Source organism: Ruditapes philippinarum, unplaced genomic scaffold (assembly GCF_026571515.1).
Source record: "Ruditapes philippinarum isolate M1 unplaced genomic scaffold, ASM2657151v2 ctg15781_1_1_1_1, whole genome shotgun sequence".
NCBI classification, from domain to species: domain Eukaryota; kingdom Metazoa; phylum Mollusca; class Bivalvia; order Venerida; family Veneridae; genus Ruditapes; species Ruditapes philippinarum.
Window position 1 is genome coordinate 1 of NW_026857912.1, and position 60,045 is coordinate 60,045.

General features: G+C 34.1%; 3 protein-coding genes across 3 annotated transcripts; 2 read left to right on the forward strand and 1 right to left on the reverse strand.

The window, feature by feature from the left end:
- Nucleotides 1-525: 525 nt before the first annotated feature.
- Nucleotides 526-59,444, reverse strand: LOC132751481 (poly(A)-specific ribonuclease PARN-like; the record flags this gene model as incomplete). Its single annotated transcript, XM_060741649.1, is given in 11 exon segments — nt 526-568; nt 6,130-6,173; nt 7,985-8,062; nt 9,493-9,549; nt 10,357-10,483; nt 12,025-12,129; nt 49,808-50,046; nt 51,057-51,138; nt 52,637-52,704; nt 54,022-54,173; nt 59,264-59,444. Coding segments are annotated over 11 exon segments (1,014 nt in total), but the record flags the coding sequence as incomplete, so codon positions are not given.
- Nucleotides 34,660-36,649, forward strand: LOC132751483 (E3 ubiquitin-protein ligase TRIM71-like). Its single transcript, XM_060741652.1, has one exon. It carries the CDS (start codon nt 34,687-34,689, stop codon nt 36,421-36,423), a length of 1,737 nt encoding a protein of 578 aa, XP_060597635.1. The 5' UTR covers nt 34,660-34,686; the 3' UTR covers nt 36,424-36,649.
- Nucleotides 38,385-44,680, forward strand: LOC132751482 (E3 ubiquitin-protein ligase TRIM71-like). Its single transcript, XM_060741650.1, has 2 exons — nt 38,385-38,607; nt 41,753-44,680. The coding sequence occupies exons 1-2, from the start codon at nt 38,586-38,588 to the stop codon at nt 43,504-43,506; spliced, it is 1,776 nt and encodes a 591-aa protein (XP_060597633.1). The 5' UTR covers nt 38,385-38,585; the 3' UTR covers nt 43,507-44,680.
- Nucleotides 59,445-60,045: the final 601 nt, after the last annotated feature.

Here is a 60,045-nt window from a genome sequence, read left to right on the forward strand (position 1 = left end):
TTTTTCCATCCTAACTGTATAACTTCCTTAACGGGTATAAATCTATATCTTATGAAAAATTTTAATAAAATTTATTAACAGTTAAATTATATTGGTTCCAATATTATAATGGTTGTTTCCCAAAAAAGTTGTAACATAGAATGTCTCTGTTGTCTCTGTCACATGAATAATGTATGTAAACAGAATAAAAAGTTTCGGAACAAAATATTATTTTGCTATTTTAAGTAGGGTTTTTTTCCCATTAAGCAATGATTTGTGCATGCGCCATTTCATACAAGCATTTAGGAAGTATACTTTTTTAAAATTCAAACAATAATTTTTGCATCAGATATATAGCTTTATACACTTTAAATGAAAGAATTCATCATTCCAGGTTGGATTTTGACCTATATCAATGACAGACAAGTGCTTCCTAAAAGGCGTAAAATGAAACAAACAAACAAACAAACAAAATACTCTGTGACTTTGTTCACTCAGCCTCTGTAACAGTTTCTGTAATTGTAAATATCTAAATAATATTTTTACCTTGAATGGTTGAGTATTTGACATTAACTTGGTATCTATCAACCTGTAACAAAGATATGTCAGTGCGATAGAATTCAATTACTAATTATGTAAATATAAATATTGAGAAAACTAGAACTGTGTCCAAAGGACACGGATGCCCCCACTGACAACATATAATATGGTATATAGTGAAACTAGAAATGTGTCCATAGGACACTGATGCCCCCACACGCCACTGTTTTGTCAATCTTATGACTCTAGGTCAAATATTTTTTGGACTACATGTGCCACAAGTTGAAAACTAACAAGAGCTGTCCGTAAGACAGCGCGCTCGACTTTTTTATTGCTTGCCAATAAAAAAAGTTTTTGCAGTAAAAGGCAATACAAGAATCTCTGTATTTTTAAAGTGAACAATGGCCATGAGCATTAAGATATTTAGTGAAGAATTATTTTACTGAATTGTGTGATACCCTTGAACACTGCAGCAAAGTTTGAAATGTTTAAGTCAAAAGAGGGCTGGTAAGAAAGAAAAAAAAACTGAGTTGAGCCTTAAATAAATTTAATAGTATTAAACCCACTTTGAGAGAATAAGGTATTTTTAGGTCACTCAGAACACCTTGGTAAATGACATAATAACATAATTTTTCAAGAAATCTATGCCAAGGAAGCAGTATATTTTTGTACAATCAGCATAATATATAGATTTGACTTTGTATGTGAAAGTATTATAGTTACCTTATAAGGTTAAGGGCCATAATTCAAATAAAATCTTTGACAGAATTACCTTCTCCTGGACATGTTTGGGAATCATAATTGTAAACAAGTATTCCAACTTTCAAATTAATATCTCAAACAGTTCAGTCAAAAAGTGGACTGGTACTAAAAACTTAACCAAGATTGTAAGTCGATAAAAGGCCTTAATTTTTAAAACAAATCCTTGACAGAGTTACCTTCTCTTGCGTACAGATGGGGGTAATGATGTGAAATAGCATTAAAAGTTTCAAAGCAATATCTCAAAGGGTTAAGGCAATAAGTGGATTTTACCCATATTCAATGTATTTTCTAAGTCAAAAAGGGGCATAATTCTGTCAAAAACCTTGACAGAGTTATGTCCTCTTGTCTGTTGATGAAGGTCGTGATGGTAAACAAGTATGGTCAGTTTCAAAGCAATACCTCCAATGGTTTTGAAATAAAGTGAGGTGGTACAAAAAACTTAACCAAGCTCAATACACTTTCTAAGTCAAAAAAGGGCCATAATTCTGTCAAAAACCTTGACAAGAGTTATGTACTCTTGTCTGTAGATGGAGGTTATGATGGTGAACAAGTATGGTAAGTTTCAAAGCCATACTTGTAATACTTCTGAAATAAAGTGGGGTGGTACGAAAAACTTAACCAAGGTGTGACGCCAACGCCGACGCCGGGGCGAGTAGGATAGCTCCCCTTTTCATAGAAAAGTCGAGCTAAAAATCAACAAAGGGCCATAATTCTGTTAAATTTGGTCGCAGCAAAAATTCCTACCTTTACTACCATCTACACATTAAGGTTGTTAATCCCTGGAAGCTTAAGCAAAATCTGCCATCCGGTTTAAGAGGAGTTGCGTTCACAAAATTTCTACATAGTATATAATGAAAAAAACAACAAAGGGCCATAATTCTGTTAAATTTGGTTGTAGCGAAAATTCCTTCCTTTACTGCCATCTACACATAAAGGTTGTTCATCCTTGGAAGTTTAAGCAAAATCTGCCATCCGGTTTAAGAGGAGTTACATTCACAAAATTTCTACATAGTATATAGTGAAAAAATCAACAAAGGGCCATAATTCTGTTAAATTTGGTCGCAGCAAAAATTCCTTCCTTTACTACCATCAACACATTAAGGTTGTTCATCCCTGTAAGTTTAAGCAAAATCTGCCATGCGGTTTAAGAGGAGTTGCGTTCACAAAATTTCTACATAGTATCTAGTGAAAAAATCAACAAAGGGCCATAATTCTGTTAAATTTGGTTGCAGCGAAAATTCCTTCCTTTACTACCATCTACACATTAAGGTTGTTCATCCCTGTAAGTTTAAGCAAAATCTGACAGGCGGTTTAAGAGGAGTTGCGTTCACAAGATTTCGGGACGTACGGACGGACTGACTGACTGACGGACGGACGAACAAGTGCAACGCTATATGCTCCCACATTGTGGGGGCATAAAAATCAACAAAGGGCCATAATTCTGTTAAATTTGGTCGCAGCAAAAAATTCCTTCCTTTACTACCATCTACACATTAAGGTTGTTCATCCCTGGAAGTTTAAGAAAAATCTGCCATCCAGTAAAAGAGGAATTGCGTTCACAAAATTTCTATATGGTATATAGTGAAAAAATCAACAAAGGGCCATAATTCTGTTAAATTTGGTCGCAGCAAAAATTCCTTCCTTTACTACCATCTACACATTAAAGTTGTTCATCCCTGGAAGCTTAAGCCAAATCTGCCATCCAGTTTAAGAGGAGTTGCGTTCACAAAATTTCTATATGGTATATAGTGAAAAAATCAACAAAGGGCCATAATTCTGTTAAATTTGGTCGCAGCAAAAATTCCTTCCTTTACTACCATCTACACAATAAGATTGTTCATCCCTGGAAGTTTAAGCAAAATCTGCCAACCGGTTTAAGAGGAGTTGCGTTCACAAAATTTCTATCTGGTATATAGTGAAAAAAATCAACAAAGGGCCATAATTCTGTTAAATTTGGTCGCAGCAAAAATTCCTTCCTTTACTATCATCTACACATTAAGGTTGTTCATCCCTGGAAGTTTAAGCAAAATCTGCCATCCGGTTTAAGAGGAGTTGCGTTCACAAAATTTCTACATAGTATATAATGAAAAAATCAACAAAGGGCCATAATTCTGTTAAATTTGGTCGCAACGAAAATTCCTTCCTTTACTACCATCTACACATTAAGGTTGTTCATCCCTTAAAGTTTAAGCAAAATCTTCCATCCAGTTTATGAGGAGTTGCGTTCACAAGATTTCGGGACGTACGGACAGACGGACGGACAGACGGACAGACAAGTGCAACGCTATATGCTCCCACTTTGTGGGGGCATAAAAATTGGCATGAAATTGAGAACAAGTTTCATACTTTTTTTCATCAAGATCAATAACTCTTAAAAATCTGAGAATAAGCAGTGGTTTAAATAAGTTTTGGTAAGAGATTAGTAGCTAATTATCCAGAATGGCTTGTTTTCAATATTGGCCTATTTTTGAGTTGAAAATGTAATATAGTTTCACTGACTCATTTTAAAGATAAGGTTACTGTGTATGAAATATAAAAACATTCTTATATGATGCACTTATGAAGATATAAGTGTATACGTATGTCTTTATTTGGTGGCTAGTGAGTGTTTTATTTATTTATTTTACATTTTTACTTATTTATTTTTATTTTTTTTCAGGGGGGGGGGGGGGGGGGGGGGGGGGGGGGGGCCCTTTTAAAAGGTTTTTAAAACAATATCTTAACCACCCCCAGGTGGGGCTCAAAGCTACAGTAGTGATAGGCAAGAGCTTTGAAGTCAATGACCTTTACCAATTCGACCACAGGGGCCCCTAAATTATTCTCAAATAAACATTTTCTTAACCTCCTTCTAGTATAAATAAAATGACTGTATCATTTAGTGTTCTTCATTATCAATAATTCAATACAAAAAATTAGTTATTTGGTATACGAGGGTTGTTCAAAAAGTAATAGGACTGAGGGTCTTGCATATTCATATTTCATCCAGTTTAGAATATTTTCATATGTATAGGGGTTGTGAGATGTTTTCTACAATTTTGGCATAAGTTTATTGATTTATTGTGATGTACGTGCGTTTCCTGTGATATTGAATAACCATGGTAACACGTACCCGGCGCAGCACATAAAAATAGTTATTGAAGCTAAGTTGTACTTCTAATTTATCCATAATTTATACTCTGTTTGTCCATATATTCCACCAACACATTTATTTATATTTAAGTGACATTATATCTAAATTTGACGTCATTCGGGCATGAAATGGCATAATTATTTATTTTTGAACAGTTGTGATCATGGCGTTAAATGTACAAATACAGCACTCAGTAACAAACAGAAATTCGTGCGATGGTTAAACCCTGCCAACAAATTGGCAATATTCTTTCAGATACATACAAAATGATAAAATTAAGAAAGGAAAATTATCCTGCCATAAGGACACTTGTTTTTAGCTGGTACAATCAGTTAAAAAACAGCGAATACAAAATCTCTTACAGGAGTCTGTGGATAAAAGCGAAAATTGATTGGACGTCAATTGCAAAAGTGCTGTAAATGGATCGACAGTATACAGTATGCTGACTGTCCGGCACTTTTTTGTCTGCTGCGGGTCTACTTATTTAGTTCTCACCAAATGATTATATATAAGATTTTTCTATCAAACACAATTTTATTGTATCTCATTAGATATACTAGGTTTTATTAAATCAATATAATAATGATTAAGGGTAATTCTTAGTAGTAATTTCCCCCAATTACATTTTAATAAATGATACTAATTAATTGATAAATACTGTTATTTTACTTCATTGTATCATCAGCGTGCGCCGGGTTTCGTACCCCTTGTCATTTGAAAATTTGACAGAATTGTAATTTGAAAACATTTTGTATTGATTTTTTCACTGTATATAGAGAACATGTTCCAATATTTGTTTCTTGTAAAATTATGTACGTAAATTAAAAAATGTGAACAGTAGAGCTGCAGTCCTATTTCTTTTTGAACAACCCTCGTAGCTATAGCTAGAGTCTTATTTCATGTCCATTTATTTTTGAATCCTTGTTTATTATTGAGACAGGCTTATAATTAAATCTTTAAGGTATTGTAATGAAACAAAAACATAAGTAATAGCAAGCAAATATTCATTATCTTGAACTATGTAATTTTACAGGTTTTCAAAAAGAAAAAAAATCAGTTTTCTTTTGAATACCTTTGGTGGTTAATAAGTCATGAAGTTGAACATAAGACTTGAACAAAGCACTATGCGGTGACTGATGACGCTCATGAAGATGTTGACAAACAAGAGCTGTCGGTAGGACAGCAACGCTCGACTATTCTTAGTGCTTGATAGTAAAAAAAAATGCTTGATACAGTTACCTCCTCCTGTTTACAGGTTGGGGTCATAATGGTGAACAAGTGTGCAAAGTTTCCAAGCCATATGTCAATAGACTTTGAAAATATTTGAACTATTACAAAAACTTTAACGTAAATTCTAAGTTGAAAAAGGGGCATAATTCTGTCAAAATGCTTGATAGAGTTACCTCCTCCTGTCTACAGGTTGGGGTCATGATGGTGAACAAGTGTGCAAAGTTTCAAAGCCATATGTCAATGGACTTTGAAAATATTTGAACTATTACAAAAACTTTTAACATAAGTGGATACGCTGACGCAGACGCTGACGCCAACGCTCGGGTGACTACAATAGCTCTACTTATTCTTATTGAATAGTCGAGCTAAAAAGCACAGATGATAGCTTGGCCATTCTTTAACTAGTCTAGTTATAACCCTACGTACTAAAGATGTTGTAAAGAAGATAAAACTCGAAATATACATATAGAGTCATAAAAGAGGTTTACCTTGGAAATACACATCTGCACATTGATTTGAATTCTTCATAATCCTGAGAAAATAAAGATTACAAATTTTACATTAGTTTCATTTTATATTTTTCTCATAAGACTATTGTTAATAATGTATGTGGTATTTCATAAATTAGGCTGGTCTATACAAGAGAGGCAGCTCCAAGCATACTATTTATCACAAGAAACAGGCCTGCTAAAACAGCCGGTCTATACATTAACCTTCTGAACACAATTTTAAAATAATGACCTCTTAAAGGAACTCCACTGAGGTCCAAAAGCCTAAAAATATCAAATTTGAATTTTCTTACAAATATCAGCATGAACACTTTAAAACAGAAAGATGTGTGAAAGATAATGATAAAATATATCCAAAACAAGTTGAAAGTTGTATATGTGTGCTATCTTAAGCCCGATTTAGGCGAAAAGATTTGCAACGTTTTTCAGTTTAGAGTCATTTTCCATATTTAGAATGATAATTCTGGAAAAAAGAAGTGGGCGAATGGTCTGAAATTTTGTACATAAGTTATTGGTTTAGACATACATCAAATAGAACATTAATCAAAAAATATATTTCCAGTCCCATCATGTCAAAAAAACCTCAGTGAAGTCCCTTTAAATGCCATGGTAAAAGAGAGAAGCCAAATACAAAGGCCCTTTTAAACATGATTATATTTGACATAAAATTACTTACTATTCATCTAATTTAATGAAGCTAAAAATGTTTGTGAATTTGTTACATGTGACATTTTCACAGTTACAAACAACGGCAAAAATGTGCCCAACACAAAAAGTGCTAACTTAAAAAGTGTGAAATAACTTTTAGGAATACAGTATCCTGTATACTTAAAGCTACAGTCTCACTTACATCCCGGCAGAGCCCCAGTAGACGTCCGGGGTGATTCGGGAACGACCGGGGTACGACCGGGAACAACCGGGGTACATCCGTTACTCTGCCGGCAACGTCCTGGATGATCCGGGATGATCCGGGAACATCCGGCATTCAACCCCGGATGGAATAAAATATTTAATATCACCAGGGTGGTCCGAGAAGGTATAGCTTTGCCGGCTTCATCCTTAGCTCTGCTGGGAACAACCGGGGTTATATCGGGAAAGCACCGTAGCTCTGCCGGCACAAACCGGGGATGATCCGGGGTATGATATAGCCGGTAGAGCTACGGTAGAGCTACAGTAGAGCCCCGGTATATGCCAGCAGAGCCCCGGTAACTACAGGCAGAGCCCCGGAGGATAAAGGTAGAGCTACGGTTGATCCCGGTAGAGCCCCGGCAAAGCCGGGATCATTTCAAAAGAATAAGGACAATTTGCGATGATTGAACTTGTTTGTATCAAAAGCCTTCCCATTTCCTTTCTATCCAGTATGGCATAAGGATTTTTCAGAAAATCATCATGAATTACTATTCTGGAACAATAGATATTATATTAAATAAAAAATATGTATCAATGTTATCATTTTCGGGCGTTTTCAATCCACCGGGGTTCTACCGGGGCTCTGCCTGGATCGTCCGGGGCTCTGCCTGGATCGACCGGGGCTCTGCCTGGGTCAACCGGGGCTCTTTCGGCGTCATCCGGGAACGACCGGCGAAGCACCGGCATGAACCGTAGCTTCACCTGGGCTCTGCCTGGATGATCCGGAGCGCATCCTGGGTGGTTAGTAGGGAACTACCGTAGTGCTGCCGGGGTAAGTGTGACCGCAACAATAATTTCATCCCGGATCGTCCCGGATCATCCCGGTAACTTACCGGGATGGTCCTGGGCTCTGCCGGGAGTAAGTGAGACCGAGGCTTAAAGCATCATACATAAGCACAGGTTTACTGTCAAGTTGGCAACTTACCTTTGGTAAAGTGTACATGAACTGGTTAATTGTGTGAGCAATATCTAGCATCATATTGTGGCCTACCACTAACTTGCCCTAAAATATAAATAAAAAACAATCATATTAGTGCACACTGTGGCCTACCACTAACTTGCCCTGAATATAATACAAAAAAAATCATATTAGTGCACACTGTGGCCTACTTGCTTGCCCTGAATATAATACAAAAACAATCATATTAGTGCACACTGTGGCCTACTAGCTTGCCCTGAATATAATACAAAAACAATCATATTAGTGCACACTGTGGCCTACTTGCTTGCCCTGAATATAATGCAAAAACAGATATATTCATGAAATACCACAAGCTTGACCTGAAATTAATGCTAAAATAAGTAACATTAATACACATTGTGACCTACCACTTGAACTTGCCATATATATAATGCAAGAATTTAGTCACTTTCATATTAAGAGTGTTTGCAATGGTCTACTGATAACACTATTTGCAGAGATCCAGTGGTAACACTATCTGTAGAGGGTTTAGTTTATACAGAATTTATTTTAGTTCTATTGTTTAGGAAGGAAGCTATAAGCTTAAAGACACACAGTTGAAGAGGTAACCATTCAAGGACCCTTTGACCTAGACCTTTGACCTGGTGACCCCAAAATCAATAGGGGTCATCTACCAATTATGATCAATCAATATGTGAAATACCAAGACTTTGTGATAAATAGTAACCAAGATAATAAGCGGAAATCATACTACCATTCAAGGCCCCTGTGACCTTGACCTTTGACCCAGTGACCCCAAAAACAATAGGGGTCATCTACTAGTTATGACCAATCAATATGTGAAATATGAAGACTTTGTGATGAATTGTAAGAAAGATAATGAGCAGAAACCATTCTGACATTTAATGCTCCAGTGCCTTTGACCTAGAGTCCCTAAAATCAGTAGGAGTCATCTACTAGTTAAGACCAATCACTATGTGAAATATGAAGAATTTGTAATAAAAAGTTTTCAAGATAATCAGCGGAAACCATGTGGTCTACCGACGGACAACCCGACTGACTGACAGACAGACCGCTGACATTAGCAAAACAATATAGCCCCTTTTCTTCAAAGAGAGGCATAATTATAAACACATTTTAAGGAATCACTTAAGGATCCTTTCTAAAAACTAATGAAGAAAGTTCAAATTTATAACTTTATTTATAAATATATATAATTATATATTTCAGTTATAAGTCACACCTACACTGCAATGGTCATATGGTGACAGACTATCTTCACTGGAGGAGGACGTCAATTGCCTCTCTGTGCATAATTTCAGACACTCAGGTAACCAAGTAGAACAACTGACATTCATAAAGGTAGATGGATAGCTTCCTCACTTGAAAGAATTTGAAGTGAGATTCAAACCCAGAATGCAGTGAGGGGCGACGGACAAGTGGTTTAAAGTCAACCACCTTAACCACCATGTCAGGGCCACTTCTATTAAATATAAAGGATAAGAACTTACACTCTGTGAGATCATCTTAATCACTTGAGTAAACCCAACTGCAGCATCAACTTCAGCCTGAAAACAATAAATATCATATCTGCATACTTTTTAATGATATGCTTCATCAACAATTCCAAGACATATTACATTATAATCTTGAAAGTTATGTTGCAAAAATAAACAAGATTTTTACCAGTTCTACTCAAAGTTTCATAAAAATCTATCTTTAGTTAAACAGCAAAATATGTCAGTAAGTAGATGTTATTGCTGCATCAACTGTAGTTTCCTAAATACAGTTTGATATCTTTTATTGTTTGTGAAATAACAAGGGATGAAAGTTAACTATGTTTCCTAACAAAGTACTTTTGAAGAATTTCTGCATATACATTATTTGTTAGCTTAAGAAAAAGTTTGAACCCAAATTCAACTGAATGTAGTCTTGCAGGCACTGTACCCGGATGTAATCATCTACCGCACAAAAATCAAACATTTTTGTATGTCCCTAACATGATAGAAATACAAACTTCAATTTATGATCTTTATGTTCTTCTCTTTTTTCATTTCTTGCCAAATTTACCAGATATATGAAAATCCAAAGGTTCAAATATTCCAAAAATGACCTGTGTCATGACAAAGCCAACATAATGGGTTTGCAACCAGCATGGATCCAGACCAGCCTGCGCTTCTGCGCAGTCTGATCAGGATCCATGCTGTTCGCTTACAAACCCTATAGCAAGAAGAGAAACTGATAGCGAACAGCATGGATCCTGACCAGACTGCGCGGATGCGCAGGCTGGTCTGGATCCATGCTGGTCGCAAACTCAATATGTTGGTTTTGTCGTGACACGGCTCATATATTCCTTACTATTCCTGTCTACATACCAGATCCTGAGCTTGTTTACTGTCCTCGATCTTTTTCATCTCATCTTCACCTTTAATCTTTGTCACAACAATAAACCTTTCCTTGTTTTCCCCTGTTTTACTCTGAAGATAAAGTTCCCCTCCATACCTGCAATGTGATTTTAACAGTCTTATTTTTTCTTTTTATCTGATGATTCATCACCTTACCAAAACGGCCAGGGAGATAATCCTGTCATCGTGTTGCAACCCATAAAATCAAGGGGGATAATCATGCTGCAACTTTTCAAACAAGAACCGGTTGAAGAGAAGAAGAGAAGAGAAGGTTAGGACACCGGAAAGTATAAAACAAGAGCACCGCTAGACGGAGCATTATATGCCCGAAAGTGTTTTTTTTTTAAGTAAGGATGAAGCATTTGTAAGACATGGGAATTAGCTGTTCATCCTATAAAATTTTACAGCTGTAGGTTGATTAATATTTAAGTAATTAATAATGACCTTAACCTTTGACCTTGTGACCCCAAAATCAATAGGGGTCTTCTACCTTATATGGACAATCATCCTAAGAAGTTTGAATATTGTGGCCAATTGGAACTTTAATTATGCTCTAGAAACTGTTTTCAGTATTAAGGTAAAAGTGACTTTGACCTTGTAACCTCAAAATCAATAGGGGTCTTCTACCCAATATGGACAATCATCCTATGAAGTTTGAACATTGTGAGCCAATTGGAACTTAAGTTATGCTCTGGAAACTGTTTTCAGTAACAAGGTAATAGTGACCTTGACCTTTGACCTTGTGACCCCAAAATCAATAGGGGTCTTCTACCTAATATGGACAATCATCCTATGAAGTTTGAACATTATGGGTCGAATGGAACTTAAATAATGCTCCGGAAACTGTTTTCAGTTTTAAGGTAATAGTGACCTTGACCTTAGACCTTTTGACCCTAAAATCAATAGGGGTCTTCTACCAAATATGGACAATCATCCTATGAAGTTTGAACACTGTGGGCCAAATGGAACTTAAGTTATGCTCCGGAAACCAAATTGCTAACGGACGGACGAACATCCTTACATTTGTAGTCTTGTTGGGTATTTTACTGTGAAAAAAAAGTACCCAACAATATATCAAAATTCATTAAAAATACCCAACAATACATACGGAGTGAGTAGGATTGGTAGTTGTTGGGTATTTAGTAGCCAACATTATACTCAGACAGACGGACAGACGGACGCCAGGGGGTATAACATAATATGCCCAAAATTCTTTGGGGCATATAAAAATTTAAACATTGTGGAAAATACAGGATTTACATTATAAGGAAGATCAATGACGGATGGGGCCAATTATGACTCTAGGGGTTTTATTTAAAAAAACAAAACATGGTAGACATACACCAGAACATGTTTCATGCCAAATATCAAAGCTCTACCTCTTTAAGAAGATTTTTTTTAAAGTTTTTACTATATACATATAAGGAAAATCAATGACAACTGGGACTGGGCTACTCTAATTTTGGTGAGCAACTCACCGTCAAATGAAGGAACCAAATATAGAAGCAAGTCTAGAAAACAGTCGGCTTTCTTGGAAGTGTTGAGCCTTAGCAACAATCAGCTTCCTAGAAAAGAAGCAAGAGGTCCTAAAAATCTCATGAGTGAAACCATAACTTGACAAAAATAAGCAAAACTTACTTTCCTTGTAAAGACTGGTAGGTTAATTTTCTCTGGAATCCCGTGCATGGTGGTAGTGACAGGGTATCATGCTCACCCGACTCTAGAAATTTTTCTACTTTCTTACTGAAAAATAAGGAAATACAACTTTCTTACTGAGAAATAAAGAAATAAAAGAATGTTTTTTTTTTAAATCAATTTTTTTTTTCAAATTCAACAATTTAAAAATGGTAATTAAAAGGTTAATCACATAACCAATTCCAACTACATATAGTACATGTAAGTTCTCCTAAAAATATCAAAGGCAGCTTAAAAAGTGTTGTTTTTTTGTTGTTTTTTTTTGTTTTTTTTGTGGGTTAAGGAGGCAGTTTAAGTCAAAGTCATATTGCAATTTTCCAGCCAGACTCAGGTGACAGCATAAATGCAATGTGCATTGCTTGTAGGATAAAAATTTCTCAAAAATTAATTTTTTATGTTCCTAGCAAAGATTTCAAGCTGCAGTGATTATGGGTAACTGTTTGGATGTCAGCAAACTGTTACAATGGTCTATAAGTGAAGTGTGTTTTGGTTTTTCAATATTTTGTGTGTGTGTGTGTGGGGGGGGGGAGGTTTATGTTGCACCAATACAATATAGGTCATTTGGTGACTTTCCAGCATAACTGGTGGAGAGGCCTCAGTTGCCTTTCTGTACATCATTGCAGGCAAAACAGGCACCTGAGTAGGTCCACGAGCATTCTATAAGCTAGCTGGAAGCTTCCTTCATGAAGAATCAGACAACACTTGCATGGCTTGAACCTACAGCTGTGTATGGTTCCTGTTGGTCACATGAACAAATTCATAATAAGCACAGTGACCTTTCAAACAGCCAATCATTGGCAAGCTTTCACAATTTTAAAAGGGATGCGGTTTCTAATTTTAACTGCTGGAAAAACAATACTATAGTAGTTAATATTCTTGATTTCTAGAACAAACATGGCGTTGTCTATATAACTGGCAGGTAAGCTGGTAAATCTTGCCCTTTTAAAATTTAGTCTATTAATTAATTCCAGTTTATGTGTTTATAATAACTTCAAACATTTTTTAACTAACAAAAATCAACAATTTGTTTTACTTCGATGGACAATGATATATGTAAAGGATGGTTTGATTTTAGGATTTAACCGAGAGGCACCACCGGGCAGGGGCAACACTGGACTTTTTCACTTTTTCTATAAGCGTAAAACTTAACAGTTTATGGATATCTTTAAAAAGAAAAGTAAACAAAAAATTTAAGTTTTTCCTTTTTTTTTTGCGAACTTAAATAGGTCTGTCTAATCACACTTGTTGTTTTGTGTATTAGTATGCATTATTTCCATAAATAAAGAAAACTAAGAAAATATCAGCAAAATTCAATCATTTGACTGTCAAGGTCATTTAAAGGTCAAGGTCATATCTAAATCATTCAAAATGTCCGTTTGGTCATTAATGACAGCCAAGTTGTTATATTACATAAGACCTTCAAATGTGTATACCAAAAGCATTTTAGTTTAATATAAAAATATCAACCACGGCAACTTGAGTTGTTGAGTTATTGGTCAGAAACCTTCATTAAGTACAAAGTCAATATGACATTGACCCCTTGACCCCAAAATCAATAGGGTCATCTGCTGGTCATGACCAATCATCATACCAAGTTTGAAGTTTCTAGGCCTAAGCATTTTTAAGTTATTGATTGGAAACCGTTTTTACCTACAAGGTCAATGTGACCTTGACCTTTGACCCCAAAATCAATAGGGGTCATCTGCTGGTCATGACCAATCATCATACCAAATTTGAAGTTCCTAGGCCTAAGCGTTCTTTAGTTATTGATCGGAAACCATTTTTACCTACAAGGTCAATGTGACCTTGACCTTTGACCCATCGACCCCAAAATCAATAGGGGTCATCTGCTGGTCATGACCAATCACCATACCAAGTTTGAAGTTCCTAGGCCTAAGCGTTCTTTAGTTATTGATCGGAAACCGTTTTTACTTTCAAGGTCAATGTGACCTTGACCTTTGACCCCAAAATCAATAGGGGTCATCTACTGGTCATGACCAATCACCATACCAAGTTTGAAGTTCCTAGGCCTAAGGGTTCTTTAGTTATCACTCGGAAACCATTTGGTCTACGGACCAACATGCTTGTCAGGTTTTTTGTAAATAATTTTGCACACATGGATAATGCAGTTATGTTTATAGATTTTTCTCAAATGTTATTGAATTATTTGTCCTTCATCAATAAGATAAATCAAAGTTTGGAATTGGACAAAGTTCAAAGTGTAACTAGAAATATGTTGTCACGCCATGGATGCCCCCGCATGCAGCCAAAATTTCATATGTTATAATATTTCGTTCCAAATGTCAAGTTCAAAGCCCTTAAAACTATTCAATATTCACACAAACAATTTTTATATAAAGTTTAAGGCACTGAAACTATTCAGTGTAAACCTTTTGTAAATTGCATATTCCATAGTTGTAGCGAAAATAATGGCTACATACATTTCCACAAAAGTATGAGTGCTGAAACTAAAAATTCAAAATTTTTCCAACATTCAAGAGAGATAACTTTGTTCAAAATCATTGAACCACGACCAAATTCAAACTTGAACTGCTTATTACTAGATGTATCTATATGTCAAATTTGAGTTGAATGTGTATAACCATTGGGGAGATAATGAACGGAAACTTAAAATTTCTGATTTTTTTTTAAAGTTCAAGAGTGATAACTCTGTTAGCTATCATCAAACCATGACCAAATTCGAAATTGACCAATGCATTCTTATGACATATCCATATCTTTAATTTGAGTTGAATATGTACAACTGTTGGGGAGATAATGAATGGGAAATGAAAATTTCCTTTTTTTCATAGTTAAAGGGGTATAACTCTGTAAACAAGAGGGCCATGATGGCCCTGAGGTCGCTCACCTGTATATAGCACCCCCTCCCGGGCCAATTTTTACCCAAGGGCTTTTATTTGTTTATTTGAACAGACTTGGTAGACATCCATAAGAAGATGTTTCATGCTAAACATCTAAGTTCTAGCTCATTGGGTTTTTTAAAAGATTTTTTAAGTTTTTACAATACACATATAGTTAAAAACAATGACACCCCTGGGGCAGGGCCAGTTTTGACCCCTGGGCTTTTATTTAAACAAACTTTGTAGATATTTACTAAAAGATGTTTCATGCTTAATATCTAAACTCTAGCTATTTGGGTTTTTTCAAAGAAGATTTTTAAGTTTTTGCTATACACAAAAAAGGAAAATCAATGACCCCCAGGGCGGGTCCAATTTTGACCCAGGGGCTTTTATTTGAACAAACTTTGTGGACATTGATTAGAAGATGTTTCATGCTTTATATCTAAACTCTAGCTATTTGGGTTTTTTCAAAGAAGATTTTTAAGTTTTTGCCATACACATATAAGGAAAATCAATGACCCCCGGGGCAGGGCCAATTTTGACCCCAGAGCTTTTATTTGAACAAATTTGGTAGACACCCATTAGAACATGTTTCATGCTAAATATCTTAGCTCTAGCTCTTTGGGTTCTTTAAAAGAAGATTTTTTAAGTTTTTACTATATGCATATAGGGAAAATCAATGACCCCCTGGGGCGGGGCCAATTTTGACCCCAGGGCTTTTATTTGAACAAACTTGGTAGACACTCACTAGAAGATGTTTCATGCCAAATATCTTAGCTCTAGCTCTTTGGGTTCTTTAAAAGAATATTTTTTAAGTTTTTACTATATGCATATAGGGAAAATCTATGACCCCCTGGGGCGGGGCCAATTTTGACCCCAGGGCTTTTATTTGAACAAACTTGGTAGACACTCACTAGAAGATGTTTCATGCCAAATACCTTAGCTCTAGCTCTTTGGGTTTTTAAAAGAAAATTTTTTAAGTTTTTACTATATGCATATAGGGAAAATCAATGACCCCCTGGGGCGGGGCCAATTATGACCCCAGGGCTTTTATTTGAACAAACTTGGTAGACACTCACTAGAAGATGTTTCATGCCGAATATCTAAGCTCTAGCTCTTAGGGTTGTTTAATAGAAGATATTTAAAGATTTTTCTTTCGGTTGCCATGGTAACCAGAGTTCTGCATGGAATTAAATTCTTTGAACAATTTTTAAAGGTGACCACCAAAGGAACATTCCTGTGAAGTTTGGATGAAATTGGCTCAGTGGTTTATGAGGAGATGTCATTTAAAGCAAAAGTTTACGGCCGGACGCCGGACGAAAAGCGATCACAAAAGCTCACCCTCTCACTTTGTGACAGGTAGGCTAAAAATCATTGAACCATGACAAAATTCAAACTTAACCTGCCCATTTCTTTGACATATCCATATGTCAAATTTGAGTTGAATGTGTAATACCCTAGAGGAGATAATGAATAGAAACTGAAAATTTCATAAAATATTCAAAGTGAAAGGGGCATAACTGTGCTAAAAATCATTGAACCATGACCAAAATCGAAGTTTACTTGCGCATTCCCTTGACTTATTCATATGATAAGTTTGACTTGAATGTGTAATACTGTTGGGGAGATAATGAACGGAAACTGAAAATTACATATTATTTTCAAAGTGAAAGGGGCATAACTCTGCCAAAAATCATTGAACCATGACCAAATTCAAACTTGACCTGCGCATTCCTTTGACGTATGCATATGTAAAGTTTGAGTTGAAGAAGTAATACCGTTGGGAAGATAATGGACGGAAACTGAAAATTTCATATTATCTTCAAAGTGAAAGGGTCATAACTTTGCCAAAAATCATTGAACCATGACCAAATTCGAACTTGACCTGCGCATTCCTTTGACGTATGCATATGTAAAGTTTGAGTTGAATGTGTAATACCGTTTGGGAGATAATAAGCGAAAACTGAAAATTTCATATTATTTTCAAAGTGAAAGGGGCATAACTCTGCCAAAAATCATCGAACCATGACCAAATCAAACTTGACCTGTATTTCTCATGACATATCCATATGTCGAATTTGAGTTGAATATGTGCAACCGTTACTAAGATAATGAACGGAAACTGATGATGCAAATTTATCTACATACAATGTCACTGTTTCTTGATGATATCTCTTGTAGTTATGTCTCGGACAAAGTTTAAAGTGTAAAAATGAACAAAGGGCAAAACTTCAAAATTTGGCAAGGCAGAGTTATGGGTCTTTTTTTTTACTGCACTTCTACTAAATAAGATCTATCTACCTACAAAATTTACAGTTGATATCTCTTGTACACTTTGAGTTATTTCCAAGACAAGAAATCTTCAAAGGACCAACCAAACGATCTTCTGACAAACCACCAGCTAACTCAAGTATACCCCCTAAAACTTCGTTTTTTCAGGGGTGTAATAATTTTACCTTCAAGGTCAAAGTCATACATGAGCCAAGGTCAATTGTGTTTGATATACATGAAGGTCCTGACCTAAATGATGTTTTGTCTCAATATGAATAACAAAGTTATAGCCAGTTGCAGCAAAAAACAAGAGAATTTCATTAATTTGACCTTGATGGTCAAAGTCAATTAAAGGTCAAAGTCACATATAAAATATTCATAAAACATGTTTGTTTGGTAGTAAGTACTGTTTTTTCCATGTATAAATCAAATATGTACATAAATGACAAAACTATGACAATTAAACCAAAATTCAATAATTTGGTCTTAATGGTCAAGGTTATTTAAAGTTCAAGGTCAGTTCAAGGTTTCAGAAAGTTACAATTAATTGTCCAAAATGTTGTCTTGCCCAAGTATGAAGACAATCTATTGATAAATTACCAACTTACAGTCAATTATAGCAAAAATCAGTGAAAACTTCATAATTTAACCTTCAAGGTCAAGGTCATAAATGAGCCAAGGTCAATATGAATTTGAAGGTCAAGTTTATTCTAGTCTTCTTGAAGGTCTTGTTCTAAGGGTTGTTGTAGCCTGGTATGAAGACAATACACCAAGAACTTAAAAAGTTATGATCAAGGCTAAAGTTTGCTTGCTGACATGACTGACACGACTATAACAATACCTCTAATTTGTTTTTATAAAAAAAAAAGTTGAGCTAAAAATAACTTTCTCAGAGAAATCTTAATCACAATGAAGGTGACACAAATACATTGGCAATCAGATCTACATGCAAGGAAGTAACTTATGTAGATCTGAAGTAAAATCAGATTGTCCTTTATGTATCATAGGAAATAGTTTTGAATTGTGTTAGCTAGAATAATGATCAAGTACTTGTAATATAAATTCCTGCTACAAATTTGTCACACACATTTAACACATTTTGCTTTTCAAGGAAACTTCCAACAGTCTTCTTTAACATTCAACTTGGTATGGACATAATATTTTACTGATAATAAAACTAAATCCTATGGTTCATACGTATAACAGTGGTAAGTCATTTTTATTTTCATTTGTTTCACCATTTACATTTCTATTTTACATGTTAACATAGATGCCTTAAACAGTAATATGAACCTTAAGGACCATACAAATCTCTAGTTCTCTAGTCATGTTACACAGTGAGTCGCTTAATACAGTCCAACTGTATAGCCGACATTGTTAAGCGAACTCAAACAGGGTCACATAAGACAGGAAGTCACTGAATACAGTGCATCACTATGGCAGTTTTGACTGTATCCTCATTGCTTACATGCTATACTGCACCCTGTTTAAATGCTTACCTCCTTATCAGACTCATGGCCTTGGCTTTGTCCCCCCCCCCCCCACCACACCCCCCCAAAAAACTGGTATTTTTCAATTGCCACAAAATATTAATAAAACATGTGCATATACATGTATTATGTAAAACATGCAGTAACACATGTTTATTTTATCTGGCCTGTACAATAAATAATAATCCACAGCTCGGCCTTAATCTGCTAATTTTGTTGATGATCACTTTCATGACAATCCCAAAGTCAAAGCTGTGACAAATTGAGTTACCAACAGAGTTATAGGCCAAAATGACTGTCTGTCTACTCAAATGCATTTTGGGCTGCCTCAACTTAGAAAACACTCTTTCTTGTTTATGATAAAACAAACAAAGGCCACCGCCTGGTAGGGGCATTGCTGGTCTTTTTTATTTTTTTCTACACACAAACAAATAAACAGTTTAAACAAATCTTTAAAAAACTTTAAAAAAAAAAATATTTTTTCCTTTTTTTATTTTAATGGGTCTGTCAAGTCAAAATTGTTGTTTGATCTAAGTATGATTTATTTCTGCAAATAGATAAAAAATACAATTTAAGAAACATTAAATAATTTAAAAATCAAGCTCATAATTATCTAAATTATTCAACATGTTGGTTTGGTCAAAAGTCTTGTTTTGTCCATGCATAAATCAAATCCATGCATAAATAACAAAATTAACTTAACAAAAATTAACTAGAACTATCACTAAATGTGATTAATACCCCCACAAGACTGTTTCGGAAATGAGGATGTTACTAGTAACAGAATACCTTGTAAAACAATTGAAATATAGAGTTATGGTTGTGGGCAATTAAAGATAGTTGTGGTTCTTGTATGTTGCATTTCCTTTCAATGTGGTTGGCCATTGATGAAGTTTAATTGAATTACTCTGTAATAAGTCCAGAAAGACAAAGAAAAAGGAACAAAGGGCAATAACTCTATAAATACTGAAGATAGAGTTATAGTTCTTGTGCACTGCACTTCCTCTTATTGTGCTTGACCATTGTATGAAGTTGTTTTGAATTCCAACCAGTACGTTTTAAGTTATGCTCCTGACAAGGAAAAGTATCAAAGGGCAGTAACTCTGTATTTTGTCAAAATGGAGTTATGGCTCTTGTGCACTGAACTTCCTTTAAATGTCCTTGATAACTGTATGAAGTTGTATTGAATTCCAAACAGTAGTTTTCAAGTTATGCTCTGGACAAGGAAAAGTAACAAAGGGCAAAAACTCTGTAATTAGTCAAGATGGAGTTATGGTTCTTGTGCACTGCACTTCCTCTCAATGTGCTTGACCATTGTATGAAGTTATATTGAATTCCACCATTAGTCTCCAAGTTATTGTCCGGACAAAAAAGCAATGGAAAAGTAGCAAAGGGCAATAACTCTGTAATTACTTTAGATAGAGTTATGGTTTTTGTGCACTGCACTTCCCCTTATTGTGTTTGACAATTGTATGAAGTTGTTTTGAATTCCAACCAGTAGTTTTCAAGTTATGCCCCGGACAAGGAAAAGTAACATAGGGCAATAACTCTGTAATTAGTCAAGATAGAGTTATGGTTCTTGTGCACTGCACTTCCTCTCAATGTGCTTGACCATTGTATGTAGTTATATTGAATTCCAACCATTAGTCTTCAAGTTATGGTCAGGACAAGGAAAATGCAACAGATGTCTAAATGCAAAGGACGTCTGGACCAACCGACTGCCCGCCCGACCCACCACCAGGTGACTCCTATATACGCCCCCCCCAAACTTCGTTTTTGGGGGTATAAATAGTCATCCAATTATAGAAATTATCAGTGAAAATTCAATAATTTAACCTTCAAGGTCAAGGTCAAACACAAGTAAAGGTCAAATTGAGTCTGACACACATTATGGTCTTTACCTAAGAGATGTTGTGTTTCAATATGAAGTAAATCCGTTAATAAATAACAAAGTTATAGCCAGTTACTGCAAAGAACAAGAGAATTTCATTAATGACCTTGACAGTCAAGGTCAGTTAAAGGTCAAAGTCACATCTAAATTATTCAACATGTCTGTTTGGAAGAAAGTCTTGTTATGTGCAAGTAGAATTCAAATTCCTACGTAAATAAACATATGACAATTTAACCAAAATGCAATAATTTGACCTTCATGGTCAAGGTCATTTAAAGCTCAAAGTCAAAGTCAGTTCAACCTTTTAGAAGGTCTTGTCCAAAAGGTTCAAGTATGAAGATATCCATTTATAAATTACCAAGTTATAATTGAGGTCATAATTGAGCCATTGAAAGTCAATTTGTGTTTGATACACATGAATGTCTTATCCTAAAGAATGTATCTAAATTTGAAGTAAATCCATTCATAAATTACCAAGTTATAGCCATTACAGCAATAAAGAATAAAATTTAAGTTATTTGACCTTCAAGGTCAAAGTCATTCATGAGTGAATGTCAAGGTCTTACTGGTTAACTTGAAGGTCTATCCTAAAAGATTGTTGTGTTCAAGTTTGAAGACAATCCATTCAAAAATAATAAAGTTAAAATCAAGCAAAATTTAGATATTTGACCTTGAAGGTCAAGGTCATTTCTGTATGAAGGTTTAGTTTAATCTAAGGTTTAGTCTGGCCTACTTGGTGGTTGCAATTCTGATGCCTCAACCCTACAGGTAACCCCTCACCTTGGATCTTTACATAAGTGTTATAACGGAGGAAGGTTTTCAGTTTGCTACTTCATTGATATGACTGAGAGTTGAGATGGGTTAAAATGTGTTATATACCCAAATAAAAAACCTACAATTAAAGTACAACTAGAATCAAATACATTTTTAAAATCCATTCATCAAATAAGTCTATGCGAGTAAATTATTATAATGCTTAATATTATAGGTGAACATTTCGGATTAGATATGGCTGTGTGTGGAAAAAAGGCATCTGAAGAGACAACAACTCTTTCTCAAGGTTGTGCTGAAGATTTGAAGTTTACTGTCAGCCATGTGACAGAGATGATGTTAGACAAACCTGCCTTTGGATACTGTGTGGACTGTAAGGAGCATTTATGCCAAGCATGTTTCATCACCCACAGGAAACCTAAACCATCACAGCATCATCAGCTTCTTGACAAAGAGCACATGCCCATGAAACAAAACCTTCAGATTGCATCAAAATCTACTCCTACTAAACAGGCTGACAGTCTAACAATGCCGTGTTCTAAACACACAAAAGAAGTGATCAAGCTGTATTGTCATAATCATGATGCACTGTTGTGCAGTGTATGTGTTGCCCTTCAACACACACCACCATCCTGCCATGTGGACTAACATCCCTTTGTTTATTACAAACGGGATTTTTAGACAGAATGGAGTTCAAAAAACTTTGAAAACCTGGACCAAATGACAAAAAAAGGGCTGAAAAGTTACAAAAATCAAAAAAAAAGAGTACCCTGAATCCAAAAACTTTTTTTGAAGAGGGTTTAAAAACACATAAAACTTCAAAAAAGAGTTTTAAAAAAAGGGTTTTAAATGAACTAAAAAAAAGAAGTAAAGATACAGAAAAACAAATCCAAAAAATAAAAAGGGACAACAAAAAGTTGACAACAACAGAAACAACTTGTGAGAATCTTGTCAAATCTCTTCAAGTGTCTGCAAACTCACTCAAACATCTCAACACGAACAAGAAAGCTGATCAACTGTTTACTGAACTTAAAATAGCTCAGCAACTGATTAAAGATAGCAAACAAAGAACGTCACAACAATCAGCAGCTGAAGATATTGATGAATATGTCTTCGAACCAAATCAAGCCATCCTAACACTCCTTCAGAATGAGAAATCATTTGGAACTTTGAAACATAAAAATCCAAAACAGTCAGCTGAGCCAACAAATCAATCTGAAGGAGCAATAAAATTCTCTGGTAGTGTCTTTGTTAGAGGAGATTTGAGAACGGGATTGGCTGCTTCTCCTCCAAACCGATTATTTGCAGCAATTCATGAGAAACAATATATTGAAATGATAGACATAGAGATTGGGCAAGTCATTCAAGAACTATCACTTAAATCACAACCCTGGGATTTAACAGTAATCAACAAAGATACAATTGCTGTTACAATACCAGATAGTAAAAAAATTCAGTACATTTCCTTCTCCTCCAATACCCTCTCACTGAAAAATAAACTGAAAGTTGGTGGCCAGTGTTATGGTATCAGTCATCATCAGGGAAAACTTGCAGTAACTTTTTTACATCCTGGTAAACTCCTTATTATGGACTTAAAAGGCAATGTACTCGAAAAAGTGGGAAAAGGTTCAAATGGTGAAGATATTTTATGGGAACCTAAATATGTTGATACAAACAGTCAATCAATCTATGTATCTGACAGTAAGAAGTCAATTATGTGGTTTAACTGGCAGGGGGAGATGATTAGGCAGGTATGGAAAGCCGTGGGAGTTGTCGGTAGCAAATTGCACTGTTAGGAGGACGGGGTCCCCTTTTAAGTAGGTGATCATTGGGGAAAATTCAATATAGAAGAGTAACGATGATGGGGTAAAACCATGAAAAGAAGTAATGAAATTCAATTTCCATAGAGGGTCCAATTAATAATTGGTGTCCAGAAACCAGTTATCCCTTTCTACAAGTAATGCTGAAGATTGGGGATGTTAATCTATTTCATATGAATCTAAAATTTAATATTAGCTTGCAATCTTATTGGTTCTAAAAAAAGGGGAAAACACAATGTACATTTTTTTATATCAATTTTAAAATGAAATGGTGTTGTCACTTTCACTTTTTTGACTGTTTAAACATGTATTATATCCTGTTGTACCAATATTGTATTAAATTATGTTCATTCAAGTTTGAATCAAAGGGAAAGGCAACAACACAATACATATTTTATATAATATATGTTTGAATATCTCAGTTTAGAAATGAATGGGTGTCAAAATTTTTGGGAATATAAAATATAAATTTAAAAATTTTTAAAAATTATTATTTTTTAAAAAGTTGGGTCCCAAAGGGGGAAAAACAATAATAATCCAAATAGAAGTGAAAAGGGTGTCAAAATTTTTGCCTTTTTAAAATACATTTTATAATTAAACTTTGTGCCCAAAATTTAAACAACACCAAAATTTATAAAGGGGATAAAATACCATGGTAAACCCCCACAATTTTTTCCCCTTTTTTTATTGTATAAAATTTTTATATCTAAATGTACTGTTTTTAAAATATGATAAATTAAACAAATGATTGGAATGTTTTATAAATTTTGATATTTTCCCCTTTTGTAATATTTAAAATGGGGGTCAAAAATGGAAAAATCAATAAAGGTTCCCCTGAAAAATTGGGGGTGTTTTTTTAACAATCAAAAAATTTCATCTTTTTTTGTTTTTAAAAAGGGAAAGAAAACTGCTTAAGCGGGAGCAAGGGGGTACAGATGGGTGTTTTTGCAATTAAAACCACAAACCTTCCCTAATGAGCAGATTCAATAAAACAAAAACCAGCAAAATTGGGAGTACATCATTTAAAGTAATGTTATTAGCATAAAAATAATTGAGGTGGATCTACAAGTTTGTAACCTAAATAGTTTTTATTTTCAAACCCAAAAAAATGATTTTTGGTTGAACAAACTCAGTGGACAAAATTTAACTAGGCCACACCAAAGATACTATCGAAGAGGTATCGAGTTACCCAAACAATAAAAGGGAAATATTGGGAAGTAATACCACATGGGTTTGAATGTTTATATTAAAATTAGAAATTGGTATGTTGTTATATTGTTAATAACAGTTTATACGCAAAGGGAGACAACGACAATTCCCCTGGTTTTTAGTGTATTTAAAAAAATTAGAATTAAATTTCCATTTTAAAAAAACAGCAAAGGGATTTTTTATTTTTTAGTTTTTTTTTTCTTAAAGGGGGGTAACCCAAATTGTTGTAAATTTTTAAACAACATAGCATGTAGGAAGCCAACAACATTATGTAACTAGAACTCCGCGAGTCGGATGTGTCGCCTTGTGAACAATATAGTTTAGGAGAAATTGGCAGGACAAAAATGAAATTTGAAAATCAACAAAAGGCAATAACTCAAAAAGTAAGAAATGCAGAGCATCAGTTTCTGTGCAATGCACTTCTTATCAATAAGATCTATCATCCTATGAAGTTTCAAGTCTAAAGCTTTTATAATTTAGGAGAAATGGCCTGAACAAATATAAAGTATGAAAATTAACAAAGGGCAATAACTCAAAAAATCAGAAATGAAGAGTACCAGTTCTTGAGCACTGCACTTCTTCCTAATGAGATCTATCATCCTATGAAGTTTCATGTCCATAGCTTTTATACTTTAGGAGAAATGGCCTGGACAAAAATAAAGTATGAAAATTAACAAAGGGCAATAACTCAAAAAATAAGAAATGCAGAGTACCAGTTCTTGAGCACTGCACTTCTTCTTAATGAGATCTATCATCCTATGAAGTTTCATGTCCATAGCTTTTATACTTTAGGAGAAATGGCCTGGACAAAAATAAAGTATGAAAATTAACAAAGGGCAATAACTCAAAAAATAAGAAATGCAGAGTGCCAGTTCTTGTGCACTGCACTTCTTCTTAATGAGATCTATCATCCTATGAAGTTTCAAGTCCATAGCTTTTATACTTTAGGAGAAATGGCCTGGATAAAAATAAAGTATGAAAATTAACAAAGGGCAATAACTCAAAAAATAAGAAATGGAGAGTACCAGTTCTTGTGCACTGCACTTCTTTTCAATGAGATCTATCATCCTATGAAGTTTCAAGTCCATAGATTTTATACTATAGGAGAAATGGCCCGGACAAAAATAAAGTATGAAAATTAACAAAGGGCAATAACTCAATAAATAAGAGGTGCAGAGTACCGGTTCTTGTGCACTGCACTTCGGGTCATTATAACAAGCATGCATACCAAGTTTGAAGTCAATCCGACTTATAATGACTGACTTATGCTCCGGACAAACTTAAGGGGACACCGACGCCGACATTGACAACGACGCCGACACCGCCGACAAAAGTAACCCCTATATGTCACCTTTTTCAAGCCGACACAAAAATGCTGAATAGCTTCTTCACTCAAAGTCCTGCTGGCATATCAACCCACAATGGAGAGGGGCAAATGGTTTTCATTCAATGACCTTACCAACTCTGCCATGGATGCTAAATTATTTTTTTTTTTTTTTCATTCATAAGAATGAAAAAATGTTTGTATATGACTGTTAGTTAGATAGAATAAATGTTCTGAATCATTTTCATCATTATCCTATGTTTTATTTTACCTTACTGTGCTGGTATTGGAAGTGACAATTTATAGCCTGTTTTCCTATGGTTTTGTGCACTTAAGGTTTGATTACCGTCTTTACATATGAAACAATGACAATGGGTGTATGTTGTACCTCATATAGTTGAGAAAATATGTGCTCTCAACTTCTTTACAGTTGGTTTGATGTTTGTACGACAAATTGTCATAGTTTATGACCTCTTATACAATGCTATGTAAATAGTCTGACTTACCTGAACATTTCCTATGGTTTAGTGCATTCTCATTGGTCGACCAGAATGAGGCTTAAATTTTAGTACATTTTTCTCAATATTGATTTTCTTGAAATATTTTGGCTCATCTGGAGGGGTGCAGCTTTAACAACGTAATTAACTCTACTGTTATCTTGATCAGCTACCATATACATGTACATTCACAGTTGTGAGGGGATAAATTTTTAGATCAATTAACACTACTGTGTGTTAGTTATACAGCAGAACTGTAAGTTATTTTTATTTATTTTTTTCTTACTTAACATTTATGAAAGTATTTCTTTTTTTTTATATTTTTTATATATTTTTTTCATTTTCTATTTATATTATATTCATAAAGGTAGTTCAAAAAGTTATATGTTAAGATGAGCCAAACTATTTCTAGTAAATTAAACTAAAAAAGCGAAAAATGTACTAAGATTCTAAGAAAGTTAAAAGATTCAAGTACACATGTAATAATTTACATGTTATGTGCGATTGATGACTGACTTTGCAGTATTTATCATTTAGTTCTACTGGGTGGCTTACAAAGTCTGAGGGCCATTTTTGCATATTTTAACCTCTTTTTGTAATTTACATAGACTGAAAAAGCCGTTTGCAATGGGTCAATTCATTTCTTGAAGTTCATTTCAAAATATTTTACTTTTAAATACAACTTCAAAATTTTCATAAAAACTAGCATAAACCTGGAAGGCCTTTGCTATAGATACATAATTCATAGACATAATAGGGGGATATAAATTTCCTTTAGCCATATTTCATGATCTTATAATATCATATATGATACCAAAATATTATAAGTGGAAAAAGTTAGCAAGGTAATTTTGAGGAATAACAAGAATTTGTAACAGAGTTACCAACGTCCCCAGCCTCCGGGAAGTTTTATATGAAGCATAAAATTGTGCTATTTCAAAAGATTGAGGTATGGATCTAAGGACTTTCAGTCCAAAATTATGATCAATGCTAGATCTGCAAATGCAACAATAAATTTATTAAAGAAATAAAATGAATGTTAAGCTTTGACCTCTTAGTGTGACCTTGACCTTGGAGGTAGGGGTCCAGGTGTTGTGCATGACATATCGTCTTATTATTGTAACTATTTGTACCAACTATTTTCAAAATCCCTTGAACTATGAAGAAGTTATAGATGGGACACAAAATATACCCTCTAACAGACTACAGTCGACATCGTACTTGCGTCCACCTTTATTAAGCGACTTTTTTATTAAGCGGCCGCATAAAATCCCTCCCGTTGATTTTTACTATATAAGTTAATTCCATTAAACGACGATTTTATATCGCGGCCAGCGGCCACTAAATGTTGGCCCAAATGTACAAAATTAAGTGTTAAAGTATCTATTAAACGGCCGTGACAAACAATCGTCCCTACAGTCATTCTCATCTGTGTAATCAGCGAGTAGGTTTGATGTGTACAAGCAAACAAACAAATATTTTTCATGGTCATTGGTCTAAAAGTATCTATTAAACGACCGTCACAAATAATTGTCGTTTATAAATGAATTGAATAACAATTGCAATCATTTCAGAATGGGAAAGAAAGAAACAATTTTTTGGTTTTATTGTGACATATTTTGTCAGAGCAATAACGTATCACAACACCGCATCTGCACAGTTTTGTCATGTGCTAAGAGTGACCTCCCTTCCAGAAAATCAAATCGAAAATGACGTCGGAACGAGCGAAAAAATGACAGACAACTAATAAGACCGGATAAATTGAATGAGGAAATCGTGCATGGAATTGAGTCTGAGTAACTAGCAAATGTCATCGTTTGTAGTCGAAATAAAATCGTGAAACGCAGCTTGTGGGCTAAACATTACAGAACCGAGCCTTTCATTGCTGATGGTGTAGGTGCTCATCTGATGCTTTATAAAATACATGTAGTACCCCATGAAATATGACCCTTCGACAAAAAATATAAAAAAAAACCTTATTGAATTTGAAATCGGGGTAGTGTGAAAACTAATTGCTGAAAAAAGTCAAGAAGTTTAAAACTCATTGCATGAAAAATTTATCTTGAGCTCTGGCTGATGATTCGAAAGTATGCTCAGCAGGAGATGTGTATGAACATATTAACAATATAAGACAATATGTTTTTTTTTCATGGTCAAAATGACCTGTTGATAGTATTATGAGCGTAGATCACATTTGTACACAAATTCCTACTATTTAACAAAAACAAACACATATTGATGACTTTTTTTTAAAAAGACATAAATGTAATTATGAAACTGTACATTGTAATACATACATAATATTGTACAGTTTTGGTTTTATAAAAAAGATGTTATTATATCTATGACTTGTAATATAAAAAAGTCTCGAATTTTCCAGAATTCTATTGAGAGACCACTTTATTAAGAGACCACTTTTTGGCAGTCCCTTGAGTGGTCTCTTAATACAATGTCGACTGTATGTTAATCTTTGACCTGGAGGTAGGGACCCATGTTCTGGGCCTGACATATCGTCTTATTATTGCGATTATTTGTGCAAAGTATTTTTAAAATCCCTGGACTGGACATAAAATATACCCTATAACTGACCATGTAAATCTTTGACCTTAACATGTGGCCTTGACCTTGGAGGTAGGGACACTGGTGTTATGCATGACATATCATCTTATCATTGTGACTATGTGTGCCAAGTATTTTCAAAATCCCTTGATCTATGAAGAAGTTATGGATGGGACACAAAATATACCATATAACAGACTCTGTTAACTTTTTACCTCTAAGTGTGACCTTGACCTTGGAGGTAGGGGTGCAGGTGTTGTACTTGACATATTGTCTGATTATTGTAACTATTTGTGCCAAGTTATTACAAAATCCCTTGAACTATGAAGAAGTTCTAGATCTGACACAATATATACCCTTTAACAGACTATGTTAATTTTTGACCTCTAAATGTGACCTTGACCTTGCAGGTAGGGATGCAGGAGTTGCGCATGACACATCATCTTATGATAGTGACTATTTGTGCCAAATTATTACAAAATCCCTTGAACTATGAAGAAGTTTTCTATTCAAAACATATCCAATAACAGACTATGTTAATCTTTGACCTCCAAGTGTGACCTTGACCTTGGAGGTAGATGACCAATTGTTGTGCATGACACATTGTCTCATTATTGTGAACAATTGTGGCAAGTATATACAAAATCCCTTCAAAGATAAAGTTATAGACCGGACACGATATATACCCTCAAATAGACAATGTTGACCTTGAATGAGCAAGTGTGACCTTGACCCTGGAGGTAGGAGTTGTTGCGCATGATACATCGTCTTATTATAACAAACATTTGTGCCAAGTTATTTCAAATTCCTTTGATAAATGATAAAAGTTATGGACCGGACACGAACGTGTGACGGACGGACGGAGCTTTATTTCTATATCCCCCTTTTTTCGTCAAGACGGGGGACAAAAATATGTGTTATAATCAGTTAATCACACAGCAACATAACATGCCTCTAAATATCCCAACATTGTTTCACTTATAATTATTGCATGTTGTATCATTATATGTGTTACTATTCTTGTGTATAATTTCTTAATATAACACATGAATTAAGGATAACTTCCTAAATTTCTTACAGAAAATAAAATTATTTTCATAAAATTTCTTTTTTATTATTCTTCTCAAATACAAATTGCTGTGAGAGTCTTGAAAACAGAGACAATATATAACAATGTTCTATGTCGAAAACAAAGTAAATTTCAAGTAACTGAATTTAAAACACAAACGGACAGTCTCCAAAGCAATTGTCCTCTCCTCTGAATATCATCAGTTTGTGTGGGATGTTTACATTTGTCTCCAATTTAGCAGAAAAATCACATTCTTCATTATTCTGGAAAATATTTTAATGAAATTTATTTACATGTACATAATCTACATTTCCAACACTTGTTAAGTATTTGATTGTTCTATTCAGATAGGTATTCACAGATATTTCAAGGGATCAACATAATATAATTATCCTTATAAGTTAAATACAGTACTTATATTAGACCAACCTAGAAATGCAGTTAATGCAAGGTTATAATTCAGTTAAATTTTTCAAGTGAGAAACACATGCTGGTTATTTAAAGGCTTATAATTGCTTCCTCTGTGATAAATCTTTCTTTACAGTTCTGATATTGTGAATAACAGCATAAGTGGACTGGTTGACATAATATATATATTATGTAACAATTTACCAGACAACACATTCCAGTCATATATATCTTAATACACTTCTAACATCATCAGGGCTATGCACTTTCTTACCAAAGTTGGTTTGAATCCGTAGCTAAGACTTTTGTACTACACAACATTATGTTTTGACAAAGTGTCAGGCCATCATTGTTTTTAACAATAATATAATATAGAATAATTTGATTAACAGTTACAACTCATTTGGAAATTTGGAATTTAAATATTGTCCGCCTATCGTATTGTTAAAGGAAACAAACCTCAACGATCTGTATCAACATCCCCTTCCAGGGGCGTACCTCGGCCTATTATGAGTGTACGCCAAGTGGCACGGTTTTTGGCAGAAGGATCGCCAGATAACTATATATCAAATATAGCTATACAATGTGCTATAACTAAGGATTTAGGGGATATTTAAGCTTATTGTACTACTATTGTCTTTATCTACAGTTATGAAAATAACATAAAGTACATATATTGAATGTAAGAGAAATACTGCGAATTCATTTATATCCGTGGGCATGAAATTTCATGGTTTTATCAAAACGGGCATTTTGTGGGTTCTTAAATTCATGGATTTTCAATTTCTTGTAAAAAAAATAAAATAAATAACCTAATGCAAAGTAATCTTACACTTAATCGCCGCGCATTTTACTTACCGCGTGTACATATCTTTACGTACGATTGATTACACAAAAAACGGCGGGAAAAAGGCCGATGCATGTTTGTAATACTACTATATAGAATAGAGACATGGCAAGAAGTATTTGTAGGAATAAAATTTCGTCAGACCTTAAATTCGTGGATTGACTTACCCACGAAAAAAACACGAAAATTCGTGCCCCACGAATAATAATGATTTTACAGTAGCACGAAGTGTACACTGTTTTAAAAATCACACTTTTTAACAAATAAAATAAAAATCAGTCTATGGAGGGGCACAAAACTTTGACAGGACAAAGTTAGGTACATGTCAAGCATTGCCATGTGTTTAATGTTGCACTTTCATTTTACTTTTTAATTTGAATATAGGCCTGAAATGTAACACCTTTTTTTCACCTTTATTCAAAAATTCGTAGCAGTTTTCCGGACCTTTTTTTATTTTGAATATAATTCAGTACCATAAAGCAATGTTAATGATAAAGATGGTTTTGTCAGACAAACAGAACCTCCCAACCCTTTCCGTGTTGTCTGCAAAAATATTTTCCGAAATATTGATTTACCTAAAACATGGGGTCTGTCAGTTATTCGGTATTCCGCATGGATTTTCAAACTAGAATTCCCCAGGTGTTGCTTATTTTTGAAAGTCGAAAGTTCTCTTATGTAACTTTAAATAACAGGTAAAACTTCAAAACATATAAATCGTGGTACTATTTTAAGTGTTGTTTAGCATAGAAAACAAATGTATCTCTGATTGATGAAGTATAATGTGGATGCATTACTGGTAAAAATAGACTGTACTTGACAAAAATGATAAACGTCCAGAAAACTGCTAGGGGATGGAAACTGCTAGGAAACCAGTAATGATTTTACAGTAGCACAAAGTCTAACGTGTACACTGTTTTAAATAATTCAAAAGTTATTTGCTTTTAGAAAAACAAAACATAGCCAGGTGTCTCTCTGGTAAAAATCATGGGTTTAATTTCCTTTTGAAACAAGTTTAGTTTTTTCTTTGTTATTTTTCTTTTGTTTCACCTTACATTAACATGAGATATAATCAAGGAAAATATGCTTTAAAATGATCTGTATGACTTTAATACAAACACAACAGCTTATATGTTTAGTGTAACAAAAGTTATCATATTCACAGCTAAAATGTAGTATCCCACGATCATTTAGCTTCCTTAAAATATTTTTTAATGCGTAATATGTCAATGTTGTAGACAATAAATATTGTCTTTTAACATTTTTGTTCTCAACATCTATGTTTTAAATATTTAAGTATAAAAATATTATCTAGTGATTTATTTTGTAAATACTGGTATTCTTTTTTACGGTCAAATAAACAAAAGTTAAATTTGGTTTGTGACAATGGATGTTGGCAATAGTTCGCTGCAAAGATTCACAGTGTCAAAACTATTCTACATAATTTGAAATGAATATAAGTTGAATGAATATTACTAACTTAACATTCGAATAAGGTAACATCCTAAGCATACCTGTCAAATTCATTAAAAGCTACAAATATGTTGATGATCTACGTCCAAATTTATTTCATTTTTGATTTTTTTTTTTAACTTTTTCTTTTTATACGCCCGTGCGTATTGGTGAATCACTGGCTTCTTATTTCTGTAAATATTTTGATCCAGTTTCTGTAGATCTATACAGCAGTTCAAAGCGTCCAGCACTGCTTGAAACAACAGTATACTTAGATCTACTCGCTATCCTATTTAAATATAAAGAAACAAAATATATCATTTAAAGAACTACACACACAATTTATAGCATCTAATTAACCCCGACTGTTAAGAAAAATCTACATTCTCACATATCTACTCCTTGTAAAATGAATAGAGACACGTTATGCCATTGTGAACTACAACAACATGTCGACTTAGTTCTATATTGTAACTAAACCCATTTAATAAAAATAAAATTTATGGATACTAATGAAGTATATGTTAATTAAAGTTTATACCGTATTTTTCTTCAATTTTAAGTGTAGAGATATAATAATCTAACTTCAGCTTGCGTTTCGCCGACGCTTACTTATTGTTGTTGTACTTGAATTGCTGCCCTCGTGCGAATGCTCATTATGACATCACAAATTGTCACAATTCTACTTTTAGACACGTTCTGAATAAGAACATTCGATGAACGCAACTGTTCATATTATGTTCCACTTTATAATGTTTTAATTATTAAAGCATCATTACTTATTGAATTGCGTAAATCTAACATCAGTTACAATACATTGACCAAAAAAACTTACCCAAGTACTCAAAAACTCAAATACTTTCATGTTGCCTAGTCAGAAGGACTACCATTGAACACAGGTGTTCAACTCGTACATAGAACGCCCTTGCTAAACATAGGTATTCAAAATATAACGCGCAATGTTCCAAAATTAAACAAGTGTGAATGCATTCAATGTTCTCCTTATTTACAACGGTAATTTTGAAAATCGTTCTCTATTACAGTTGTATATCCGAAGCACTAATCAATTTTTTTCTCCACGATCTTGGTATGTGCTCGTTGTTTAATAATTAAGTTGCATATTTTTGTAAAAAAGTAGCACCTAATGCATAAATTCACAAAGTTAATGCCATGTCTGAAGTTCTGAAATCTTTGTCTGTTGCGACAAAGACTGTAAGGTCTGGTCAAAGCAAAATAACTTGAATAACAAGATATAAAATTTAAATGATTGGTATACTTAAAATAAATTCAAGACAAAGACAGAGGTAAAGAAAAATATCTTCGTTGGGCGGAGAATATGTCCATTTAAATATTGGTGAGAATTGCATAATGTTTGAATGATTTTGAGGACAAACTGTTCTGTTAGTTTACTAATAGCAAAAATATGTCTGTAATATTAATTACTTTATGAAAAAAATGAAAAACATGCCTAAAGATATTGACATCAGGGTTAACATGACATTAATTTAAATGAATTTACTATTATATTAAATAAAAATTGAATTATTCAAATTTGGTGGGACAGACTATAGGCATATGAAAAACCATTATTATATGATTGTATGTCCTGGAGACTTTAAAATCTATATCCATTATTTAGACATACATATATATTTATAAGAAGGATTAAGCATAATATGCACTATTTACAAGTGACATTCACAGCGACACTGATCACTCCCACTACACTATAGTCTAGTTTAATCAGGATGATAACGCTTTATCGGAAACGCGTGCTTAATTCATAAGTGGGGCTTAATATGCTAAGTGTTCTATCCCATGATTCAAATTATCCAATAAATATTTTTATGTATTGATACAATAAATATTTTTAATTATACAATATATATTTTCAAATATAGAACATACATATAGAAAATTATCGCACACAAATATTTTTTATGATGAGCAAGTATTCAGTAGGATTGAATAAATATTATTGTATAGAGTATAGAATTAGAGATATACAATATAAATATTGGATTTAGACCAAAAAATAGATTTACTGATTTTTGAAACGTTTAACATGCCATAGGTATGTGAGCCTCAAATTATATAATGCTTAATACTTTGGTGATTTGAACATTTCAGGTTAATTTAATGATGGCCGTGCCTGGAAAAAAGGCATCTGAAAAGGCAACAACTCTTTCTCAAGGTTGTGCTGAAGATTTTGAAGTTTACTGTCAGCCATGTGACAGAGATGATGTTAGACAACCTGCCTTTGGATACTGTGTGGACTGTAAGGAGCATTTATGCCAAGCATGTTTCATCACCCACAGGAAACCTAAACCATCACAGCATCATCAGCTTCTTGACAAAGAGCACATGCCCATGAAACAAAACCTTCAGATTGCATCAAAATCTACTCCTACTAAAAAAGCTGACAGTCTAACAATGCCGTGTTCTAAGCACACAAAAGAAGTGATCAAGCTGTATTGTCATAAGCATGATGCACTGTTGTGCAGTGTATGTGCTGCCCTTCAACACACACCACCATCCTGCCATGTAGCCTACATACCTGATATATCACAACAGACTTTAGACAGCAATGAGTTCAACAAAACTTTGAAAGACCTGGACCAAATGACAGAAAAATGCAGCAAGGTTACAAAAGATCAAAAACAAAGGGTAGCTAAATCAACAACTTCTCTTGAAGATGCTATTACACATATAGACAACTTCAGAGAAGAGATTAATAAAAGAGTAAATGAACTAGAAAAAGAGGCTAAAGATACAGCAACAACAATCCAACATGACAACAACAAAAAGTTGACAACAACAGAAACAACATGTGAGAATCTTGTCAAATCTCTTCAAGTGTCTGCCGACTCACTCAAACATCTCAACACGAACAAGAAAGCTGATCAACTGTTTACTGAACTTAAAATAGCTCAGCAACTGATTAAAGATAGCGAACAAGGAATATCACAACTACCAGCAGTTGAAAATACTCATGAATATGTCTTTGAACCAAACAAAGCCATCCTAACACTCCTTCAGAATGAGAAATCATTTGGAACTATGAAACATAAAAATCAAAAACAGTCAGCTGAGCCACCAAATCAATCTGAAGCAGCAATAAAAAGCTTTGGACATATCTTAATTGGATTTGGTTTTATTTCGGGATTGGCTGTTTCTCCTCCAAACCATTTATTTGTAGCAAGACGTGATGACCAATCAATTAAAATGATAGACCTAGAAGATATTGAAAAAGTCATTCAAAAACTATCATTTAAATCAGGACCCTGGGATTTAACAGTAATCAACAAAGATACAATTGCTGTTACAACACCATGTATTGGAAGAATTCAGTACCTTTCCTTCTCCTCCAATACCCTCTCACTGAAAAGTAAACTGAAAGTTGGTGGCAAATGTTATGGTATCAGTCATCATCAGGGAAAACTTGCAGTAACTTTTTTACATCCTGGTAAACTCCATATCATGAACTTAAAAGGTGTCATACTCAATAAAGTGGAAAAAGATTCAAATGGTGAAGATATCTTTGGTGAACCTGAATATGTTGATACAAACAGTCAATCAATCTATGTATCTGACCATAAGAAGTCAATTATGTGGTTTAACTGGCAGGGGGAGATGATAGGCAGGTATGATTTAGGTAAAACCCGTCGTAGCATTGCACTGTTAGAAGATGGGTCCCTTTTAGTTAGTGATTATTCTAATAGTATCATATATAGAGTAAACGTTGACTGTAAAATAAAAGAGTATCAATTTGTACAAAGCTCACTTGAGGCCATATGTTGGTGTCCAGAAACCAGTACACTTTATAATAGTGGGCAAGATCGTCCCTTTATCAGTTGGTATAAAATGAGCTGGTAAATGATGGGGGCATGACAACATATGATCAGGTTACAAACTGGTTCACTGCAATTTTTCTATACTTTTAAATGAGCATAAAATGTGACACACAAAAATATTGACATAAGAAAAAAGTTCTCATATACTTCTATTTGACAGTGTCAGTTTTAGACTGTTCATATATTGTTTTGTGCCAGTGGTGACATTTCACATACTGTGTAAACTGTTAAAGTCATGATTAGTTGGATAATGGATGATAATTAGAAATGAATGTCATTTTTTTTTTACTGTAAACACATGTATTTTAAGTGTGCCAATGGAGATACTGTATATGTTCTGTTAACAGTTAATCAAAGGGAGAAAACACAATGTACGTTTGATATCAACTACAAATGAATGGGTGTCACTTTTTGACTGTAAAATACATGTATATTATTTGTTGTGCCAATATTGTATAATTATAATCTATTAACAGGTGATCAAAGGGAGAAAACACAATACACTGGAGCTCCGTTATAGTGCTCATGTTGGGGTCCATGATCTCAAGACAGCGTTGTAACGAGTTACTTTTTATAACGCTCATTTTGTAATTATAGCGAAAATATCGCATTACCCCACCCACCGCCGAAACATATAAGCTTGTTAGTGGAAATGATTGTTTACTTACCTATCAATGGATATCAGTCCAAACTTTTTTATATATTATTATTTATTATTTTGTAAAGCATTACTGAATATGTTTAATATAAACATGAAATTTACGAATTAAAAATATAAACCACAAATGTATAATTGTTTATAAATTTCCAGTAAAACAACGGTGTTAAAGTGAGTTATGTGTAGTCATGAAAATTGATACCGAGTTGATGGGACTAAATTAATCGTCTTTCCTGCTGTCTCTTGTGAAAAGATCAATCATCTTCAACAACTTTTTTGCTGATAGATCGTAAGTGCATGCTTTTTAAAATTAATTGTACGCTTGTGTGATTTACTCAACTCTTTGGTGTTTGCATGTTTTAGCTAACAGTTTGATACCTGACTGATCAACTGTTCAATATGAACAAAAGAGCGGATTAACGCTTACCTGTGTATGACTTTACACCTTCTGATCATGAGTGACGTAATTATGACTGTTTATTGCACATGACTGACACATTGAACAAGCGTTATAGTGGATAAGGTGCGGTATTGATATACATGAAAAAAAAATATAATCGGCGAAAAATACTTTTTTTTTTTTTTTTTTGGAGCCAAGGCATATGAGCGTTGTACTGAGATTAGCGCTATATCGAAGAGCGCCTTTATCGCGGCTCCAGTGTATATATTTGATATCGGCTCGAGTCTAGGAGTGAATAAGTGTCACTTTTGCAATATTAATATATTTATCAGTCAGATATTTCATCATTCTCTTGATAGTTGGTCAAAGGGAGAAAACACAATATATATTTGATGTCAACTAGCAATGAATGGGTGTCACTTTTGGACTGAAAACATATTATTTAAATATTTATTATTCTTTTAACAGTTGATCAAAGGGATACAACACAATATATATTTGATAACATTACAACTACTGGTATATCATTGTGTTTATGATGCCCAGAGATTACACATTACTGATTACATATATGTATAACAGATTATCATATATGGCATAAAAGAGATTACACATTACTGATAACATATATGTATAACAGATTATCATATATGGCATAAAAGAGATTACACATTACTGATTACATATATGTATAACAAGACTATCATATATGGCATAAAAGAGATTACACATTACTGATAACAGCAGGGTATAAAGTTTGCTTGCAGACACAACTGTAACAATACCTCTAATTGTTTTTTAATAAAAAAAAAGTTGAGCTAAAAATAGCTTTCTCAGGGAAATCTAAATCACAATGATGGTGAAACAAATACATTGCCAATCAGATCTACATGCAAGGAAGTAACTTAAGTAGATCTGAACTAAAATCAGATTGTCCTTTATGTATCATAGGAAATGGTTTTGAATTGTGTTAGTTAGAATAATGATCAAGTACTTGTGATATAAATTCCTGCTACAAAATTTGTCCTTTTAACACATTTTGCTTTTCAAGGAAACTTACAACAGTCGTCTTTAACATTCAACTTGGTAGGGACATTATATTTTACTGATAATAAAACTAAATCCTATGGTTCATACGTATAACAGTGGTAAGTCATTTTTATTTTCATTTGTTTCACCATTTACATTTCTATTATACATGTTTACATAGATGCTTAAAACAGTAATATGAACCTTTAGGACCATACAAATCTCTATGTCTCTAGTCATGTTACACAGTGAACACTCCAACTTGATAGGCGAACTCAAACAGGGTCACGTAAGACAGGAATCAATGAATACAGTGCGTCACTATGGCAGTTTTGACTGTATCTTCATTGCTTACATGCTATACTGCACCCTGTTTAAATGCTTACCTCCTTATCAGACTCATGGGCCTTGGCTTTGTCCCCCCCACCACACCCCCAAAAAAACTGGTATTTTTCAATTGCCATAAAATATTAATAAAACATGTACATATACATGTATTATGTAACACATGCAGTAACACTTGTTTATTTTATCTGGCCTGTACAATAAATAATAATCCACAGCTTGGCCTTAATCTGCTCATTTTGTTGATGATCACTTTCATGACAATCCCAAAGTCAAAGCTGTGACAAATTGAGTTACCAACAGAATTATAGGCCAAAATGACTGTCTGTCTACTCAAATGCATTTTGGGCTGCCTCAACTTAGAAAACACTCTTTCTTGTTTATGATAAAACCAACAAAGGCCACTGCCTGGTAGGGGCATTGCTGTACTTTTTTAATTTTTTCTACACACAAACAACTAAACAGTTTAAACAAATCTTTTAAAAAACTTTAAAAAAAAATATTTTTTCCTTTTTTTATTTTAATGGGCCTGTCAAGTCAAAATTGTTGTTTGATCTAAGTATGATTTATTTCTGCAAATAGATAAAAAATACAATGTAAGAAAAATTAAATAATTTAAAAATCAAGCTCATAATTATCTAAATTATTCAACATATTGGTTTGGTCAAAAGTCTTGTTTTGTCCATGCATAAATCAAATCCATGCATAAATAACAAAATTAACTTAACAAAAATTAACTAGAACTATCACTAAATGTGATTAATACCCCCACAAGACTGCTTCGGAAATGAGGATGTTACTAGTAACAGAATACCTTGTAAAACAATTGAAATATAGAGTTATGGTTGTGGGCAATTAAAGAAAGTTGTGGTTCTTGTATGTTGCATTTCCTTTCAATGTGGTTGGCCATTGATGAAGTTTAATTGAATTACTCTGTAATAAGTCCAGAAAGACAAAGAAAAAGGAACAAAGGGCAATAACTCTATAAATACTGAAGATAGAGTTATAGTTCTTGTGCACTGCACTTCCTCTTATTGTGCTTGACCATTGTATGAAGTTGTTTTGAATTCCAACCAGTATGTTTTAAGTTATGCTCCTGACAAGGAAAAGTATCAAAGGGCAGTAACTCTGTATTTTGTCAAAATGGAGTTATGGCTCTTGTGCACTGTACTTCCTTTAAATGTCCTTGATAACTGTATGAAGTTGTATTGAATTCCAAACAGTAGTTTTCAAGTTATGCTCTGAACAAGGAAAAGTAACAAAGGGCAATAACTCTGTAATTAGTCAAGATGGAGTTATGGTTCTTGTACACTGCACTTCCTCTCAATGTGCTTGACCATTGTATTAAGTTATATTGAATTCCAACCATTAGTCTCCAAGTTATGGTCCGGACAAAAAAAGCAATGGAAAAGTAGCAAAGGGCAATAACTCTGTAATAACTTTAGATAGAGTTATGGTTTTTGTGCACTGCACTTCCCCTTATTGTGTTTGACAATTGTATGAAGTTGTTTTGAATTCCAACCAGTAGTTTTCAAGTTATGCCCCGGACAAGGAAAAGTAACATAGGGCAATAACTCTGTAATTAGTCAAGATAGAGTTATGGTTCTTGTGCACTGCACTTCCTCTCAATGTGCTTGACCATTGTATGTAGTTATATTGAATTCCAACCATTAGTCTTCAAGTTATGGTCAGGACAAGGAAAATGCAACAGACGTCTAAATGCAAAGGACGTCTGGACCGACCGACTCAGCAGCCCGCCTGCCCGACCGACCCACCACCAGGTGACTCCTATATTCGCCCCCCCCAAACTTCGTTTTTGGGGGTATAAATAGTCATCCAATTATAGAAATTATCAGTGAAAATTCAATTATTTAACCTTCAAGGTCAAGGTCAAACACAAGTAAAGGTCAAATTGAGTCTGACACACATTATGGTCTTTACCTAAGAGATGTTGTGTTTCAATATGAAGTAAATCCGTAAATAAATAACAAAGTTATAGCCAGTTACTGCAAAGAACAAGAGAATTTCATTAATGACCTTGACAGTCAAGGTCAGTTAAAGGTCAAAGTCACATCTAAATTATTCAACATGTCTGTTTGGAAGAAAGTCTTGTTATGTGCAAGTAGAATTCAAATTCCTACGTAAATAAACATATGACAATTTAACCAAAATGCAATAATTTGACCTTCATGGTCAAGGTCATTTAAAGCTCAAAGTCAAAGTCAGTTCAACCTTTTAGAAGGTCTTGTCCAAAAGGTTCAAGTATGAAGATATCCATTTATAAATTACCAAGTTATAATTGAGGTCATAATTGAGCCATTGAAAGTCAATTTGTGTTTGATACACATGAATGTCTTATCCTAAAGAATGTATCTAAATTTGAAGTCAATCCATTCATAAATTACCAAGTTATAGCCATTACAGCAATAAAGAATAAAATTTAAGTTATTTGACCTTCAAGGTCAAAGTCATTCATGAGTGAATGTCAAGGTCTTACTGGTTAACTTGAAGGACTATCCTAAAAGATTGTTGTGTTCACGTTTGAAGACAATCCATTCAAAAATAATAAAGTTAAAATCAAGCAAAATTTAGATATTTGACCTTGAAGGTCAAGGTCATTTTTGTATGAAGGTTTAGTTTAATCTAAGGTTTAGTCTGGCCTACTTGGTGGTTGCAATTCTGATGCCTCAACCCTACAGGTAACCCCTCACCTTGGATCTTTACATAAGTGTTATAACGGAGGAAGGTTTTCAGTTTGCTAATTCATTGATATGACTGAGAGTTGAGATGGGTTAAAATGTGTTATATACCCAAATTAAAAATGTACAATTAAAGTACAACTAGAATCAAATACATTTTTAAAATCCATTCATCAAATAAGTCTATGCGAGTAAATTATTATAATGCTTAATATTATAGGTGAACATTTCGGATTAGATATGGCTGTGTGTGGAAAAAAGGCATCTGAAGAGACAACAACTCTTTCTCAAGGTTGTGCTGAAGATTTTGAAGTTTACTGTCAGCCATGTGACAGAGATGATGTTAGACAACCTGCCTTTGGATACTGTGTGGACTGTAAGGAGCATTTATGCCAAGCATGTTTCATCACCCACAGGAAACCTAAACCATCACAGCATCATCAGCTTCTTGACAAAGAGCACATGCCCATGAAACAAAACCTTCAGATTGCATCAAAATCTACTCCTACTAAACAGGCTGACAGTCTAACAATGCCGTGTTCTAAACACACAAAAGAAGTGATCAAGCTGTATTGTCATGATCATGATGCACTGTTGTGCAGTGTATGTGTTGCCCTTCAACACACACCACCATCCTGCCATGTGGACTACATACCTGATATATCACAACAGACTTTAGACAGCAATGAGTTCAACAAAACTTTGAAAGACCTGGACCAAATGACAGAAAAATGCTGCAAAGTTACAAAAGATCAAAAACAAAGAGTAGCTGAATCCATAACTTCTCTTGAAGATGTTATAACACACATAGACAACTTCAGAGAAGAGATTAATAAAAGATTAAATGAACTAGAAAAAGAGGCTAAAGATACAGCAACAACAATCCAACATGACAACAACAAAAAGTTGACAACAACAGAAACAACATGTGAGAATATTGTAAAATCTCTTCAAGTGTCTGCCAACTCACTCAAACATCTCAACACGAACAAGAAAGCTGATCAACTGTTTACTGAACTTAAAATAGCTCAGCAACTGATTAAAGATAGCAAACAAAGAACGTCACAACTATCAGCAGCTGAAGATATTGATGAATATGTCTTCGAACCAAATCAAGCCATCCTAACACTCCTTCAGAATGAGAAATCATTTGGAACTTTGAAACATAAAAATCCAAAACAGTCAGCTGAGCCAACAAATCAATCTGAAGGAGCAATAAAATTCTCTGGTAGTGTCTTTGTTAGAGGAGATTTGAGAACGGGATTGGCTGCTTCTCCTCCAAACCGATTATTTGCAGCAATTCATGAGAAACAATATATTGAAATGATAGACATAGAGATTGGGCAAGTCATTCAAGAACTATCACTTAAATCACAACCCTGGGATTTAACAGTAATCAACAAAGATACAATTGCTGTTACAATACCAGATAGTAAAAAAATTCAGTACATTTCCTTCTCCTCCAATACCCTCTCACTGAAAAATAAACTGAAAGTTGGTGGAAAGTGTCATGGTATCAGTCATCATCAGGGAAAACTTGCAGTAACTTTTTTACATCCTGGTAAACTCCATATTATGGACTTAAAAGGTAATGTACTTGAAAAAGTGGGAAAAGATTCAAATGGTGATGATATTTTATGGGAACCTAAATATGTTGATACAAACAGTCAATCAATCTATGTATCTGACAGTAAGAAGTCAATTTTATGGTTTAACTGGCAGGGGGAGATGATAGGCAGGTATGAAAGCCGTGATTGTCGTAGCATTGCACTGTTAGAAGACGGGTCCTTTTTAGTAGGCGATCATTGGGGAAAATTCATATATAGAGTAAGCGATGACTGTAAAACAGAAAAGAAGTATGAAATTCAATTTCCATATGAGGTCATATATTGGTGTCCAGAAACCAGTACCCTTTATACAAGTATGCATGAAGATTGGGGATGTATCTATTCATATGATCTAAAATTAATATAGCTGCAATCTCATTGGTCTAAAAGGAGAAAACACAATGTACATTTTATATCAATTAGAAATGAATGGGTGTCACTTTTTGACTGTATAATACATGTATATTATCTGTTGTACCAATATTGTATAATTATGTTCTATTCACAGTTGATCAAAGGGAGGCAACACAATATATATTTGATATCAACTAGAAATGAATGGGTGTCACTTTTGGACTATAAATATATTATTTAAATATATTATCTATTTTGTAAACAGTTGGTCAAAGGGAGAAAACACAATATATATCAACTAGAAATGAATGTGTGTCACTTTTTGCCTGTAAAATACATGTATATTATCTGTTGTGCCAATATTGTACAACAGACTTTCATATTATATACGGCATAAAATACCATGGTAACACACAATTCTTTCTCTTTATATTGTATATATATCTATATCTAAGTGTACTGTGTATACATATGATAAATATCAAATGATTGCAATGTTCATTAATACTGATATTCTTGTGTAATAGTTTAAGTGTGTCCAAAATGTTATCAATGAAGGTTCTATGAAAACTGTGGATGTTTCTAACAGATCATAAATTTCAGCTTTCCATGTTTAAATGTCGAAATCTGCTTAAGCGGGCGCAAGGGGGCACAGATGGTAGTTTTCAATTACCACAACCTTCTATGAACAGATTCAATAAAACAAAACCTGCAATTGAGTACCTTCATTAAAGATGCGCTACATAAAATAATTGATGGTGATCTACAAGTTGTAACCTAAATAGTTTATTATTTCTAACCAAAAATGATTTGTGACAAACTCAGTGGACAAATTAAGCTAAGCAGACCAAAGATGACCATCGAAGCAAGTCGAGTACCAAACATAAAGAAATATTGAAGTATATACATGTTTGATGTTTATATTATATTTAGAAATTGTATGTTGTTATACAGTTTATACAAAGGGAGACAACACAATTCCTGATTTAGTGTATAAAGAATTAGAATTTTTGTCACATACAAAACAACATGGTACATAATTTTTATGACTTTGTATTTTTAGTTTTTAATTCTTAAGGCTCTAAATTACTTTTTTTTTTTCATCATTCATAAAAATGAAAGATTGTTTGTATATGACTGTTAGTTTGATAGAATAAATATGTTGAATCTTTTTCATCATTGTCTTATGTCTTATTTTACCTTGCAGTGCTGTTATTTGAAGTGACCATTTATATTAACAACGGTGGGTCATACATATTAGTAGCATGTTCTGGATCAGTAATTTTTCACTGTTTCAAAAGTTTCTGGGCAGAATTTCATTGTCTACTTTTGGGCACAATACCATAATACAAAAGGTACCCTTTACAGATACATTAAGAGTAAAAAATCTTGATGGAAGCCTAGAAGAATGTTTTATGCCAAGTCTGGAAATGAATTGTCTTGATAATAATGTTCATAAAGGCAATTACTTATTCAAAAAGTTTATATTACATAAAAATTCTTATTTGAACAATATGGAAGGAGTGCACACAATTAAGTTTAATGACTACAACAGCATTATAGTTCATAACAAGAGGTGTTGGTTGGACAACACGCTCGACTATTCTTAGTGCTTGAAAGTAAAAGAACCTTGATAATGTATGATTTTCTAAGTTAACAAAACGGCAATTTTTTTCTTTAAATCCATGTTACAGTTATAGGCCTTGGAGAGAGTCCTATTATGCTCTCAAAGAAGAGTATAAAATTTCAACATGTTTCATAGCCAGATGTCAATGGAATATGAAAATATCTAAGGTGGTATGCAAACTTTAATGTAAATTCTAAGTCAAAAAGGGGGCATTATTCTGTCAAAATGCTTGATAGAGTTTCCACCTCTTGTCTACAGAATGGGGGCATAATGGTGAACAAATGTGCAAAGTTTCAAAGCCTTACTTCAATGGACTTTGTAAATATTTGAGGTCTTACAAAAACTTTAACATAAATTCTAAGTTGAAAAAAGGACATAATTCTGTCAAAATGCTTAATAGAGTTGCATCCTCCTGTGTACACATTGGGGAAATGATGGTGAACAAATGTGCAAAGTTTCATAGCCAAATGTAAATGTGAGAATTTCAAATTTTATATTTTTTAGGCCTTTTGACCTTGGTGGAGGGTTAATTATGGCTGTACAATTGGTTAAAAAGGCATCTCAGAAATTATCAATAACTCTGTCTATAAGTTCTGCTGTAGATATTAACTAGAACTATCACTAAATGTGATTAATACCCCCACAAGTCTGCTTCGGAAATGAGGATGTTACTAGTAACAGAATACCTTGTAAAAGAATTGAAACAATAGACGTTGATGTTGTGGCAAAAGATATGTAGGTTCAGTTATTGTTTGTATCTCTTTTCTATATTGTGGTTGGCCTATTGTATAAGTAATTCGTAATTACTCGTTAAAAGCCAGAAAGACAATAGAAATAAGAACAAAGGTACTTAATATACTCTATATATACTGAGATAGAGTATTTATTTCTTTTGCACTCTATTTTCCTCTTATTGTTGCTTTTTTTGACTCATTGTTTTATGAAGTTGTTTGAATTCTTCTTCTATATCATTAAGTTTATATTTTATGTCTCTCTGTATCATAGTGAAAAGTATCAAAAGCTCTTTTTTTTTAGAGTTATATCTCTACATAAGAGTAGCCCTCACCACCCTTTATGTCCTACATACGGGCCTTGGTGTGAAGATGTACTGAATTCCAAACAGTAGTTTTCAAGCACATTGAGAGGAAGTGCCGGCAATATGCACAACAAGGGATGGTAATGATCACTCGTGAAATTTCATTGAAATCCCACCAGTAGTTTGACCTGTGATAGCCTTACAGGATTTTCTATTTTAATCTCTGGCAGCCATTTTGTGCAGCAAAGCAGAACATGGCGTGATGCGCACAACTAGATGAATTCCTGTGAATTTTGGTGAAAATCCCACTAGCAGTTTGACCTGTGATAGCCGAACAGGATTTTTCTATTTTAATCTCTGGCAGCCATTTTGTGCAGCGCAGCAGAATATGCAGGCAATATGCACAACTAGGGATGGTAATTATCACTCATGTGAAGTTTCATTGAAATCCCACCAGTAGCTTGACCTGTGAAAGTCTGACAAGATTTTTCTATTTATAGCTCTGGCAGCCATTTTGCACAGCAAATGGGAACATACTGCGATATGCACAACTAGGGATAGTACTGAACACTCAAGTTTTCATTGAAATGCCATGAGCAGCTTGACTGGTGTAAGCTTGACAAGATTTTTCTATTTAAAGCTCCGGGGGCCATTAAGTGCAGCAGAGTGGAACATGCCGGCGATATGTACAACTAGGGATGGTATTGTTCACTCCTGTGAAGTTTCATTGAAATCCAACCAGCAATTCTATCTGTGAAAGCCGAAAAAGATTTTTCTATTTATAGCCCTGGTGGCAATTTTGTGCAGCAAAGTAGAACTTGCTTGCAATAATTATGCACAAGTAGGGATGGTACTGATCACTCTTGTACAGTTTGGTTGAAATCCCACCAGTAGTTTGACCTGTGAAGGTCTAACAAGAATTTTCTATTTTATGCTCTTGCAGCCATTTTGTCCAGCGAAGCAGAATGTGCTGGCAAAATGCACAACTAAGAATGGTACTGATCAATCCTCTAAAGTTTGGTTGAAATCACACCAGTAGTTTGACCTGTGAATGCTGGACAAGATTTTTCTATGTTAAACTCTGGCAGCCGTTTTGTGCAGCGATGCGAAATGTGCCGGCGATGTGCACAGATAGAGTTGGTACTGACTACTCCTGTAAGGTTTTGGTTGAAATCCCACAAGTAGGTTGACCTGTGAAGGGCGGGCAAGATTTTTCTATTTTTAGCTCTGGCGGCAATTTTTTGCAGCTAAGCAGAACTTGCCGGTAATGTGCACAACAAGGGATGCAGTGATGTTTCTCACTTAATTGGGAAGAGGCCTTAATGACTTGATTTTGGGAAAAATTATCGCTAAAACTGCTAATTTGGGAAGTAAAAATGCAGGTTTAAGTTCAGATTTTAAAGAAAATTTCAATTGGGAAGAGGCCTTTTAACAGAGTCTGTAATATAAGTTGGAAAATCACTGGGATGGTACTGATAACTTCTGTGAAGCTTGTTGAAATCCCACCAGTAGTTTGACCTGTGAAGGCTGAACAAGATTTTCTATTTTTAGCTCTGTCGGCCATTTGTGCATAGAAGCGGAACGTGTGGGTGATGTGCACAACAAGGGATGGTACTGATCACTCCTGTAAAGTTTGGTTGAAATCCCATCAGTAGTTTGACCAGAGAAGGCTGGACAAGATTTTTTCTATTTAGCTCTGGTAGCCATTTTGTGCAGCGAAGCGGAACGTGTTGGTTTTTTTCACAACTAGGGATGGTACTGATCGCTCCTGTAAAAGTTGATTGAAATCCCACCAGTAGTTTGACGTGTTAAGGCTGGGGAAGATTTTTCTATTTTCAGCTTTGGTGGCCATTTTGGGCAGCGAAGGGGAATGTGCCAGTATTGTGCACAACTAGGGATAGTACTGATCACTCCTGTAAAGTTTGGTTGAAATCCCACCTGTGAAGGAGGGACAAGCTTAATGTGGATGGACAATCGGATGGACATGCCATTTAAATGGACGCATGGGCCATTTCCTTTGTTATTTTCTTTTGTTTAATAGAGGGCCATGGCTCCTTATTCTATTATTACGGAATGAACTTTATTGTTGTCTTTTGTTCTGTTTACAGTTACGTGGCCCCCTACTTCTCTTTAACAGCCTGGATGGACAGACAGATGGACAGACAGCGATGGCAAAAACAATGTGTCTCCCAAAAATGTTGGGAAACATAATTTTTTTGCAATGCAAGGGGTGACATTTTGAGATGTTTTTACAAAAGATCAAAGGGAGACAATACAATTTATATTTGAAATTCAATGGTATATCATTGTATTATTGAGGCTGCATGTTTTGATTTTTGTTTGTTTCATTGGCTTTTATATCACACCAATACAGAAGAGGTCATATGACAACTTCCAAGCTTTACTGGTGGAGGAAGAACTTGTGTGCCCCTTTATGCACTATTTCAGGCAAAAATGGGAACCTGAGTAGAACCACTGACGTTCTGTAAGCTAGTTGGATAGCATTATCACATAAAAGAATTCCAAGACCTACACAGATGCTAGGCAAGAGGTTATAAGTAAATGACCTTATCCACTCCGCCATGGATGTCCCATATTTTGGATCACATACATGTATGACAGACTATCATAAACATACATGTGAACTCTCCCACTTTTAGCAAGAGACTCCCACTTTTTGCAGCCATATTTTCAAAGATTTTTCTTAAAATAAGGAGTATTTTCACAAATTTAAGAAATCTCCCTAGTTTGATGTCAGAACTTTCTTCTTTGTTTATTGCAAATTCTAAAATCTCCCTCGTTTTGAGGAAAAATCTCCCGCTTGATCCTTGAAAAAAGTTCACATGTATGCATAAATGGTATATAATACCATGGTCACAATCATATCAATCAAATTATGATATGTGTGTATAATTGTATGTTGATTAGCAAATAATGTATACATGTAGAATAAGTCTGAAGTGTTCGTAAAGTATTTTCTTGTATAACAGTTCATCTGTGTCACATACACATAGCTTTAATAGGAATCAAATGGCTTAATAGGCAATACAGGTTGATAACTTCTAGCATGTTTATACACTTATGCAGACTAGTTAATACATAAACATGAGATGTGTCCATAAGACAATTGTACCCTAAGATTTACTCTCTTCATAGTCGTTGTACCGTGGCCTCTAAATGCTTGCAATGTTTTCGTTTCTAAGCCAGTTAAAACGCATCAGTATTTATCAACAATATTCAAAGAGGACCATTTAAGACTACAAGCTAATTCTGAAGTAGTTTTGAACATTAACATCAGAGGAAAAGCAGTGTCTATTCTAGGAGGGGCGATGGGGGGATTCACCCATATTTTTGAGAATTCCCTTCTATTTTTTTAGAGACAGGGGAAAAATTTTACATAGAGAAAGAAGGGAAAAAATCAACAAATGTAATAAATTCTCACTTTTCGATAAAAATTCCCCGTTTTTCGAATCCTAGAACAAACACTAGGAAAAGATATATGTGAGAAGGGAATAGCTGTCACCTGTTACTGGATGCATTATTACCCGTCTATCCTAAAATCTCACGCGACATTTTGACTTGGGTAAGCTAAAAAAAACAAACAAAAACAACAACACTTTACAGGTAGCAGGTAATAACATCAGCACTTACAAGATGTCATCTACGAAATCTTTCTGTTCTGGAGGAATATCAACTGGTCCTTTGGAGATCCCACCTGGGTGCGAGCCTCCACTCGGAGATATAAATGCTGGCGATGCAAACACTTCATGCTTCTTCACTACCTGCTCTTTTAGCCTGGCTTCATCTGCAGGCCTCAAATAAGTTATACCATCTCGTATCCATTTGTTAAAGTCAAACCCTTGAGACATTAGAAAATCCATGCTTGAACTCTAAAAATTAAAACAAACAAAAACACCATATAATTATGCTAAATAGAAACAAGACGGTCATAATTCTGTCAAAATCCATGTTAAGAGTTATAGGCCTTACCCAGTGGCCTCATATCATGCTCTCAAATTAGTGTGTGAACTTTCAATCCATTCCCCATTCCTTTTAGTTGTTTAGGAGATTCCAACTTGCACTCAAAAAATTTAATATATAGAGCTTGAAATGTGTCCTTAAAAAACATTGGCGAATCCAGCTACAAAGCTCATTTTTTCTGTGATAGTTACAACCATCTTTCTCATCAATAGTAAGGGCTGAGAAATACAGCAAAGTAAAATATTTTCGATTCATAATAAAAAAAGTTCTCCCCTTCCAGACAATAATTTAAAACATATAGCTTTTGCTACAGCATGCATTATTTGATTTAAATGCATTCAAAATGCATGAAATGAAAGAAAAATCACACTGATGACTAGTTACAAATCTACACATATAGATTTGAACCTGGTTTATAATTCGTGTGGCAGGAAATTCAGTTCATCCAAATATATGTACTAGGATGACCTCAACATCAAGACGTTAACATTTCTATTTTTTTACTTAAATGACTGAATTTTGGCCACTTTGACAATGGTTAAGAACAACTTAGCACATGTTACGGCAATAAAACCTGTCCATCTACATTAACAAAGCATTTTATATAAAGTTTGTTAGGCCAGAGCATGGCTTGAAAACAGCTGGTACTGAGCATGAAAAGAAATGAGCCGCACCATGACAAGACCAACATAATGCGTTTGCCACCAGCATGGATCCAGACCAGCCTGCACATTCGCCCAGTCTAGTCAGGATCCATGGTGTTCGCTTACAAACCTATAACAAGTAGAGAAAACGATAGCGAACAACATGGATTCGCATATGCCCAGGCTGGTCTGGATCATTGCTGGTTGCAAACGCATTATGTTGGTTTTGTCACAGCACAGCTCATTAATGTCAATAAATTTAAATGTTTTCTAACCTGACACGTGAATCTCACATCTGGAGCAGCTCTTGAGAAAGGTCGTGGAAATATGTAGAAATTGAATGGTTTGGCTGTATACCTGAAAATAAAATTACTTAAAGTAACTCCACTGAGGTCCAAAAGCCGAAAACATTAAATTTGATTTTTTACAATGTTAAACTTAGACACTTACAACAGAAAGTTATACTAAAGACAATTAAGAAATATACTCGGAAATAAATTGAAAATTGCTTTTAATGCTCTTCTTAGCCTGATTTGATTGCAACGTTTTTCAGTTTTAGGTCATTTTTTAGAATAAGATAATTATTCTAGAAAATGGAGTGAACAATTGATCTGAATTTTTTAATACAACTTATTGGTCTAGACCTACATCAGATGGAATATTAATCATGAAAAATTGTTTCCAGTCCCGTCATGACAAAAAAACCTCAGTGGAGTCCCTTTAAATGACATGTGCATATTTCTTTCTTTTGTGTGTATTGAATTTGAAGTTTATATCATTATTTAGAAGGTTGATTTTGTTTGATTCTATTACTTGCTCTAACCACTTCTCTGCAATAATCTGTCAACTGTTTGGATGCGGTCACAAACTGCAATCTACACTAGCTACCAAGCAAATGTGGAAGTTGATTAAACCCACACATCAAAATTTTAGAGAGTGGACAAAACCCCACACATGAATGTTATAGAGTGGACAAAACCCCACACCTTTAATTCTATAGACTGGACATAACCCCACACTTTTGATTACTAATTTGTAGAGACCTTTGATTTGACAATAAAGTTAAATGTTTAATGTTAATCAAGATTTATGAATGTTTAACCTTTAATGTTTTATTCAATAGTTTGTAATATTTGAATGTTTACACTATGACTTTGATTAATTTGTATAGTCTATTACCTTTCAATCATATTATATTGTATATTAAAATAAAATGTAATATACCATTAATTATCATGATCAAAGGAATTGTATAAAATGATTAAACTAAGTATAATAATGTATCAAACTTTAGTAAATACTTTGTTTTGTTCTTTTCTTTCAAGATCAAAATCATATGAATTGTATGGTTTATAACAAATAATTAGAAAATGTGGGGTTATGTCCACTCTATAAAAATCATTTGTGGGGTTTTGTCCACTATAAAAGTTTGAGGTGTGGGCTTTTGTTCTACATTCTGCAAATGTATATCTAATTTGGATTTTTGTCAGTTGTGGAAAATTACATAATTGACTTGTTATGATTTAATGCCAGTAAGATTAAAGTTAACAATCTTTAATACAATTAATATAAGCAATACAATTAATCAACTTTCATGATATGGAAAAATAAATGAGCCGCGTCACGACAAAACCAACATAATGGGTTTGCGACCAGCATGGATTGACTGCATCCGCGCAGTCTGATCAGGATCCATGCTTTTCGCTTACAAACCCTATTACAAGTAGAGAAACTGATACATAAAGCATGGATCCTGAACAGACTGCGCGGATGCGCAGGCTGGTCTGGATCCATTGTGGTCGCAAACCCATTATGTTGGTTTTGTCGTGACGCGGCTCAAATTTGGTTCACTTACTTTTTTGTATTCCCATCATAACTGAATGCACATAACCCAAACTGTATTAACATAAAATCACATGATCCCTGCAATAAAAAATAATCGAAATTACTAGAATGTCATTGTCAAAAAATCCACCTGTCATCAACTTACATGTAAGATCCTGAATTTTGTGATGAAAGACAGCGTGCTTGACTATTAGTAAAACAAAAGCCTGGTTATTGTCGAATTTTCTTAATTCAAAAAGGCCGATAATTCTGTCAAAATCCATGTTAGAGTATAGAGCCTTGGGTAGTGACCACTTATTGTGCTCTGTGACCACTTATTGTGCTCTGAAGCAGGTAAGTGAAGTTTCAACCCATTCCTTTCAGTAGTTTTGGAGATACTAACTTGCATGCAAAGATTTTACCAAAATGCTACGCCAATGCCAACAGCTTGAGTACAATAGTTCCACCTCTTCTTCAAACAGTCGAGCTAACAACTCATTTATACACCTGATAAAATATTTCCATAATCCTGTCTAGAGCTGTCATTGACTCAGTGCAAAGCATATTGACGATACATCAATATCGGTTGACACATACTGGCAATACACCGATATATATCTATCAATACTCTTATTTTCATGTACATGTATATAAAACTTTTCATATCTGTTTAAATGATTTTAGTAAAAGTAAATGTTCTGTTCATGCAAATATGTTGTGTCCTGTCTCTAATGAACCTTTGCATGATTGTTTAATTCTGACTATATTTTGTCATCACTACTATGAAATGTGTTCATTATAAAACAACAGCTTAGTGTTAGACATGGCCACTTGCTTTTGTATATGTTTTTAGTGAATTTTCATAATTTATAGACATTTAAATATTAATAAAAATAATCGATTTTTTTCAAATGTATACAATTGTTGATTGACAGAAAAATATCAACGATACATCGATATAGTCACTCTAATCCAGCCACAGTTACTTTTATGATGCTACACTAGAACTAACCTGAATAACCACATCATAATTTCTATAAATAATTGAAAGATTAAAATGGTAAAGGACAAGTGGCATTCGTCATTCATTCTGGTTTTACAATTCACAATAGATGAAGTTACTGAAAATATGTGCCACAAATCCAAAGTTCTCTAGCTGGACATTTTCTTTTTTTAAAAGTTTTTTTTCTCTTTTTTTATAAAGTTAATAATAAGATGGTGGTCTTACCTAAGAAATAAAAAAATGTTTGTATTAAAAGCCCATTCCTTACAGAAAATGACACACAAACATACACAATTTTCAATATAAATCTTAATTAATTAAGATTCTAACTATTTCTGTACAAAATCCTTAAAAAAACACAACAATGCTTAATTAATTTTCATACAAAGAACAATAACTTATATAGAACTAACTTGTATAACTTTATGATATCTTTCTTCTGGTGTATCAAATATTGCTGTATGTGTCAATCCAGCGTGATTCAAACCGGTAAATTCCCCATCAATTGCAAGGAAACTTGCTTCTTTCACAGCAGCTTCTACTTTCTCCAAAGACTCTTGAAAATCTGAAAATTACAATTTAGTCAAAATGAACCTTTTATGTTATGATTACCTATAGAAAAGAGTTTATTATCAATGCTGTAACATCAAAATCCTAGGACCCTAATAACATGTACTTTACATGAGCACCGCTAGGCGGAACATTATGTGCCTGAAAGTGATTTTTTTTAGAAAGGATGAAGGATTTGTAAGACATGGGAATTAAATAATTTTACTACGACAGATGGACAGAATGACACAAGGGACATAACATAATATAAGCAAATTTTTTAGGGTATATAATTAATGTACTCAATATATGTGATCATCCTATGAAGTATGGCAGATGTAAAACTTTTAACAAAATTAAGGTCATTTGATATTGACCTTGTGACCCCAATATAGATATGGATCTTTTATACAATATAGGCAATCATCCTATGAAGTTTGAACACTATAAGCCAAATGGAACTTGTGTTATGCACCGGAAAGCACAATTTTCAGTGTTAACGTCACTGTGACCCTGACCTTTGAACTTATAAGCCTAAAATCAATAGGGATCATGTATTGGATATGGCTGTTCATCATATAAAATTTTACAGCTGTAGGTTGATTAATACTTAAGTAATTGAGCAAAAAAACATTTTTCGTTTTAAGGTAATAATGACCTTGACCTTTTGACCAAAAAATTAAAAGGGGTCTTCTACTCAATATTGACAATCATCCTATGAAGTTTGAACACTGTGGGCCAAATGGAACTTAAGTTATGCTCCAGAAACCACAATTTTCAGTGTAAAGATCATTGTGATCCTGACCTTTGACCTTATGACCCCAAAATCAATAGGAGTCTTCTACCCAATATGGACAATCATCCTATGAAGTTTGAATATTGTGGGCCAAATGGAACTTAAGTTATGCTCCAGAAACTGTTTTCAGTTTTAAGGTAATAGTGACCTTGACCTTTGACCTTGTGACCCTAAAATCAAAAGTGGTCTTCTACCCAATATGGACAATCATCCTATGAAGTTTGAATATTGTGGGCCAAATGGAACTTAAGTTATGCTCAGGAAACTGTTTTCAGTTTTAAGGTAATAAGCCACCCATTTTTAATCATCAGTTAATTAAGTAACTTTTACAGTATGGTCATTTATTAATAAAAATACCATTTAACTTAATTTGAAGAAATTTTATTAAATCGAAATTATCAAATAAATTTTGGCACAATAGGATGTGAAAAGTCCTGGTGTAAATTACATGTAGTTCTTGCTTCCAAAACTTCACAAGTAGCTTTTCAAACATTTTTTCTTTCATCTGATGCAGCGTTAAATTTTTGGATTGGACCAGTTATGAAACCTAACCAGAATAAGACATGTTTGCGAAACCTTATTTAAATTTGCAAATATCCTTTTCCTAATTAATTCTTTTTGATAAAAATACCATTTCATTTCAACATTGTTCTGGAATATTCAAATTAATTAAATATCAATACTATCAATAAAATTGCATACATTGTGTACCATACTGTGTAACATCAATTAAATCAGCTGATGATGACCACGACACTTAGGAGTTATGCGAGACTTCGAATGACGTTATTCATGGGAACCGCTTAGAGAACTGGCATGTACTATATCAAAAACATCTCTTTTGACATGCTTTCAAAACTCAAGATTTCAGTGACTATTTTCACTTATCAGATATTACTAGATAGTGTTCGAAATAAGTTTTTTATATGTTGATACTTGGCTTACTAATACGGGGAAGTCAAAGACGGGGTGTGCGAAGCGGGCCCAAGTTTTGGCTTGCCTGGCTTTAGACTAATGTATATATTTGAAAGAAAATCAAATAAAAAACAATTAAAAAATATATAGATTTCTACATATATATCAGTGAAATTTTCAGTGTCATTTCTAGTTAGGCACCGCCATTTTCTATGTCACTCAAATATTCGGATTAACGGAACAATCGCAATGTCTTGGCTTAATAATAACAAATTAAACCTTTAAAAAGGAAAAGTTAAAGATTTTTTTAACCGACTTCCCCGTTCATATAGGTTTTGCCTAATTTTATATTAGATTATATATACTGGTCAGGGACCATCAATCGGACACTTTTTGAACATTTTTCCATACAGATTTCATAATATTAAAGCTAGAGATCTGAAAATTTGACCAGTACAGCTTGGTTCTTCTCCTAACTAACTACTTTGTTTATTTCTGGTTATGTTGACACATCTGAGGCCCATCAATGATGGTATCAAAAATTTCCCAAATTGTCCACACCACAGTACCACATGTCCGGACAGATCATGTTCATGACATCGCTTTGATTCAATAAAAGCTTTGGTGTTTTTATTTTTTATTTTAAACAGGATATACATAATATACATAATATACAATATTTCAGCAGCTAAAGTTTTGGATATTCTATTGATTACTATGCAAATGATTATAGCTAGTATAAGAGGTCAGGTATTGCAATCTTAACATCCAAATTGTCAACGTTCTTGAAATAGACATTAAAATATTTACCTTCACGAAAGTTGACATAAAATTAATTACTTCATTGTAGAAGAAACATGCATTCATTGATGATAATAAAGTGACTGATAGATAAGCAGCCACTGAACAAAGTAAAAGGATGTCCAGGTTTGGTGGTTGTACGGTTTTGGTGGTTTCCAACAAGTACTGAAGTTTTATCTGGGTACTTGTTTCAAGACTCACTTTACTCAACTGAGTGACTCATGAATGAATTTAATACAAGCATGCCAGATTCCTGGCATTATTATTGGTGGACTTTCCCTATGGCGTTGTCTTCCGCGTACATGCCTTGTCTCTGACAGTACTGTATAAGAATGGGTATGCTGAAGACGTTAAGCCTAAGGTGTAAACCAGCCCTGGTTTGAACTGTCTTGGGGTTAGTCCAATATATCAGACGTTACAGGCTTGTTATAGTTTATTTCCATCAAGCGCTTTACTTAACCAGTATGGCCGATAGACAAAATAGATTGATGTTTGTATTTTATTTTGAATTGATAAGTACATTGTTTGAGAGTTTTTGTTTTATAATGATTCAGCATGAAATTGAAAGAAAAACTTTTGAATAAAGCTTGAAAGGCAAGACAATACACATTTTTTTAATTTTTTATGATGCTATGCATTTATGAGCAATAACTATTAGACGTCAGGCTTGACCGACATAAAACTATAACAAGCCTGTAACGTCTAATTCATTGGACTATCTTGAGGTGAAACATCTTTTCTGCAAACTAAACAGTGTTAAATTTCTTTATCTATCTCTGGATACTGCCAACCCCTCTTACGAGTGTTAAAGGCAGGAATTTAGTGCACGTCAGATTGTTAGTAAAAGGTGAAGAGAAAAGCTAAAAAGAAAAGTCCAAACATTGACATGCTTGGAAGGTGAGACTGAGAATGTATTCTAGTCATGGTTAAAATGTTAATAGTGAAACAAGATGATAAGAGATAAAATAGTTTAAAAACACTGGGAGTAAGACTAGTACTGCAAACCCACCACTGCCTGTTTGAACTGACTCAGGTTGGGCAGGGTTGGCAATGTTACTAGGAAGTTTATTCCATAGTATAATGCTATGAGGAAGAAAGAGTACTTATGGTAAGTCGGAGGATACCTGTATTTGACGTAGGATAAGGGATGCATATGTCTGGTTTAATCTATGTGGGGTTTGAACATAAGTTGGGAGATTAATTGCAACTAGGTTATGGTATATCTTATAAAACATTATCAGTCTACAGTCCAGTCTGCGATGTTTCAAGGGATCGCCAGCCCAGTTCTTCCTGCATGGGCTGTGACACTAGAGTGAGGGGAGTAATCCCTTTTAACCCATCTTATTGCACGTCTCTCTGGATCATCTCAACTTTTGTCAATATTGGTTTTAGTATAAGGAGACCAAATAGATGAGGCATATTCAAACCTGTGGGCGGACCAGGGACTTGTATGCTAGTTCTTTTACTTTCTCATTTTTAGTGATGACATTTCTTTTAATAAAGCCAAGGGATCTGTTTGCATTGGAAGTTATTCGAGATATATGTGTATAAATTTAAGGTCAGCAGATAGATCTAGTCCGAGATATTTAGCATTTGTAACAGACTCTAGGATTTGGCCATGGAGCATATATTTGTGTTTAATTATGGTCTTATTTTGGTGATATGGATGACTTGGCATTTTGAAGGGTTAAACTCCATGTCCCACTGCTTCTCCCACAGAACCATATTGTCTAGATCATGTTGGAGAGTTGGGGGGTCTGAGGAGGAATTGATGGTTAGGTATACAGCAGTGTCGTCTGCAAATAATCTGACTTGGGATTTGAGGACAGAAGATGGTAACTTGTTGATATATAGAAGGAAACAGAGGGGCCCTAGGACCGAGCCTTGGGGCACTCCAGAGGTAACTGGGACTTCAGATGAGCAGTCACTATCCACAACTACTGTCTGTCTACGGCCAATAAGGAATGACTGTATCCAGTTTAGAATTTGAGGACAAACACCATGTTCTTGCAGGGTATCTAAGAGTTTAAGATGGTTTACTTTATCGAAAGCTTTGGAGAAGTCAAGAAGTATAAGATCTGTTTGTTTGCCATTTGAAAGGTTGTTCACAAAGTAATCAGTAAGTTCAATGAGTTACTTTATTGTCATGAATAATGTCAGTCAATAATAAATGATGTCAGACTTCCTTGGGCTCTGTCGGTCAAGTTGGGGCCTAGTCCAAATATTTAGACGTAACAACGGATTTGGTGCTATTTTTTACATAAAGTGTGTCGATTTGTGATTTTGGAAATTAGCCAATTAGGGAAAGACTTCGCATTTTCCAATAGACGTAAAAATGTAAAATAAAGAAAATGTGATGTCTTTCAATGAAGGACTAGTTGGGGACGTGTCCACTTGGTTGATTGGCTGTATTTTAATTTTAATACAACAAACATGCTAAACTAGAGACCATGTCATTCATGAGCAGATTTGAGTTCTAGCTTCTTCACTGCATTTTTAGGGAAAGATCGCAAAATATGTCACAATTTTCTTCGTAAGCAATCATGATGAAGAAACAATTGAATTAAAAAAAACATTTTCATGTAAACTCTCACTTTTTCTTGTGATTTCCATTTTCTACTGTGTATGTGTGTTTGTATTTATTGAGAGTTGTGTCCCATTATTTCGCGGTAGTCGCTTCCATCAAATAAAATCATTTTATTTCAATAAGATTTGTGACTGTATAGTGATTTTCTATCATGAATAATGATTTATCCGTCGATAAATATAAATCATTATTCATGAAATAATGGCCATTACACAGATATGTCGCAATATACGTTCTTGAATTGTTAATGCTTTAAGCGAACTAAAAATCACTGAGGTGCTTAACCGGTCTGAACAAGCGTTTTAGAGATTTGGAAATCCGTAATTTCCAAAGTTTGTTTCGTTGCTAGTCTGGAAAGAAAATAAGTTTGTAAGTTTGAGATAGCAACAGTACAGGTCTCAACAGTACATGACCTTCTGAAATATTTTGTTTTAGTATCTAGTGTCGAACTACCTAGATATTTTTCAATTTCTTAATGAAATGATGAACTGATCAAAATTGTCCACATAATCACAGGGACCCAGCACAGTGTTGGGATAGTGTAAAAAAGTAATTCTAGAAAAAAATATATACTGTATATAATATGAAATTAAGTGCTACCTATGGCGCAGAAAGCTCTTATGAATTATGATTTTAAGTATAACATGTTTTTGTGTACATGTAAACAAGATTTTCTTTTTCAGGTTTTTTTTCCTAAACAAAAAATAAATTGGGGGTGTTAACTTATCGTCGGAGGTTCGAAAAATTCCCCAAAAACCCGAAGTAAAGGGGACCCCTTGGCACGCGTCA

What these genes read in the sequence shown, in the direction of transcription:
- LOC132751483 (XM_060741652.1), top strand. Translation starts at nt 34,687, where the DNA reads ATGATGGCCGTGCCTGGAAAAAAGGCATCTGAAAAGGCAACAACTCTT.
- LOC132751482 (XM_060741650.1), top strand. Translation starts at nt 38,586, where the DNA reads ATGGTTCATACGTATAACAGTG. An exon ending in GGTTCATACGTATAACAGTG is followed by an intron (nt 38,608 to 41,752) that starts GTAAGTCATTTT and finishes TTAATATTATAG; the next exon opens with GTGAACATTTCGGATTAGAT.